This window comes from Anas acuta, chromosome 1 (assembly GCF_963932015.1).
Source record: "Anas acuta chromosome 1, bAnaAcu1.1, whole genome shotgun sequence".
NCBI lineage: Eukaryota > Metazoa > Chordata > Aves > Anseriformes > Anatidae > Anas > Anas acuta.
The window spans coordinates 15810901-15882989 of NC_088979.1; positions in this window are offsets into that span (position 1 = coordinate 15810901).

Sequence of the window (72089 nt, forward strand, 5' to 3'; positions counted from 1 at the left end):
GTGTTGTCCATATAAAAACGTAATTATGAACTTTTTTGCACTACCAGACTGTTTGGCTGCATACGCTTTACCTGCCTCCCCATTTCCTCCCTCTCCCTTCTCCCTTCTCCTCCCTTCCCCCTCCCCCCCCCAAAGCGGTTCATTAGATCATTACTTGAAAAGGCCCTTAATTACATTTAGTGATGGAGATATGATGATTTTGTAAAATGAATAATGAGACTGCACAGCAACACAAATAAAAAAAAAAAAAAAGTGACTCAGACAAAACACTCTGAATGTCCCACATTCTCTGGGAAGTCAACATATAAATTAATAATTCATCCATTTTGCTCACCAATATCTTTTTTTTTTTTTTTTTTTTTTTAATGGCATGCAAGATACCATCATGTTTCTAGCATCTTTCTAAACAAATCCTGGAGGTCTAAATCTGCAGATGGATATGGCAAGTGGAGATTTTAGAGGCACAAGAACATCAGTTGCTCAGTTATTCATTTTATTTTTTCTAAATAAATTCCTTCAGCAAGGTCAGTCTTGACAAGTAGATTGTTTTATTTTTAGATGAGTTTACTAAACAGATTTAAATGCAATGTTTTAAAAGTGCCTGAGGGTGTGATTCTTATCTCTGCCACTGTGTGTTTAGTACCAATGGGAATATTTTTTTGATAGGCCATGCTGTAAAAACAGAGTAGGAATTTGGAGGTAGAGGGAATGATAGGCAAGCTGGTTTACACATTGTATATTTTAATATCATAGCTATCATTGGACAATTTTATTTTTGTTCTAAAAATTGGACATTTTAGCCTCACACTATTGGGAACAAAGATATACACTGAGAACAATAAGGAAAAAACTTGCCAAAAAGTTTCATGCTTTCAGTCATGTAAGCTTATTCAGATAGGCAAATGTGAAATTCATTTGTATGCAGAATAACAATATCTGGTTTTGCACAGTTTTATTTATGTAATTATAATGATTAAGATCCTCAAAATATTTTCGCCAATGTATCTGTAGTGAGTAAACTGATAACAAACAAACAAACAAACAAAAAAGGTTGTCCAATAATTCTTCCTGAAAAAACGTGCATGTTCCATATGAAACACTGTGTCAGGCAGGATGAAATCTTAGTTTCAAAATGAGGTTTATGTAAACCAAGATGAATGCACATTAAGTGTTTTATGTTTTCTGGATGACAATACCCTTTTTTTAAACTGCAGTTTCCAGACAAGGAGTCACGGGAGCTGCACGTGCTTGTGCTCCACTTCTGTTCACACAGCAGGCAGTGACAGTTCTGCTGTATTACAGCATGGTGTCCAAAATGGATGCGAGCCTAATAGGAACTGGTAATTAAACATGATTAATCAGACACATAATCCTCCACTGTGGACTCTATGAAGCTATAAACAGGATAATGTTCATTGTCATAACGGGGTCTTCATGAAATGCAGCTCTCAGTGCTGTTGGGGTGTCGTGACATTCCCCACTGTTGCTCAGGTGAGCATGTGGCAGCTGCCCATCTGCTCTTCCTCTAATCTGCCCAGCTACCCAGGCACACCTAGGTAGCTCCAGAATTGGAAAACCCACAGATTTCCAATAATTTAGACTTTAGTCACACATATACTTGCAGCTATACCAAATTTATGTACAATATATAGCCTCAACAGCATAGCCTTAACAGGTAGGTAGAATATGTTTTCACTTGATATGCAATAGAGTTGTTGAGGTGGTTAGAACTTCACAGTAACCTGAACAGTGCTATTTATTTTAAGGTTAAACTGCTTCCAATACTTGAACTGCTTTGCTCAGATGTAGCTTGGATCTCTATGAATATGTTATGAGCATGTTGTGTAGATGCAACCTGAGGAGTGGAAGGCTAAGCTAGGACTTGAACAGCTGAAGGAGGAAACACTGAGAATAGAGAAATGGAATTATGGTCTACTGGGACTGGTCAAATCTCTGGGAGATTTCAGCAGAATCAAGATGTGGATCACCGACAAGGGAAAAATCTTGTCACAGGGATTCATAAAATTATTAGTGCTGCCACAGTCTAGGAAAAAGACTTCATTAGAGCTCAGCCTCACAAAGAATGTTCCCTGCTGCTGTGTAGTATGGCTTTTACTAAAGTTATTAATTTCTTATAATACATATATGTTTTTCACTGAACACTTCTATACTATACTTCATATACACATAAGTATTTAAAGAAATAAAGGAATGTATTTTATTTCCTTGAGAGGACATTTGTCTTGAAATCTGCTGCCTGAAGTATTGTAAGTCAGATATTCAGGCTCCATGGTGAACTGCAGGTCTCAACACTGTACAAAAAATCATATCACAATCATCACTGCTTAGCATCATGAAAGTCACTGCTGCATTTTGTTTCTGTGTGGTAGATTGGATTAAATATTCCAATAGTATTTTTCCTATATCTTTATATTTCAAGCTTAGTGTCCTCAGCTTCTGTATGTAAAGAGTTGGACCTGAGAGTACTCCAGTTGTTAAACAATGCACATGTTGACAATTCTGCCCTTAAGTTGACTTGGGGGATATTCATATATCACACAGTTACTACAGCTGATGAAATGAGTCTTGCTGAGTCAATGGCCTCTTACTCATCAAGAACTGACATGAAACAAAACCTGAAAGGTCTGGCACAGCAGAGAAAGTAATTGTAAATAAAGGGAAGAAAATTGGGAAAAGGAATGTGCAGGCAAAATGATTATGGAGGGAAATTTCACACAGGGGGTACGGGTCAGATTCAGTTCTGACACATAAATTAGACATTAGTTATATTATACTGATATATTATATGTATTTATTAAAACAGTAATCTTTTCACCAGAAAATTTTGTCAAACTGTATTTGAATTAATTTTCAGAAAGAAACATTTAGAGAAGGAGGGATATTTTAATGAGAGGACAGGTGGAAAGGAAAAATATTTTTCTTTAATGAGAGAAACATTATCAGAAATTTCTCATCATGTGTTAAACAGATATACCTAAGATTTTAAAGTTCTGCCAATAGAGATCCACCAAGTTTCAGAGTAGGAGATTTAACTTTTCCTATAGAGATTTTATATAGATAGATAAAATCTTTTAAAGGACGCATAAATAAATGAATATATAACATTATATATGTTAAATATAAAAATTATATATGTTAAATATAAAAATCTACCTATAGATCCATATATGAACAAAGATATAGGTGATATAAAGATATACATGTACAGATACTGATAAATAAATATTGATAAATATTTATTGATACATTGATATAAATAAATAAATAGAATCTCTTTAAAATACAGTCAAAATCTAAGGCAGATTGCTTTCACAAGGATATTCATGGCATCAATGCATAGACAAAAGCAGTACTTTCTTTCAGCCTGAACCTTTTCATAATTCACCTTTAAATCATCCTGCACTGATTACAGAAGAAATGGCATAAAAGACACCAAAATAAAAAGTAATTAAAAGAGCATATATTCAAGGGTCTTGCTTTCTAATTGCAGTGTGCCTTAAAGCCAAAGGAGTACTTCCGCTAGCATAAGCCAGAAGACATTTTTTCATCCTTAGCAATCCAGACTCAGGGCTCTAAGTTGGTACTCTACATTGTGGCACTACTGTAGATGTATATACTGAAGGGATCGCTAATATTAATATCAACCAGACACTTGTATGTACTCTTCTTACAGTGACAGTGCTTTCAACTGACTACACTTAGCACGTGTGCATGTGTAGAGCCAATTTATTATGTTATTTTCTCTGAAGACTATGAATGCTTGTAGTCAGGGAAAAAAAAATATATATATATATATATTAATTTGACCATATATAAAATTCAGCCACAAATGATAACACTTAATAATCATTGGGGCTTTTTTTTTTTTTTTTTTCTCTCTGCACATTTATGAGACAAGTTAAATCTTTTCTAAAATATCAGGAGGCACTAGGAAAATGCAACAAGAAGGGCTTCTACAAGTACTTCAGTGATAAAAGGAAGAGTAGGGGAGATGTGGTCTGGGAAAATGTGGTCTCTCTTCTGCATGAAACAGAAGACTTGGTTACCTGGAACAGTGAAAAGGTCAAGGTACTGAACGACTTCTTTGCCACATTCTTTACCAGCAAGACTGGCTTTCAGGAAACCCAGGTCCCAGAAGTCAGTCTGAACATCTGCAGCAAAGAAAATGTACCTTTGGTAGAAGAGGATCAGATGAGGGAACACTTGAGCAAACTGGACATTCACAAGTCCATTGCCCCTGATGGAATTAATCTATAAGTGCTGAAAAAGCTGGCAGGTGTGATTGCAGAGCCACTCTATAATCTCTGTTTGACTAAGCCAACTAGTAGAAGTTCCTAAATACTGGAGGAAAGCAAAAGTCACTCCTGTCTTCAGGAAGGGCAAGAAGAAGGACCCAGAGAACTACAAGCTGGTCAGCCTCACCTCAGTCCCTGGGGAGGTGATGGAACAGCTCACCGTGGAAACCATTTCTAGGCACATGAAGGAGAAAAAAATCATCAGGAGAATTCAGCATGGAATCACCAAAGGGAAGTCACATCTGACCAACCTGATAAGCTTTTACAATGAAATACCCAGCCTGATTGATGAGGGGAGAGCAGTGGATATTGTTTTCCTGGACTTTAGGACCTTTGACACTGTCCCCTATAAGATCTTCATAGAGAAACTGTAGAATTTTTTCAACTGCCTGGATGAGCAGACAGGTGGATCAAAAGCTGCCTGAACAGCGGGATCCAGACAGTACTGGACAATGATATAAACCTAGTTGGAGGCCAATAATATGAGAAATATCCCAATAATTTTCTAAGGTGGGGTATCTTATGAAGCTATTTTATTTATTTATTTATTTATTTCCTCACCAAATTGAACATGAGACAGCAATGTATCCTTGCTGCTTAGAAGGCTGACATTATTCTTGGTTGCATTAGACAAAGTATCACCAGAAGGTCAAGGGTGGTGATCCTTCCCCTCTACTCAGAGCTGGTGAGGCCAAACCCAGCGTACCATGTCCAACTATGGGTCCCTCACTATGAGAGGGACATGGACATAATGGAAAGAGTCCAGAAGAGGGCCACCAAGAAGATGAAGGGACTGGAGCACCTCTTCTGTGAGGACAGGCTGAGAGTACTGGGATTTTTTAGCTTGGACAAGAGGGGATTCTTGTGGGGATCCCATTAATGTCTATGGAGCCAAGTTCTTTTCAGTGATGCCCAGTGCCAGGACAGGAGGCAATCAGTACAAACTTGAACACAAGGTTCTGTCTAAACACCAGCAAGCACCTATCCTTTTTTGTGTGGGTGACAGAGCACTGGCACAGACTGCCCAGAGAGGTTATTGAATCTCCCTCCCTAGAGATCTTCAAAAGCTGCCTGGAGGTGGTCCTGGCAAAGCTGTGGTCGGTGTCCTTTGCATGAGCAGGGGATTGGACCAAATGACTCCCAGAGGTCCTTTCCACCCTTAACCATTCAGTGATTCTGTGAAAATTTGAAATAGGAAAATGACATAGGAAACACTCCAACTTTTATGAATGTTATCCTTTACATTTAATTATTTTTCATGGATCCATTGTTTTTGTTTGTTTCCTTGTTTGTTTTTCTTAACCAACAGCAGAAGTTCCTTTAAGGGGACATTTTGATGTACTGTCAGTTTGATCCTTTACTTGTTTCATCAGCTGTGTCACTGTTGGGCAGTTGCTGGGCAGTATGATTTGAATGAGCTGGCAAGTTAAAACAAACATGTCAGCTTTTGATGTCACGGTGGTAAGATTTTTTAAGACCACTGGTCTTCAGACTTTATGACTCAAACTGGTTTTTGATGTTGCAGACATAATTTAATTAATCACAGATGCTTCTTTGAGTGACTTGTGCTTTTTTATTATTTTTAATTATTTTTTTAATTAAAAAAAAAAAAAAAGAAAGAGAGAGAGAGAGAGATGTCCATTAAACAATTATATATTATCTAAGAAAAGAATTGGCTGGTACATCATATAAGGTATAAGAAATTCCATCTATTAGTAACTAAGGATGATGCTGAATTGCATGCATTAAAAGTAAGTATTTTGAAATCAGGCCCTAGGTAACTAACATGAACAGATTCAAGCCTGGATGTGTGCTAATAGTGTGTCAGAAATCAATAAGGCAAAGAGGTGAGTTCAGGAACCAGTAAGTGAAGAATAAAAAGAAAGGAAGAAAATTAATGCTGGACAGCCTAGATTGCCATAGTTTGTTTGGAAAATTGGTCCTACCCTCAGAAATTTCAGAGGAGATTTGGTGTGTGAAGCTAACCATACTACACCCTCTGTTACAACCACAGCTGCTAAATATACTCAGGAGAAGCTCACTTAAAAATGAAGAGAAAAGGCTGAAATGAAAAGCAGCCATGGAAACAGGAGGCTGGTAAAGGCCACAGCCATTTGTAATTCAACCCCCATGTGCATTCACCTGCCACAGAATCACAGAATCACAGAATTGAAGGGGCTGGAAAGATCATCAGGTCCAACCCCCCTGCCAAAGCAGGATCCTTAGAGCAGGCTGCCCAGGTAGGCATCCAGACGGGCCTTGAATATCTCCAGAGAAGGAGACTCCACAACCTCCCTGGGCAGCCTGTTCAAGTGCTCCGTCACCCTGACCATGAAGAAGTTCTTTCGCATGTTGGTGTGGAACTTCCTGTGCTCTATCTTGTGGCCATTGCGCCTTGCCTGTCCCCGCAAACCACTGAGAAGAGGTTGGACAAATCCCTGTCTCCCACACCTCAGGTATTTATACACATTGATGAGATCTCCTCTCAGTCTTCTTTTCTCCAGGCTGAACAGACCCAGGTCTCTCAGCCTTTCTTCATAGGGAAGATGCTTCAGGCCCCGTATCATCTTTGTGGCCTTCTGCAGGACTCTTTCCAGGAGATCCCTGTCTTTCTTGTACCAGGGAGCCCAGAACTGGACACAGGACTCCAGGTGAGGCCTGACCAGGGCAGAGTAGAGGGGGAGGATCACCTCTCTTGACCTGCTGTCCACTCTCCTTTTAATGCACGCCAGGATCCCATTAGCCCTCTTGGCCACAAGGGCACAGTGCTGGCTCATGGTCAACCTGTCGTCCACCAGGATCCCCAGGTCCTTCTCCTCAGCACTCCTCTCCAGCAGGTCGTCCCCCAGCCTGTACTGATACTTCAGGTTGTTTCTTCCCAGGTGCAGGACTCTACGCTTGCTCTTATTAAATCTCATTTGGTTCTTCCTGCCCATCTCTCCAGTTGTTCCAGGTCTCACTGAATGGCAGCACAACCTTCTGTCATGTCAGCCACTTCTCCCAGTTTTGTGTCATCGGCGTACTTGCTGAGGGCAGACGCTATTCCCTCATCAAGGTCATTGATGAAGATGTTGAACAAGACCGGACCCAGCACCGACCCCTGGGGAACACCACTAGTCACAGGCCTCTGGTCAGACTCTGCTCTGCCGATCACCACCCTCTGAGCTCGGCCAGTCAGCCAGTTCTCAACCCACCTTGCTGTCCACTCATCTATTCCACACTTTCTCAGCTTTGCTATCAGGACATCATGGGAGACAGTATCGAAAGCCTTGCTAAAGTCAAGGTAGATGACATCCACCGCTCTCCCCCCATCTACCCAGCTGGTGACACCATAATAGAAGGCAACGAGGTTGGTCGAGCACAACTTCCCCTTGGTGAATCCATGCTGACTACTCCTCATAACCTTCTTCTCTTCCAATTGCTTGGAGACAGCATCCAGAACAAGCTGCTCCAATACCTTTCTAGGGACAGAGGTGAGACTGACTGGCCTGTAGTTTCCCAGATCCTCCTTCCTGCCCTTCTTGAAGACTGGAGTGACATTGGCTGTCCTCCAGTCTTCAGGCACCTCACCTGATAGATGATAGAGAGCAGTTTGGCGATAACCTCTGCCAACTCCCTTAGCACACGCAGATGCATCCCATTGGGACCCATGGATTTGTGTGTGTTAAGCCCACTCAGATGCTCCTGAACCACTCACTCGTCAAATAGAGGGGAGCCCTCCATTTCCCAGACCCTTTGTCCTCCTGCCAGGGTCAAGGAGTCCCGGGGGAGTGTCCTTGAAGCAAAGACTGAAGCAAAGAAAGCATTCAGTATCTCCACCTTCTCAGCGTCTCCCATTACCAGGACACCCCCCTCGTTCAAGGGACCCACACTGTCTTCCTTTTACTGTTTACAAGTAGAAGGCCCTTCTCATCAGCAAGGAAGTTCACGAGCACTAGATCTGTCAAAGACTTGTAAGATTTGTAAGTCCTGTGGAGGCTCTGGACCTGATAAAGTGTGCACTTCTTACCTTTGCTCTCATTGAAGAGCATAAATGATGCTTCTTTCATATCTAGTTGCCTCTACTAGTAAAACCTGGAGGAAAATACTCAGGGCTCTACCTTCCTTTTAATTCAATTGAAACTTGCTAGAGATCAAACGTCTTGAGGATTGCATCTTTGTTATGAGATTAGGTAATTGAACAAACTTTACTTTCCTAGGGAAAAGAAAGAGAGAGGAAGATAATTCGCACCAGCCAATGGACCTCCTGCTTAAGGGTTAAGAGCTAATTGACAGATATCAAAAGCAGAAGCTACTGGAACATGGCAACTGGAATGATGTGTTTTCAGTAAATTTGGCATGTCATCAATTTAGTGGACCTAAATATAAAACAAGTGCTGTACAAATCTGTGAATGATGAAAGCACTGTCAGAGCCATAAACAAGGAGGAGCAATCACTGAGCACAGTCTGTATCATTTGGCTCATTGGACACATTCCTATAAAATGTGTTTTAATACAATTGCAGCAAAGAATGCAGGCCCTATCAGCCAAATGGAGGACCATCTTCTGGAAGATAATAACCCAGAAAAGGGCATTATTATGAGCAGCATAATGCAGTGGTGAAAAGAGTAAATGTAATCCTAGGATTTATAAGCTCAAGCACATTAAAGCGCTCTATAGAATGCGAGGAGAAAGAATAGGAAAAAAAAAAAAAAAAAGCAATTGCTATAAATTGGAATAGAACTAGATAAAGTCAAAGCAGAAATTAGGAGTATATTTTTAATAGTGAAGATGATTAGCAACCAGAGTAAAGTAGTTGAGTCTTATGTTGGAAAAACTTTTATAGCTTCAGGGAGATCTTTGTCTTGGTTTAAGGCAGAATTCAATTAAAATTAACTATTAGATGGGATTGGTAGAAAGTGCCTTTTGCAATGGCTGTGTGCCTGTATGAGCAGTAAAGCTGGCACCACACTTGTGGTTAGTTTCAGGTTACTTCTCTGATTTGATGGATAGGGATCCTGCTCTTTGCTTCCTCCAGCAAAATAAGTCATTGATGTGAAGACAGCAATGGTGAGCCCTGGTCTTGTTAAATAAACAATGAACTCTAGTGTGTGTGTGTGTGTGTGTGTGTGTGTGTTGGGGGGGGAGGGGCAGGTTCAGAATCAATGCCATAGAAATACAGGATCCTTAATGTACTTAGCAACATTGAGACCTATCATAAAAGAGAGAATCGCTGCTGAAAAATTAGGAAAAGTAGCAGACTGCAGCATGTGAAGGAAACCAGCCAGGGTACCTGGAAGAATTGTCTGATTTTGGATAATCTGAGAGGGTGACCCAGAATTCAGAGAGGTGACATCACTTCTGCAGACAAAATGGGATAAATTCTTGAGTTGCAGAGGACATAAAGAAAATGCCATCACAATGTTGAGGAAGTGTGTCACTGCCAAGGTGCTGGTGGTGGCGCTGCTGCAGGGGCCTCTGTGAGACAAGGCTGGGGCTGCAAATATCATCCTACAACCCATGGAGAGACCACGTCAAAGCAGACATCTGCACTGCAGGCCGCGGACCAAGTACATATTTCCTGAAGGAACTGCAGCCATGGAGAGCCCACCCTGTAACAGGGAAAAGTGCAAAGATAAGGGAGCATCAGAGAGGTGCTGCAGTGGACTGGCCAACACCTCCATCCCCCTTCCCCACTTGGGGTGGAGGAGAGGAGTCAGGAATGGAGGAGTGAAGTTGAGCCTAGGAAGTGGGAGAGAGCTGTTTTTTTCTTTGTTTGTCACTATGCAAAACTACTTTAATTTGCAATAAACTATTTTCCCCCTAATAGAGTCTATTTTTCCTGTGATGATAATTAGTAAGTGATCTCCCCATCTTTATCTCAATCCATGAGATTTTTCATCCCATTTTCTCCTCATGTCCTGCTGAGGAAGGGAGAGACTGAGCAGCTGGGTGGGAGTTTGGCCCTTAGCCAAGGTTAACATACAATAGCTACATTATCTAAATAAAATAAGAATTCACATTTTTACAGTGCTGTCTGAAAAATCTCTTCTCTCGTGCTGAAGGAGAAGTGGTTCCTTGATTTCTAGAAGCAAACAAGCTTGATATGTAAATTCTTTTTTTCTTTTTTCTTTTTATTTCAACTTTTTTTTTTTTTCTCAGAAGTGTTCCGAATAATTTTTGATCAAAATTCTGCATCTGAAAATCCCAAAATAAAGTGATATTTTGGGCCATTGGAAATGTACATGAGAAAGGGTTACAATATGAAATCTTGCAAACACTTGCATACATGAGAAATACCAGATATCACATTTGCACTTCATGACAAATCTAATTTTTTCTAGTTTCACTGATAAGGAAAATGGTAGTAGAGAGTGACTGCAAAACACTCTATTTTGCATATATCAAGAAATTCATAAGATCTAACTGTTTCTACCACTGACACCAGTGATTGTAATAACTTATCTGACATGAACAAACACCATTTGGCATTTCAAACCAGAGACATTGCAGCAACACATTCATTTTACCTGTGTCACAGGAGTGATGTCGTATGAGGTGAACTCTTTCTTTTAAGAAAGATGCACTGACTAGATCTTGAGAATTTGTTCACTGCAACTGTAATGTACTGGATTTTTTAGATTTCAATCACACGGCCTCCAAAGCCAGCTCTATGTTTTATTTTCTGTAACTAAGAATGGTTTTCAGAAAGTCTCTGAAGCTTACACATCTACTACTACTACTAATAATAATAATAATAAAAATCAGGTTGCCAGAAAATCATAGTACCAAGACTGGTGGGAGGTGCAGGTTTCCCAGTCAGGTAAACATGAACTGTACATACGTTGTTAGAACTTACTCAAAGGTGACAGTTAAAAAATAAAAAGACACCTGCATGTATCCATCAATCTATTTCCTACGCTTTTCACTATTATGTAAATAATATGTACATTGGATACAAGAGAGAGAAAACAAAAAAACAAACAAAGAAAAAACATCAACAATAAAACAGTAATATGCAGTATATATTACTAATAATGCAATTAGTATAATAAATAATGCAATTACTAATTAGTCTACTAAATTATATCTAAAGTACACTCAGAAGACAAAAAACAAGCAGTCCATAAACTAACATCTAGTGATCCTACAGGTAACATCTCCTTCTCATTCTATACACTCTACAATGTTGTGTGTGCATGTACGTTAATACTTAATAATATTATTTATAATTTTTCTTGTTAGTGTTTGCCTTTTCAAAATACATATTTTTTCTCTATTTTAACAAAACTTTTTTTTTTCTTTCTTTTCTCTGTCTTGAAAACACTGAATCCTCACAGATAAAGATTAAGATATTTCCTTGGGGAACGTTTTTTTCTTTTTTTCCCCTAAATTCTTTTGTTTTCTTTTCATGATTTTCTTTTTCATGTTTGTGCTAATGCAGAAGCTTATGAAAAGCATGATCTGTTAACAGATTAGTTTCCAAGAGCTGCCAAGATTAATATATATATATATTTGTTCTTTATTGCCATATTTTGGTCTTTGTGTGCTCCCCTCTGCTTATACAGGTAAAGAACATCAAGTCATCAAGTCACTAATAATCTGATAATAATATTAAGCACCTGTGAATTATACCAGTTATACATTCTATTTCACTAGCCTACATATAAAAATCAGTTCACACTAACTATTGCTGGACTCAATGGCCCTAGAAACAGACATGAGTAAAAGTAGCCTAACAAACAGAATAGCCACAAAAGGAGTCTGTGGGCAACTTTTCTGGTATATTTTTGTGGGGGGAAAAAAAAAAAAAAAAAAAAAAAAGGGAAAAAAGTCAGCAGATTTCTGGTATTTCAGTTGAAGCTTTAAGAATCTAGGAAGATTCTTCTCGCAGTGTACCCTGGCAGCCAAAAGGGCCAACCATACCCTGTGTGCACCAGGCACAGCACTGACAGCTGGGTGAGGGAAGGGATTGTCCTACTCTGCTCTACACTGGTACGGCCTCACCTGAGTACTATGTGTGGTTTTGGGCACCACAGTATAAAAAAGACATAAAACTATTAGAGTGTCCAAAGGAGGGCTACTAGGATGGTGAAGAGTCTAGAAGGCAAGATGTATGAGGAGCGGCTGAGGTCCCTTGGTTTGTTCAGCCCAGAGCAGAGCAGGCTGAGGGGAGGCCTCATGGCGGCCTGCAGCTCCCTCACGAGGGGAGCGGAGGGGCAGGCGCTGAGCTCTGCTCTCTGGGAACAGTGACAGGACCCGAGGGAACGGCATGGAGCTGGGACAGGGGAGGGTCAGGCTGGGTGTTAGGAAAGGGTTCTACACCCAGAGGGTGGTTGGGCACTGGGACAGGCTCCTCAGGGCAGTGGTTACAGTACCGAGCCTTCTGTACTTCAAGCAGTGTTTGGGTAATGCTCTCAAACACATGGTCTAATTTTCTGGGAGATCCTTTGGGGACCCAGGAGTTGCACTCAATCCTTGTGAGTCCCTTCCAACTTGGGATATTCTGTGATTCTATGAAGATTTTTTAAATTCTTAATTTAAAAGAAAAGGCATAGTAGCAAAAATGCAGTGAAAGTTGGGTTTTTCTCTCTTCTTTTTTTAAAACTATTAACACTATTACCTGATGCTAACTCACCAATTTTGATACACTTCCTATATCGCTATACCCAACCAGTAATAGGGTTCAAAAATCTTTTGTGAAATTTACAAGAGATGAACTGGACAAGGAATAAAATCTTTTGAAATGGAGGAAATGACAATAAATAATTATGTTTTTAACTTAATAGAACCATATCTCAGACTCTGAAGAGGCCTTGGGAAGTAAGAGAGATGCCTGCAGTGTGTCACATCACAGTATTTTATGCAGTACTTACCAAACACTCTCATAAAACTTGCTTAGCACTCTTGTCTTGCCTACTCATACGTGACAGAGATTGCTTCCTTTTGCTGAACAAGTTCTTACCAGTACAGGAACCAGAAAATATGTAAGGAAAAGGACTATATAAGGAAAAGAAGTTTTGCATTTGGTCATATTTTCAGATTGGAGGTAAGGTTTGTAAGTAATCAACTTCAGATATTTTAAATGCATTGCACTTTTCAAAGTGGAACTGCTTAGAATTTTCTGAAAATTAATATTCTTGAATGCAGTGTATGTTCAATAACTAAAAGTGAAGCATTCTACTAACTTCTACTAACTTCTCCAAACAACAATACTCACCGATGTTATTTCAATAATTCCAGTCCTTCACTGTGAATCAACCACTTGATATAGACATCCGATAAATCATCAAATGCATGAGAAAAAAAAAAAAAAAAAAAGAAAAAAAAAAAAGAGAAAAGAAAAAAAAAAAAAAAGAAAAACAGAAAAAAAAAAAAAGAATTGAAAAAACAAGAAAACCAGTGGAAAACAAAGTACAGTAGATAAGAGAAGGGAAATCTTATCAGGATGGACGATCTCAGAAGCTTGTAACTTGGGCCTGTGGTTCACATACAAACATGATGATGAACATCAGAGCCTCAGTTTTGTCTCAAAATCTTAGATGAATCAATACATCAGTATATAGCTTTTAAGACCAAAGACATTATTTGTCTTCAGTTTCTTTGTTAAAATCTGACTAACCCAAATGATTTGTCTCTCTCAGGATTGCAAAATTGTCATTAGGAGAAAATGGCAATAGCACTACCTTGTAGTGGAAGAATTTCATCAGTCCAGACTCTGTATAACATCTACTACTAAGCTCATCTGCTTGGGCATTAAACCAAGGAAAGAGGATATTTGACTATGTCAATAGAAATGAGTTTAAATTGAGCTATCTTCCTCTGCAATCCCTCGACTGTCCTTAGGTGAATTGCAATAAATGATGATAGGGCAATTATACTCTGCTGTTTTACCAGATGTCTCCATTTCTCTGAAATACTATTTTGCTCAGTTTTATAACCTCTTGCTCTCTAAATACCAAAAAGGACCAGTGCAGCTAGTTACTCTTTCTTCATTACTGCAAGAGCTATTCCCATGTCACATTTTATGTTGGCTACTGTACCTCTTACTGGTAAATGTTTCTGTTATGTAATAATGATAATAATTTTATTCAAATTTAAAAGATTTGACCGTAACTTTAAAATTATTATTCTGTATTAGGAAAGATCCAGAAGGTGCAATGAAAATAGCCTTCCTTTCCACTTTCTTTAAAGTAGATGATTTGCAGTAATTGTCATGCTTCTTCTGATCTACTTAGGGAGGCTATAGCTGATGGAAGAGTACTGAGGATTTTTTAACTGAATGCAGTACCAGGGCTGCCACTGTGACCTGCCCTATATTATCATTTAATTCATTTCCCATAAATCCTTAACAAACAGTGTATACACATTTCCTATTATGGATCAGAGAATAGACCCTTTTATTCACAAGTCAGAATCATTGTTAGTAAATGAAATAACACCAATGTAAAATTGCCGGGAATGAAAAACTATTTTGAACATTCTTAACAAGACATATCCTGACTTTGGCAAAGAATCTTTCATGCAAAGAAGAAAAAAAGTAGAAGAAAGGAAGTAAAGGGTCCTGTGATGCTTCCTTTCCTCCAAATCAACGACTCTTTCATGTGCTCATTATAAGACACTGTTGTATCAAGAATATAACAGTCCACATATGTAATTCCAGAGTACACTCTGAGACACACTGCAAAGCACCTTCCTTTGGTTTCTTCATCTTTCTGACAATATATTCTCACATTTGGGACTTTTTTTTTTTCCACTTTCCCTTTCCCTTTCCCTTTCCCTTTTCCTTTCCCTTTCCCTTTCCCTTTCCCTTTCCCTTTCCCTTTCCCCACTTTCAGGTCTGAAGGTAGAAGCCTGGACACAATGCCTTGGTGTTTGCAAAATCCTCACCCTTCACTAGAAACCCTTTCATATGGCTCTCCACAGTAGCTTAGTAGAGCTCTTGAAAAGTTTTTGCTTAAACAGCTAGCAACTAAGTGGTCAGAGAATCCTCAAAAATGTGTTGTGGCAAAACAAAGCAGCTGGCAGGAGGGTCAAACTACAATCAAACACTTCAATATTACAAAAGAAAAAATGTCATTTCCACAAAGAAATCTAAACAGTAAACAGACATCTAATTCCTCTGAAATCAGGCATCAGCTCTTTCAGAGAACAATTAATGAACAGTTCTGCTTTATCTTCTGTACTCAGGAAATAGAAGTCAGTACAATGCAGCTCTCTTTACACAGCATTTCTAGGGAGTGGTGTTTGTGCAGAAATGTAGCAATCAACCTATGCTTTTATAAACATAGAAGAATAAGAAAGAGCATAAGAAAAAGTATTTCTGCACTTACTTATATCTAAACTTTCATTTCCAATCCTGTTTGGAAAACAAACAGAGTGTTCCCAATAATACATGGAAAGTGCTGCTGTTAATACCTCCTGTATGTGTTTCCTATAACATGCTTAGAAATATACAGGAGTCTTATATATGTAAATAGAACAGTTTCCACCTTTCATTGCAACCTTGGTATTTGTATCCTTAATACAATAGAAGTGGGGCTCAGGCTGAAAAAGAAGTTGGAAATTTAGGCACAAGCCTGATTTATTACACAATACAGATATCAGTTTATTTGTGTTTGATGCTGATGGAGTATGACCTCAAAAAATGAAATTAGCCTTGACCTCTAAAGACTATGTCTAAACAGATGTTTATGTTAGCTTCTATATGTTCTTTAGTCTGTGGAGCTGAAAATACTTCTTAGTAAAGTAGTTTCTTTACTGTACTATCTAAATTCTGGACAAAGATGTTGATTCTGGGATCAACAATATAGTTTTCTATTTCCCCAAATGGTTTACAATCAATCAATCAATCAATAATAACAATAATAATTAATAATAATAATGTGGCAGAACAATGGTCATATGGATGTCTAAAAGAAATATTTTACACCAAGATTGGACCATGCAGGAAATTTTGCCAACATTTTTATTTAGCATGTGAACACCCAGTCCAAAAATCCCATTACGTTAATGTGACAAACACAAAATCACAGAATGGATGAGGCTGGAAGGAACCTCCAGAGGCCATAAGGTCCAACCCCTTGCTCAAGCAGGGACATCCATAACAGCTTGCCCAGAACCATGTCCAGGAAGCTTTTGAAAACCTCCAGGGAGGGAGACTCCACAACACCTCTGGGTAACCTGTACCAGTTCTCCATCACCCACACAGCACAGAAGTACTTTCTGATGTTGAGAGGGAACCTCTTGTGTGTCATTTTGTGCCAACTGCCTCTTGCACTGGCACTGGACACTCTGAAAAGTCCATCCTCTCTGCACCTTCCCTTCAGGTATTTATAGACATTGACGAGATCCATTCAAGCACAAATACAGACTGGGTGGAGAATGGATTGAGAGCAGCCCTGAAGAGAAAGACCTGGGCCTGTTTATTGATGAGAAGCACAACATGAGCCAGCGCTGTGCGCTTGCTGCCAAGAAAGCCAACCTTATCCAGGACTGTGTCAAAACCAGCATGATCAGCAGGTCAAGAAAGATGATTCTCCCCTTCTGCTCTGCTCTCGTGAGACCCCGCCTGGAGTGCTGCATTCAGCTCTGGGGTCCAGCACAGGAAGGACACAAAAGTAGAAGAATGAGTCCAGAGGAGGGCCATGAGGATGACCAAGGAGCTGGAGCACCTCTCCTAAAAGAAAAGGCTGAGAGAGCTGAGGTTGTTCACCCTTGGAGAAGAGAAGGCTCCAAGGAGACCTTACAGTGGTCTTCCAGTAACTAAAAGGGGCTTACGGGAAAGCTGGGGAGGGACTCTTTGTCAAGGAGTGGAATGATTCAACAAGAAGGAATGGCTTTAAACTAAAAGAGGGAAGATTTAGGTTAGATATAAGAAAAAATTCTTAACTCAGAGGATGGTGAGGCCCTGGCACAGGTTGCCCAGAGAAGCTGTGGATGCCCCATCCCTGGAAGTATTCAAGGCCAGGCTGGATGGGGCTTTGAGCAACCTGGTCTGGTGGGAGGTGTACCTGCCCATGGCAGGGAGTTAGAACTGGATGATGTTTAGGGTTCCTTCCAACCCACACCATTCTGTGATTCTGTGATTCCCCCTGAGCTTCTTGCTCTCCAGGTTGAACAGTGCCAGTACGCTCAGCCTCTCCTCACAAGAGAGGTGCTCCAGTCCCTTCATCCTCTTGGTGGACTCTTTCCATTATGTCCATGTGCCACTCAGACTCCCATACTCATACATGTCCTCTCATATGGGGGACCCATAACTGGACACAGTACCCTGTGTGTGGCCTCGCCAACATTGAGGAGAGGGGAAGAATCACCTCCCTTTACCTTCTGGTGATATTTTGCCTGTGAAATGTGTTCATCTAATTCGTGTCAATATGGAACAATGCTAGGGCCGCATGGTATGATGAATGTGACCTTCTGTCTTACATACCCTTGTATAACCACAAGTCTAAGAAAAACAGAGTGGTTAATGTATATAGTTCTTGTATCTTGCAAAGGAATGTTTTAGCAATTCGTGTCAATAGAGAGCTTGAAGGGAAATGTATTTGTAGGCTTTTCCTTGAAGTCTCTAATATCTGGGGGGGAGAGGAGTTCAGAATAACTGCTAAATATTATGACTATTGCATGGGACATTATGCAAGTCTCTGATATCTGGCCAGGAGATTAAGGAGATGGGGAAAGCTGAAGAACGACTAAAAGACAAAGCTTGCAGGGCACGCTGCACAAGTCTCTGACATACAGTCAACCTGGACAAAGGAGAAGGACAAGGGGGAGGAAGACTATGAGCTTTCATCACGAGAGGCCCCCAGAGACCCCCAGAGACACCACCAGAGACTGATACGCATGCTCCTGTAGGAGGGTTTGGATTCCAGAAACTAATTATAATAACCCTGTTTTTTTTAAAAGTAGTAATGAATATGTATTAGCCTAGGAGCATAAAAATCAGCTGCTCGATGTAACTGGTGTGCGTCTTGGTGGAGCAGAGACTCCCGGTGCACCCAGTTCTGTTTGCTTACCTCTATTCCTTTAATAAATTGTAAACTTTGATTATAGTCCTATTTTGAAGACTGAGCCATTTATAACAATTGGGGGCTCGTCCGGGATGGCTTTGGTTCCTGAATTCTGATTTGATCTGGGAGAGGCACCCCACCATTTGGTGGCTCCTGTTCAAGTAAGGTCATGACTAATGCCATCTTGAACCTGAATAAAGGTAAACAAAGATTTTGATTTTTTTATGAGCTCCCTTGCCGGCTGCAGCACTGTATTTTGTCGGTAATTCTGCGTGCGAAGATCCGAACGAAGATGATGGAGTCATAAGTGTTTAAGGAGTATACCATTCGGTTGGGTGGGATTTGGTTGCCTGTGTGTAAGAGTGTGACTGAGACGGAACTCAGTTCCGAAGCGAGTGTAGAGGTCTTCTAACTGCGGTTCCAATCTCCCACAAGGGACTTGGCCGGTGAAGGACTGAAGCGATTCCTATAGGATTCGTGGGTGGGTGATAGGTCCTAAACCCCCTGCAAGACACTCTTACTAAGGTAACCAAGGGCTGTGGGAGTTGCCATAGTAAAATTCCTAAATGGGTCAGAAAGAATTGAAGACCAAGGACCAGAAGAAAGGGAGCAAATTACCAGACATACCACCAGAAAGTCCATTAGGAATAATGATTAGAAATTGGAACAATAGGGGCCCCCAAAAATGAAAGAGTAAATTAAAAATGGTCCAGTATTATATGATAGAATGACCAAAAGAACCCTTCAGACCCCATGTATTTTGGCCGATATTTGGGTCCATGGAGGACTGGGTCTGTCAGGCTTTGAACATTAATGTTAATAGTAGAATGCCCGTGGATCCGGAAGAGAGCAAGTATGCTGAAGCTGAAACATGGAATTAGAAATTAGAGAGCGATTGATTAAGAATGAATATGTGCTACATTTGCCATGTACTGTGCCTGTGCTGCGCTTAGACCTCCAGATAACAGGATCCCCTTGGACGCCAAGAACCAGATCAAAACAACCTCATGGTTCAGACTTTAACCAAGGGGTCTGAGATAAGGAGGACTGTTCACAAAGGGACAGGTTATGCATATGTGTAGGAGTATTGGGAAACTTCAATGTATATGTAACTCTTTACTAGGTATAACCAAAGCAAGTTGCCACATTAGGCGTGCACGACTTTGGTGGGACAACCCCCCCTGTGCTGTCCAGCACTGAGTAAACATGCCTACTTTACAATCTTACTGATTGTTGAGTCAGCTTTCTGTGTCATTTTGGTGAGCCAGGCAGGAGACACTCTGCTCGGCTGCGGGATCAGCTGTGGAGGCAACGCCCCTAGGTGCACCCTGAGTGTTTTGCTCGGAGGGGACTCCCCTCTCAGCCGCTCACTGCAGGAGCAGACAAAGACCTCCTGAAGCTGCAGACAAATGGTATGTTTTCAGCTGCTGGAGGGATACTAACTGGAGTGTTAATAATTGTATGTCTTATTCTTAAATGTCCAGGTATTTTGTGTTGAAAGTATTTGTGTAAGTGTAAGGGTTTGAAACAAAGTGGAACAAGTCACTCCATGAAGAACAGAGTCAGAGACAATACTTATTTGGTTATTATTCTAAATTATATTCTTGTGGTATGAATGAGATGTGCTAGAGACCTCTTTGTGTGATTGCATGATTGTGCTGTATGAGTGAGACGGAGCGTCGCTGCGAAGCAAGTGCGGAGTTCCGACCTGCAGTTCCGTATTCTCCACAAGGGGAGTGGGCAGAGATGAATGAAGTGCATGACAGACCAAAAAGAAGTGCTGTTTTATCCAAGTTTTGATTGGTGGTGCCCAATATATGGGCCTGGCGGTGTATCTTGTGATCTTATTTTTGCCCTTAAATGCTTTGAGTGTGACAAGAAAAAAAAAAAAAAAGGTGGGAGCATTATCTAAGTAACTAACAGTTTAGAAGTGTTGGTGTATTTGCTGTGGTGTTTGGTCAGTTTCCCAAGTACTGGGGTGGGAAGGGGGCTGACTGATTATCAAAGCGGTAGAACGGAGAGAATCATTTCTTTGGTGGTTTGGGCTTGAGCCCTGGGAATTTGGTAAGAAGGGGGAGAGCAAATTTATTTAGGCCTCAATACCTTTTGAAACCCCCATATTGACGGATACACAGGAGTGATTCCTTGTGGGGGCTCGTCCAGGATATGAACCCGGGACCTCTCTCAAGAAGAATCACCTCCCTTTACCTTCTGGTGATATTTTGCCTAATGTAACAAATGTAGGTGTTGGGAATTTTGTCATTCCATGTTTCAGAATGTAGTGATACACATGTTATGACTTTAGAAATACTCTAAATCCTATGTGGGGGGAAAAAAAAAAAAGCCATACCTACCGCACTGCTTGAAGCAACCACTTGACTGCCTAAACATTCATTGTAGTAGAAAAATAAACAGATTTTCACTGCCTATAAAAAACAAGTTCCCAGCTTACATGGAACAGCAACACTTATGTGCAGACAAAGCTTTCATGAAACACAGAGATGCTGGCCAACAGAAAAAGCAATTACTAGTTCTTTGTTTATACTACTTATTTCTGCACAAATTCCTTGATGTGTGGAAAGGAACTCAGTATCCTTGGAGTGTGTTTTATTAAATTCCATAAACAAAGTGAAAGGTAGTCTGGGGCTATAGCACTCCCTGATAGGTATTTACGTGCACAATAGATACTGCTAAATCATCAAAGTGAGCAGTGACATATCTCAGCAGCTCTAAAGCTTGACATTTAGCAGTACTGAACAAACACCACATATACCTCAAGTACACAGGATTTATTGTTTTCATCTACTTACGTAAGCATTTTATATAAGCCCCTTATTAAAATATTACCACAAACACATAATGCCTCAATCCAAATTATTGAGATCTCATCTTCCATATTGAATATTTGCTTTTCAAGTATGGCGTTTGATGTATCAAGTGCATCCTATCTTGAGATGCCTTTTCTCTACAGTTTTCAAATAGTAATCTGTCTGTTCTTTATTTAGTGAAGCACTTGTTTTCTGTCTCCAGAAAGAGAATGCCACATAGAAGTGTAACCCATCACTTTTATTTCAAAGACAAGGCCCTGTATTGATAATGCATTCAAACTCACCAGGAAAACCTGAGGGGACAGCAAAACCCTGATGATCACTTCTGAAATACTGGCTTGCAATATATTTTCCCAATAAAAAGTCTACCAAGTGTATAATCAATTGAGAACACAAAACCAAAAGGACGGTTGTTCCAGGTTAGGTTGAAGGTCTGTTTAGCCTCACCATCCAACAGCCCTGTGGTCTCCAGAGAAAGCAGAGTAAAGTTCTTGGTCCTCTGGTCCTCTGACAAACTCTTTGACTCTCTCCTTTTCTTTTTATTTTTTTTATTTTTTTTTTTTTTTAGGAATGTTAATCATATTTCTTTTGTGATTTGTTAATTCATTTTCTCTATTTTTCATGGTTCTTGCCTTTTTTTTATAAGGGCTTTTGATTTCTTTTCAGGACAAACATAGGCTTGTCCATGCCAGGGCATTCAGTAGGGACAAAAACAAAATGTGAGGAATAATATAATAAGAGATGAAACAAATAGTGATGCTTCCTCGGGGTATTCTCCAAGAATTCTCCATTCTCCAAGAGTCTACAACAGAAAAGCTTTCTAGACTAGAGATAGTACCACTGGATTTAACTGAGGGCAAGCTCTTCTCTTCAGAAAGCTGACTGAAATACTCTTGGGAAGCACTGCAGACTCTGTACTTCCAGTCACCAGAAACACTCTTGCTGTCTCAGTATAGTGTTTTGCTCCAGCTATGGCATATCAGCAACTGAGTACATCTGAGTGGAGTTTGGGTGTCTTTAAAGAGAATCGCAGTCTATGATGTATGGGGAAAGGGTGTGAAAAGGCAAGGAAACAATTATAAGTGGTCACCAAACTGAGACACAGACTCATATCTATTACCCACCACTCCCAAAGCAATATTCACAAATCTCATTCAACTTCTATTCTATTTACAGTTTACATCTCCATTTCTGAACTTCCAGTTTTGAAAGAGAGAAGGTAATCAAAAGGTAATCACTGTTCCTTTTCAGTGTAATATACTAATACAATGGGACTAAAGAGAAGGTCTCTGCTAAAATCATTTTCTTCATAATTCAGTGATACAAAGAGCAAACACCTCTGGGGTTATATGTGGGGAAAAAATGTGCATAATTTGGTAGTTAAACTCTAAAATATGAGGTTTATGCATAAAGGACAATGACTTAAAAACAAGAAGCTATAATGCTATCATTTCTGTAGTTAAGTGACTATCTTGTTCTTGAGCTCTAATAAGAAGGAGAAATATCACCAAGGCTTATAATGACCGACTTTCTTTGTATTTTACTTTTAAAAGACACCAAGTCCTTCTTGCTGAAAAATTGGTAGCAATTATGTCTTCCACTGCAATACAGAGAAAAGATTGATAGCAAATATGTGAATTGCATAGAGTCTGTATTTTTACATCTCCTTCTCTTCCTGAGAAGTAAGGATTTTATTTATTTATTTATTTATTGGGAACATAAAATAGAAGCAGCAGAAATACTGTCAGAACATAATTGATTTTATTTATACTGATGTCTATGTGAATGGGATGCATAAGGCCTAACACACTGCGTAGGATCTACCTTTATCAATCTTAAATATCTATACAGTTGTCTATACCTGAGATAAACATTATTTATTGAAAACAATGAGAAATAGAATCATAGAATCATAAAATCATACAATCAAAAAATGGTTTGTGATGGAAGAGACCTTAAAGATCACACAGTTCCAACCCCCCTTCCATGGGCAAAGACATCTCCCACCAAACCAGAGCCCAAAGCCCCATCCAGCCTAGCCTTGAACACTTCCAGGGATGGGACATTCACAGCATCTCTGGACAACCTGTTCCAGTGCCTCACCACCCTCATAATAAAGAATTTCTTCCTCATATCTAAACTAAATCTCTCCTTTAGTTTAAAGCCATTACTCTTTTAGTTTAAAGCCATTACTCCTTGTCCTGTCACTACAAATCGTGACAAAGAGTCCCTCCCCAGTTTTCCTGTAGGCACACTATACGTATTGAAAGGTCACTATAGTTCTTCCTAGAGCTTTTTCTTCTCCAAAACTGAACAACCCCAGACCTCTCATCCTGTCTTCATAGATGAGGTGCTCCAGCTCTTTAATCCCTGTCATCCTCCTCTGGACTTGCTGCAATACTTCCATGTCCTTGTGCTGGGGGCCCCAGAGTTGAACTCAGGGCTCCAGATGGGGTCTGATGAGAGCAGATTAGGGGGTAGAATCCCCTCCCTCAACACGCTGGTCTTGCTTCTTTTGATGCAGCTCAGGATGGTTGGCTTTCTGAGCTGCAAGTGCACATTGTTGGCTCATGCTGCACTTCTTGTCAACTAACACCCCAAGGTCCTTCTCATCAGGGTTTCTCTCAATCCATTCTCCACCCAATTCTATTCATGTTTCAGATTGCCCTGATCCAGGTGCAGGACCTTGCACTTGGCCTTGTTCAACTTCAGGAGGTTCACACAGTCCAACCTGTTAAGCTTGTCCAGGTCCCTTTGGATGGCATCCCTTACCTCCAGCATTTTGACTGCAACACATGGCTTGGCAACTTGCTGAGGATGCACTTGATCCTACAGTCCATATCACTTTTTAACAAAGATGTTAAATAGTCCCTGTCCCAATACAAATTGGCTAATGGAGAAATATTAATTTAAAAATAAAATATAATATAAAAATCTAATATATAGTAATATAGTAATATAGAAAATAAAAATTGGGTCTTTTCCATTAAGAAGTAATAAATCAGCTGAACAAAAATTTTATTTGTACACAAACTCCTATATGAGCATACATGCACAATCTGAGGATATGTTGTTGACACACTGAAGAAAAGTAGGACCTACTCATACGTGTTTGCATGATTTTGAATAAAGGATGTTAAAAGCAGGACCATGTTCTAGATCTATTAGATATAAATATCATCTTTCCAATGCTTAAAGACAACATATAAGAAATTTGGAGCATATAAGAAGTTGGAGTCATTTCAGTCTTGTAGAATAGGATGAAATACAGCTCTCTTTTTCATGTTCTTCTCATTGTTCAGATTTGCAGCTCACGTTTCAAATACAGAGTTACCTTACCAGAAGGAGCATATGTGAGACTATAAGAATCCCTTGTGTCAGGCACTTTTAAACACCCTTTTCTCAAGATCAAATTGCCAGTCTCTCTAGAGCTTTCTCACAGTGGAGAAACTTCTGTGCATATCCCTGAAGGAGTTCAGTATGAACAAGGCTGGGAAACTGCCCCTACAGCTTTGCATTTTCTGCAGGAGAACCACCCCAAAGAAATTCAGGATGTAGAATGATTTCAGGAGTAACCACAGGAAGTGAATGGTGTTTCAAGGCACACGGAAGAACAGCTGAGCAAATGAATGTGTAAATAGCATGTACCTACCAAGCCTCAGGCCTGTGGAGATTTAATGTGGCTTGTGACTGCCAACTGCATTAGTGGAACAATCCAAGATCGGTCTTTCTATGAGTATTGCTACTGTTTCTCGTAATTAATGTGGTTTACTTCTCTCTCCACCTGCCCTGTGCTTGGTGCAATCAGCAAGGACAGTGCTGGTATTCTAAATAAAAAAAGCTGAATTGTCTAAGTTTACGCCCCCACTCCAAATAAATAAATAAATAAATAAATAAAATTATATATCTATATATTTCATATATTTTTTTTTGGATCTTGTTTTACCTTCAAATTGGTGAAAAAGTAGTCTCAAGACCACTTCTGGAATCAAAAATCTGGCTTCAAGTTCATTTTTCTGATGTCAGATCTGGTGTTAAATCTGACATCACTAGCCTCTCATACAGTTTAAGTTTAAATCTTACAGCTTTCAAATACAAGTTTCCCATCCAAATCTATTCTCTGTAATGAGTTTAATATTTCAGGAGTGTCAGACTGACAGCCTTGGAGATTGAAGTCCCATCCAGAGTGCAGCAATTGTTTTCAACTAAATGGTAGAAGATTGAGTTACTAAAACTTCTGCAGCAGTACAAGGTTGCCTACAGTCTCTCTTTATTGTAGCTCAGACCTGCACTGGAGGGAAGCATCAGCCCTTCTGCCAATTGCAATGACTATAGTGATGGTTCAATGCTGTGAATACCTGTCCCTTTGCAAGAAGATCCGCAACATCCAATTCATCTCACTTAATGACCTATGGGCACTACTAAACACAGCCGGATGCAACCCAGTGATCCAGAAATGAAAGCTTTGCTATCCTTTTACTAGTAGCCTGAGGTGTCCTGCCCTTTTTGGTGACATTTGTATAACAAGTTAGGGTTGCGTATTCAGTAACATGTTTTTCACCTCAAACCTCAAGCCATTTCACTGTGCAAAGAACAATGCAAAACTCAGTCTTTTCAAATTCTTCTATAAAATTTATAGTGTTAATGCACCAAGAAGACATTATGTAATTTCCTAGGCAATAGCACTATATATACATATATATAAACATCTATAAGCAGTGTTGGGAGTAAAAAATCTCTTGTTAAAAAAAAAATAAATAAATCTTGAATCTTGAAAAATCTTTTTTTTATTTTTTTTTATTTTTTTATTTTGTGCATATTTTCCCACAGTGATTTAGTTTCAGGTACTCTTTAGAATACATGGTCACGTCCAAACTTTGCAAATACTTGAATTTTCAGTTTTTGTATCACAAACTTAAAACTGTAAGTAGTCATCAGGACTCCAAAATAAATAAATAAACAAACAGAGGGGGCAGGCCACTGCTCAGCGTTAACTCCTTCTTGAACTCTTGCTTAATATGATATAAATACATAAAAGCCTTGCAAGAGGAACAGTTACTGTCTCAGAAAAATAAATTATGACCTCTACATTTTTCCATAAACTAGGTAATCTCCAGAAGGATATCTGAGCTGGAATATGGAAATCCCAGGAAGGATATTTTTGCTGTCATTTTTTTCCATGGAGAACATCCAAAAATCCACAAGTCTATTTGCTTCTGATTTATTTTTGTTTGTTTATTTTTGTATATGTAATATTCATAATGCAATAGCATAGAAAAATAAAAATAGAAAACGATATGTTTTTTTTTCTTCTCTCTCTTTAATTATTATTATTATTATTATTTTTGGTTCTCTTTGCTTTTAACCAATGAAACACATCATTTAAAGCAACTGTGTTCAAAGCTTTGTCTTATGCTAAGGTATGTACAAAACTTTAGGAAAATATGCATCCATTAGAAATCTATTCTGCAAGTTATGTAAAGTAATGTCATCAGTCTTGAAGTTTCAAGACACAGCAATTAGGCAGAAAATAGATCTCCTAAACCAAATAGGAGATAGACACAGCATAAAATACACTCAGCTCAGAATCTCTACTATGATCTGCAAGAGATACATTTTTAACATCAAAAGGAGACCTGAAGCACCTTTAAAGGGAAAGATTTCCATTCAGTTGTCTCCTACATCCGATATCCTTACCTTTGCTTTCCCAAAATCTTTCCCTACCACAATATTTCATAAACTGGAAGAGGCAGGGGTCTATACGAAAAGTTATACCTTGTGTTCCAGTCAACCACTAGGTAAGGCTTTGCACTGTAAAACCAATGTTTGGGTCTTTTTCTGTTTCATTTTCTCTTAAGTCTAGGATTGTGTTGTTAGTGCAATAAAAACTCTGAAAAAGATATACAGTTATACATATAAAGTGTTGCAGAACTTATATACTTACTAGAAACCTACAGATAAAACCTATGGAAAACAGTGTAAGGTTTATGGGATTGTTTTTCCTTCTCAATTCCTAGAGCACTTTTTAAATAGTGTACACAAAGCAGATTTAACTTTAAAAATAAATAAAAGAGACTTGTCTCTGAAAACTCCTTGGACTGAGGAATTCACTAGGTTCACAAGGAAATTTGATCCCCAGGTGGAGGATGATATCAAATGTTCATCTTTGAGAAAAGCACAGAAAAGAATAGAGAAAAGGCACTTCCATTTCTGAAGGGGCAAAGGTGCATTCACATGGCACTTCAGGAGGACATTGCACAGCAGGGAATACTAGATGCAGGAAGGCATACTTTCAATACTATGTCAGGCATGCAACCCTATGTGCTTAGTCTCAGCTCTTCCCCTTAGTATTTCAAGGCTATTTTGATATGGCAAGAACTGCACTGGGTTAAAGAAAAGCACTGTAAGAACTCCTAAGGTCCATTCAAGGCTAAATTTTAACTGATTTTCTAGATTAATAGCATTAATGCTCACTGCTTTCACCTGTTTCTCCATGGTCTAACACTTATTTATTCAGGATAGAGAGCTAAGATTGAGAGTTCTGATTTCTTGTATGCAGACAGATGCCTGCAATTGAGTATTGCAGTCATATGCCATTTAGAAACAGCTTTCATCTACACCTAGTTTTTTACACTTTACAAACACCCATGCATGGAGTCTGAAAAACAGAAATGACTGAATTTCCTGATCATAATGACTAGGTGAATCACAGACACAAGCTGAGCTGAGCAGCAAAATAAACTAAAATTAGCAACAGCATGCCCCTGGCCTAGGGCAACATCCAGCTGATGAACAGAGACAGCTGGGACTTCATCCTCATTCTACATTCTCATACCAAAACAAATTAGTTGTGTCATTTGTATAATAGTAAGGGCAACATCCACCTTCCAGAGCACCTGCACTGCCATTTCCATGTGGTTTTGCTCCTTTGTGGTCCCACTCTACCTGCCCAGATATATTCATCAGATCATATAAATATCAGGATAAAGAGAGTGGTGGAATAGCTCTTATTATATCTATCACAGATAAGCCACATAAAGCCCTTGCATTTGCTCTTCACAGATCTATAAAGGCATTTCAAAGGATCTATATAGCCGTGTTTTGAGTCATCAGCTCCCCATCAGTGTTTCATGCTTTTCTTTCTTGCCACAGATTAACACTCCCTCTCTTGGCTGTAAATGCTGCAACATAGCTTTTTATAAACTAATCAATATTTAATCATTGTAATACTTTGGAGGTTAAGAGAGGTTCAGACATAGAAATTATACTGCACTTTTCTGATATTGAAAAGACCTCACATCAACTCTGTGAGATTAATAAATCATATTATTCCCATTATAACACGAAATACAAAATACCCCCAAACTACATGAATTACCCAAGGTTATACAATGGAATGGTAGCAGAGCAGTGAACCAAACTGGCAAGAATTTCTGCAGGTTATTCTCAGTGAATTAGACCGGTTCTGGCTTTGTTTTTGTTTCAAGGGATACAATCTCTGATATAAACTGTTATTGTGAGCTGGCTATTCTTTCACAGGCCAGTCACTCCTTCTGCATTTTTCTCCATATAATATGGCCTAGTTCATCATATTAATGAAGATGAAGAACTAGATGCACTCAGAGAAGTAATATGTCGAGCTTGCTGTGCATAAACTAATCAAGTAGTGGTAAGCAGTCGGTCAAATGACCAGAGTTTGACTGACGCTGGTGTCACTGAATGTCTAATGCTGAAGAAGCAGCATGGAATTCTTAGAAGTAAAAATGAATGTGTCAGAAGCAGAAAAACTTTTTTGCACTTCATGAAAATTACTCTTTTAGGGAAGATATACACAGGCTTCCAAGTACTCTGACCAAAAGACATTCATCCACTTTTCACCTCTGCCTTCTCTTTTCCTTGACATTCCCTGAGGAATGAGGTTACCTAATCTTCTCAATTAAAAGGTAGGGTCCTAAGTAAAAATTAGGTACCTTTCTTTCAGGATCTCAGCCTTAACCAATAAGCTGCAGTTTTGCTGATTTTCATACACTTCTTGACTAAGGTAAAATAAATCACTTGTCAGCTCAGCTTTGCAGAGCAGCGGAAGCCATTTAGCCCCTCCACCAAACCAGTTCTCATTACTAACTCACAAGTGTATATTTAGAGATAAGATACTCCTTGTGTTGCAGTCCATGGTTTTCAATACATGGGACAATTTCAGCATGCACCTGTTACCATTCTTCTTTCTGGTTGGTCTAACACTAGTTTCATTCAGTGAGTACTTTATAAAAAACATCTGTTTCTCTAGTCTTTTTGAGATACACATTTATTTTTGAAAACTCTCCTGTCAACAGAAGTAAATACCAGATAAGTGTGCAGTTTTGTTTATATTTCTACTTTTCATCTTGCCATCGTTTCATGAAGAAATGGAAAGAATATTTTCTAGGAAATACTTAAAGGAACTGATTATTTAAATATATATACAAAGGCTCTAGCAGAAGTGGAAACAAGGCAGAGGTTATGCAGCTGTGAATGTTCACTTAGGAATAAATTCTTCATGAAAGTTTCCTGAATAGCTATGAAATATAGACTGCATGTACAAGGGCAAAAAAGACTACATTAATATGCAAATTTTCTGCAAGAATATATTTCAGTAGGCTTCTCCACCTCCTCCTCATTAGAAAATGTTGTACTATCTGAAATCTACCGGTTCCCTCAAGCAACAGAATTTCAAAGTGATTCTGCTGGAGGATGAACGTATTTAAGATGCTAGTTAGAGCATTGGCTTCTTTGCACCAATTTGAAATGGTGTATTAATGCTACCTCACAACAGACTACTTAGGGATGTACTTAGAGTTAAGGTTACACCATTGCCAATGACAATAATTAGACAGTCTAAAAAACAACGTTTGTTCTCATCTTCCTTTTGTCACATCTTCCTATTCATAATCAGACACCTTTCTCTCTCAATTATCTCTACCAAACAGTTTGCTATTGATGAATAGCTTTCCTAACACATCCAGCACTTTTCTCTGTGCATTTCTCTCTAGCTTTCTAAACACTGTAGAATTAGTTAAGGGAGCAAGGATCCCTTTCTGTCCATTATTTGTACCTTTTCAAAGATGCCATTAGCACCCTCTTTGATTCTTACTTTCTCACAGAAATGTGTTTAACAGCTCAAAGGCAATTGGACTGTTTTACTAAACGGTATCTCCTTCAGTTTGCAAACAACTGAGAAAAGTTACTGCATTTTCATGATATCTATACAATGCCGTAGCCTTGCTAGACCAACCAGTTTCTTAGAATCTTAGAAAAAGATTTATTTTCTTAGAAAACCCCAGGGTTTTTCTTTGAGCATTTTGGAGTAGTTCATCTTATATGAAGAGACCATGGAATAAGATTTAAGAAGAACAGAAAACCCAGGTGGGGTGAAGACCCTTACCAAAAATTAAATAAGGTTTAGTCCTGTTTTCTGTTTGCTTATGTGTTTGCAGCACAGTTGCAAGTACCCAACCATGGTCCAGAATTGTTTTATCCAGGCAAAGAAAACTGTTGAACATACTGCATTTTGTCATCCAAAACCCAAGCTGCATTATTCACACAAGAATGATTCTGATCATTTAAGGCCTTCTCTCCCAAGAATGGACAGGAACAAGTTGAAGAGAATAAAAATAAAACAAAAATCCAGCTTATTAAAAAGATATATATATATATATCTTTCAAATGCCTTAAATCTCATGAACAGTTATTTTCCCTCTCCCCACTTCTCTGTTATTTTTTTTTATTTTTTTTTTTTCCTCAAGGCAAGAGGACAGCTTCCCTCGTGTAACAATTCTGTTATTTTCAAAGTTTAATGAAGATGTTCTTAAATCACACATGCTGAAAATATTCTCTAAGTCCTTCCCATCCATCTAGGGAAAGAAAGAAAGAAAGAAAGAAAGAAAGAAAGAAAGAAAGAAAGAAAGAAAGAAAGAAAGAAAGAAAGAAAGAAAGAAAGAAAGAAAGAAAGAAAGAAAGAAAGGAAGGAAGGAAGGAAGGAAGGAAGGAAGGAAGGAAGGAAGGAAGGAAGGAAGGAAGGAAGGAAGGAAGGAAGGAAGGAAGGAAGGAAGGAAGGAAGGAAGGAAGGAAGGAAGCATTGTTTCTGTAAACCTCAAGTTTCTTACATGTAATATATAGTTGTCAACATTACTGTAGGCATTATAGTTCACTAAAGATAAATATATACATATATATTGAAAGATACTGAACATTGTGGTTGCCTAGAGAGCAGACAGGAGTGATTGGTCTGAGAGGTCTTATTCACTCTAATATTCTCCATTCCTAAGAAATGGGATACTAGCTAACGAATGTTGAGCATTAATTTTTTGAGATTCAGAATCACAGAATCACAGAATCACAGAATTTCTAGGTTGGAAGAGACCTCAAGATCATCGAGTCCAACCTCTAACCTAACGCTAACAGTCCCCACTAAACCATATCCCTAAGCTCTACATCTAAACGTCTTTTGAAGACTTCCAGGGATGGTGACTCCACCACCTCCCTGGGCAGCCTGTTCCAGTGCCTAACAACCCTTTCGGTAAAGAAGCTCTTCCTAACATCTAACCTAAAACTCCCCTGGCGCAACTTAAGCCCATTCCCCCTCGTCCTGTCACCAGGCACGTGGGAGAACAGGCCAACCCCCACCTCTCTACAGCCTCCTTTAAGGTATCTGTAGAGAGCGATAAGGTCACCCCTGAGCCTTCTCTTCTCCAGGCTGAACAAGCCCAGCTCCCTCAGCCGCTCCTCGTAGGACTTGTTCTCCAGGCCCCTCACCAGCTTTGTCGCCCTTCTCTGGACCCGCTCAAGCACCTCGATGTCCTTCCTGTAGCGAGGGGCCCAAAACTGAACACAGTACTCGAGGTGCGGCCTCACCAGAGCCAAGAAGTGCTATTGCAATTCAGTAAAGAGAGGCAGAAATGTCTTACGGAAGCTTCCTGAATTACAAAACCTGCTGTGGAAACTCATGTTGTTCCTGTAAACCTAGAGTAGAGATTTATTGAGTTGAACCTGCTACAGACAAAAGTGAAATAGCTCTTAGGAAAACATGCAACAAATTGAAGTAAAGCTGCTGACTTTCTGTTTCAAAATGATTAAAAGTAGTTTATTAGTTGATGTTATATTAAACATGGTGAACACAAATAAGGAGCTATTTATGCAGAATTATAAGTTTGTGAGACCTGTTAGGATATTTAGTTTTCACTATATAAGCAGGTATATGACTTCCTCATACAGAAGAAAGGGTGTTAAAGGCAGGCAGGAAAAGCTTAGAACTCATGGGTTATACAAACACACATACTAGCATTACAGAAATGTAGGCAGAAGAGACAAGAAAAAATGTGTCTCAAACATGAATCTACTTTCCAGAATAACATAATTTTCAGTTATAATTGCAACTTTCTTTACAGTTAATCACCCTAATACCATCTTTGCAGACTTTTGTAATATGATTACAAGTTTTTATTCCTCAGTTATATTCAGAATAGTGAAGGAAAAAAAAAAAAAAAAAAAGCTTAAATAATGTAGGCCATGTTTACAGTGTAGAGTAACATAGGAGAGAAATACTCCGAAAAAGAAGATTAGAAGGTCATAATGAACAGTGAGCCCCTTCATTGATGCAGCACCAAGAAAATCAAAGAAATCCCTGGAAAAATTCAATAAGGTAGTACAATGCAGATGCAGAACACTAATTTCATCCCTACTCTCATTAATACTGAGACCAATGTTTGAATGGTGCTGACAGTTTTATTCTTTACAAAATGAAAAATGGAGAGAATCTCTCTGAAAATTATTTGAGGGCTAGTGGAAATGTCTTAGAAAGATTTTAGATTCTATTAGTTTACCAATAACAAGCTATTATTGCTTTAAATAATCTGTATGAGTAAGCTTAAGGAGAGCTCACATTTGCAAGGTACATCTTAACCTCTTCTTACATGGTCACCGTTGTTCATGGTTGTTCAATGATGGTTCAAAACAAATCATACCTATGTAGATAGTCTGGGTAATCAGTTCAATATCCTCTCTAGTAAATCATCTTGAATTCCATATTCCTCAGTACATGTGATAAATTCATAGAGTAAGTATGCTCTTTTGACATGTAATGAAATCAAATGTAAGTATATTACTCTACTAATTTGGGTCATATAATCTAACAAGAGGACAACCTGGGATACTGGTCTGTGGTCCAAGGACTGTTTATGTATTTTATATTAGAGAGCTATCAGACAAAAATATAGAAATAATCCTGAAACTAAAATCAAAACATCCAGAGGTCTCTCCCACCTAAAGGCCTTTAGATCTGCTAGTTCAGAGTCATTCTCTCTGGTCTTATATTTCATGCATCCCGAGCTATAGAGCATTGCAGCTTCAACAAAATTATAAAGTGTCTTTCCATCCAGAACATCTTGTAATGCAGGGTTAGAAAATCCTGTGTGTGAGAGCTGTGGGTATGAGAACCCTAAAGGCTAGAGAACACCTTCCACTTTCTGAATGAGTACTTTCTTAATTGGTATATCATATATCATTTAACAAGGATGTTTCTCAGAAACTTCTGTTTCAAATAATGATGTTAAATGGGGCTCTGACTTGATTCCAACACTCTTCAAATTGTTATTTATTCCACTGTTTCTTGTTACATTTAAAGACATTCCTTGTGACATGTCGTGGCCAAGACTTGAACTTTCATCAGGTGTATGCAAAGTGAAAATAATAAACGCAAACCCAGATGAATGGTGGTTATACCATAATCCAATGGTGAGCTGTATTCCTAAGAATAACTCGCTTTAGAATTGTTTTGTTCAAATTATAAAGCACCTTGTTCTCACAACAACAAGAAGACAACATATGTTTGGACTAGGACTGGTTAAACTGAATCCCCACCCACAGTCCCCATTTACAGAATCATGGAATTATAAAATATCCTGGGCTGGAAGGCACCCACAAGGATCCTTGAGTCCAGCCTCTGGCTCCACACAGGACCACCCAAAAATCAAATAGTATATCTGAGACTCTTGTCCAAACATTTCTTCAACTCTTGCAGACTCAGTGCCACAACCACAGCCCTGGGGAGCCTGTCCCAGTGCCCAACCACCCTCTGGGTGCAGAGCCTTTCCCTAACACCCAGCCTGACCCTCCCCTTTCCCAGCTCCGTGCCATTCCCTCAGGTCCTGTCATTGTCCCCAGAGAGCAGAGCTCAGCACCTGCCCCTCTGCTCCTCTCATGAGGGAGCTGCAGGCCATCATGATGCCTCCCCTCAGCCTGCTCTGAGAGCCTTATATGATGAGATGACTGACTGGGTGGATGAGGGAAGAGCAGTGGATGTGATCTACCTTGACTTCAGCACTTTGACACTGTCTCCCACAACATCTTCATAAATAAACTAAGGAAGTGTGGATTAGATGAGTGGACAGTGACGTAGATTGAGAACTAGCTGGATGGCAGAGCTCAGAAGGTAGTAATCAGCAGTGTTGTCCAGTTGGAGGCCTGTATCTAGCAGTGTCCCCCAGGGGTCAGTACAGGGCTCAGTCTTGTTGAACTTATTCATCAGTGAACTGTATGAAGGGTCAGAGTGCACCCTCAGGAAGTTTGCTGATAACACAAAACTGGGAGGAGTGGATGATACACCTGAGGGTTCTGCTACCATTCAGTTGGACCTTGAAAGGTGGGAGAGTTGGATGGTGACAAACCTCATGAAATTCAACAAAGACAATTGCATGGACTTCACCTAGGGAGGAATGGGGGCTGGGGTACAGGCTGGGGGCCGACCTGCTGGAAAGCAGGTCTGCAGAGAGAGACCTGGGAGACCTGGTGGACAGCAGCAATGAGCCAGCAATAGACCCTTGTAGTGAAGAAGGCCCTTGTAGTGAAGAAGGCCCTTGTAGTGAAGAAGGACAATGGTGTCCTGGGGTGCATTTAGAAGAGTGTTGCCAGCAGGTTGAGGGAAGTGATCCTCCTCCTCTACTCAGGAGGAGGCCACACATGGAGTATTGTGTCATGTTCTGGACTCCCCAGTACAAGAGGAATGTGGAATTACTGGAGCAAGTCTAGCAGAGGTCTACTAAGATGCTTAGAGGACAGGAGCACCTGCCATACTAGGAGGGGCTAAAAGAGCTGGTTCTGTTTAGCTTGGAGAAGAGAAGATCATATAAATATCAGGAGAAAGAGATTGGTGGAATAGCTCTTATTATATCTATCACAGGTAAGCCACCTAAAGCCCTTGCATTAGCTTGGAGAAGGAAGGGCGTCAAGATGATACGGCCAGGCCCTTTTCAGTGGTGCCCAGCATGAGGACAAGAGTATATGGCACAAACTGAAGTACAGGAAGTTCCATCTGAATATAAGAAAACATTTCTTTACTGTGAAGGTGAGAGAGCACTGGCACAGGTTGCCCAGAGAGGCTGTGGAGTCTCCTATGGAGAGATTCAAAACCCACCTGGATTTAATACTGTGCAACATGCTCTAAATGACCCTGCTTTAGCAGGGGGGATTGACTAGATGATCTTCAGAGGTCCCTTTCAACCTCAACCATTCTGTGATTCTGTGATTCTGTGATTCTGTGATTCTGTGAATTATAGAATGGTTTGGGTTAGAAGGGACTGTAAGAGATGATCCAGTTCCAAGCCCCCTGCCATAGGCATGGACACCTCCCACCAGATCAGGTTGCTCAAAGCCCCATCCAGCCTGGCCTTGAATACTTCCAGGGATGGGGTATCCACAGCTTCTCTGGGCAACCTGTGCCAGGGCCTCACCACCCTCTAAGTAAAGAAATTCTTTCTTATATCCAATCTAAATCTCCCCTGGGTTTACATGGCAAGGTTTTGGTAGCAGGGGGCCATAGGGGTGGTTTCTGTGAGAAGGATCTAGAAGCTGCCCCATGTTTGGGAAGGGCCCCACTGCTGACCACAGCCAAGCCAATAAGCGATGTTGTTTTGCGCCTCTGTGAGAGCATATTTAAGACAGGGAAAAAAACGCTGCACCACACACAGCAGCTGAGAGAGTAAGAGGAGTAAGGAACAGCCTTGCAGGCACCAAGGTCAGTGAAGAAGGAGGGGGAGAGGTGGTCCGGGCTCAGGAGCAGAAGTCCCCTGCAGCCTGTGGTGAGGACCATGGTGAAGCAGGATGTCCCCCTGCAGCCCATGGAGTACCACGGTGGAGCAGGGTTCCACGCTGCAGCCCGTGGAGGAGACCACAGTGGAGCAGGTGGCCCTGCACCAATGGAGGCTGCCACCTGTGGAAGACGCCTGCCGGAGCAGATTCCGGGCCGGACTTGTAGCCCATGGAGAGGAGACCACGCAGGAGCAGGTGACCTGGCAGGAGCTGCTGCCCGTGGGGGACCCAGGTTGGAGCAGTTTGCTTCTGAGGGATGGACCCTGTGGTACGGAACCATATCTGGAGCAGTTCTGGAAGAGCTGCAGCCTGTGGGAAGCCCACACCGGATCAGTTCATCAAGGACTGCGTCCCGTGGGAGGGACCCCACAGCACAGGGGACGAGAGTGACCGAGAAGGAGTGGAAGAGGAGAAGTGCTGTAGACTGACCATAACCCCCATTCCCCCGTTCCCCTGCGCCGCTCGGGGGGAGGAGGTGGAAGAGGGTGGATGGGGGGGGAGGTGCTTTTGGTTTCTTTCCTTTGTTTCTCACTTCTCTAGCTTGTTAGTAATGAGCAATAAATCTTACTATCTTCTTATGCTGAGTCTGTTTTGCCCGTTACAATAATTACTGCGTGATTTTCTCGTCCTTGAACCCTTTTCACATATTTTCTCCCCTTTGAGGAGGGGGAGTGAGAGAGTGATTGTGGTGGAGCTCAGCTGCCAACTCGAGTGGAACCACCACACCCTGTTGTAGTTTAAAGCCAATACTCCTTGTCCTGTCACTACACTTCCTGACAAAGAGTCCCTCCACAGCTTTCTTGTGGGTCCCCTTTAGTCACTGGAAGGTCACTATAAGGTCTCCCCAGAGCTTTCTCTTCTCCAGGCTGAACAAACCTAGCTCCCTCTGCTTGTATTCACAGGAGAAATGCTCCAGCCTTCAGATCATCCTTGTGGGCCAGCCTGTATGTGTGCTTGTATTCCACTGACTCAGGTGCATAACTTTGCACTTGAGTTTCATCAAGTTTGAACAGCCCCACACCTCAAGCCTGTCCAGGTCCCTCTGGATGGCAACCCTTCCCTCCAGTGTGTCAACCACAACATTCAGCTTGGTGTTGTCCACATATGCAATAATAGCAGGAAATTTTCTTGAATCCTACCTTTAAAAAGAAAATTCATGACTGGAATTGCTTTAAGATTTTTTTTGAATAAAAATGAATGTCTTTGTAAGGTTATCTCACATCCAGTCTAAACCCATCCAGTCTAAAAGGATTATAATAGTTTTGGATTCTGTGGTAATAGAATCTTAAACGCTAGTTAAGAAAACTTGAGATTTACTGAAACAAGGCTCCCCACAGACTGTTGTGCACTTTATTTATCACAACCTTGTGTTTCCACTGACAGCATGGTAACTATAAATATTGCCCTTAGAAATTATTCAAGGTAAAAAGTCTTAAATATTCCTCTTGCAACATTTTATTTTCAAAACATTTCTGAATAATACCAGATAGTGTAATTTGGACAGGTCTCATTTGAACAAATGCAAATGCCTACAACATGTACATCTACATCCCAGCTAAACACTTCAGGCAGTCTATGTTGAATAGAAAGAACCATAAACTCTCTGTGGAAAGAAACAATATGACTGTTGGAGTACATTTCACACTCTTCCACAGCAGACACTTAAAACAGGTCAGATGCATAGCTCTGGGTACCTTCTCTCTTTTACAGTCCAACTTGGAGACAGACATGCACATTTTAGAGCCCTAAAGTTAGATGAGATGAATCCCACCCTCAGTATCTAATTTCTACAGGCTAGGCAAACCTCTCCATTATGTGTGTTATGTTCACATTAGCTGTTGCTATGCAATTACTGTGCTTATACTATTATTAAAACTTCTGCGTGGAGCTGGTTTAACAAAACGCCCAGTATCAAAACAATTTCTGGTTCCCAACCTTCACATTTCAGCTAAACATGAAATCATACCTTTGATTATACATGATTTTTTTTTTTTTTCTGAGCAAGGATGTACTGATAAATTAGTCATTTTTGCCAGGCAGCAAAACTCATAATTAATTAGGCTCTTCAAGAGTTTAATTTACTCTGTGTGAATTTCTGCAAAGCTAAATATCTCTGTGGGAACCTTCAACCTGCCTGCATGGTTGCATCTCAGTACACCCCAACATAAATGTTGGAATTTCTCAAAAATGACAGAGCTTCAGGTGCACTTCAGCTTCTGGCACTTCCAATCTGACTGAACAGTTTACAGCACAGTTTTGAATCCTGTTTTTAATTACAAAACCCTTCTTATCTGTTGTGCTGAGAAGGATTTGTCCCTAAATTTGCAAAATTTTGGGTTTAGTTGTTTTTTGGTTGGTTGGTTTGTTTTGTTTAGGTTTCAGTTTGGGGTTTGGTTTTACCTAAAGAACAGTGTTTATACTGTACATGATGTTGCTTATAGAGCTTTTCATTATAATGTGCATGACAACATCCAAGCCCTTTCTGGAATACTACTCTTTATTCTCTTGCCTCAGGGTCAGGATGACTGCCACTTCCCATTTCCCAAGATACTGTAGCACTAAACACAATAAGTACTGTGAAGTGCTAGGTCCAAACTGATACTTTAGCAAGCTGACTAGAGACAGACTGGGGCATGGCACTGAGGCATACTGAAACCACCTTGCAGGAGTTTTCTCAGAGTGGAGAGTCTGAAACATAGTCAAAGGGAAGGAGATCTCTACTGTGGTGTTTGAGATCAATAATAAACACTCCTGTTCTAATTGTATTGCTCAGAGAGCCAGTTCAACTTTGCCATTACATATTGTTTTATGCCTTAGTCATTCATTCTGTTTGCCTTGGGGTGCAGACAATAGGCTATAACCTGTAATAGAAATACCTTTTTTTTTTTTTTTTTCTTTTTCTCTGTGACAGCATCATTCTGTGAATAAAGGCGGGATCTAATTCATCTTGACAGTGCATTCCCAGACATGTCGAGTAATATTGCCACAATCTATAATGACATTAGATTTGTTCCTAAGCATCTATTTCCTACATATAAACTTTTATATTCATGAATACACCTATATTGTTATTATTTAGTCCCTTGTTGGCACAACAGGATCTTTCATATCAACACTAATAGCTGAGTTTATGTGTAATTTGCTGTAGTTTATGGTTCTTAGACACAACATTTTCAAGTAAAAATGATGGAAAATGCATCCTTCTTTTTCACATGCTGTCCTCTTGAAACATGCTCTTTTTTCTGCCCTCTCGACCCTACATATCATATTGCACTACACTGAAGGAGATGGTGGTGTTATTTCTTTGTTAAACACTTTCTGGGATACTTAAGTGTGAAAGGTGTTACATCACATCAAGACTCACAAGAATACTGCAAGAAATGCAGAGGAAACACATGCGTGTAATCAGCCTAGGATGTTTTAAAATTTTTGGTACATACCCTATTGTGAGTTTGGGGCAGTCAGTGAAGACCCAGGGTAAAAGATTACCACAAATAAATTGACTTCAAATATAGTTTATTTTATATAATAATTTACATAGTACTTTACAGTTATTCATATAGTATTTCATATGTTATATTTGGTAAAAGAAAATAAAATTTCTTTTAAAAATCACAAAACAATTCTGTTACAGGATGTATAGAAATTTGTAAAAATTAAAAAATTACCTTGCATTTGCCATGAACTTTGGATATGCTTATAGAGATCTGACACTTTTATAATAAATGATTTCTTCACAAGCTGGAGCTCACAATGTATTGGCACTTGATTTTTTGCTATAAGTCAGTACAGTGACATTTCATGATTCATCAGGACATTACAGAGATTAAAACAGATAATAATGAGATCCATAGTTAACAGCATGAATAATGAGCACTCCAAAACAAAAATGCAGGTGAAGGTACAGCCATGGTAAGGTAGAAGAGCAATGGACACCTTCTTCTATCAGTAAATGAAGAAGTCTCTGGAGCTGAATACTCTCTGTTTCTGCCTGATGGAGAGCAGAAAGAAGAGGAGGAAGAAAGCTGTCCTTTCATGGCCTTTTATTATTTTTTTTTTTCCCCACTGACAAGCAATTTGAAGTCTTCATAAGATATTTAAAGTACAAACTAAACTAGCAAGGTAGAGAAAGATGAGTAAAAAAATGAAAAATGAAGGAAAAGATCTCCAGATTGTGGAAACAATTGTATGTAGAATGGATTATACCCTTCTCAGTGATTCTCTCCTCTGAGGTCTTTGCCAGACAGTACCAGAGGTGACCTTGTTGTATAATGTTCTTTACTGATGTTGCAGAACACAGGAGGAAAGATGAGTGACCCTCAATGACCTGCAGTCATTGTATCTGTATAAAAAGATAAAAACTCATGGCCAGGATTAGCAGTTTCACCTAAAATGACCCTGCCTTTGTATCCCCATATAAACAAAGGCACTGTCAGTGTCTACCTGGAAGTAGACTGTGATAGAGAAGAGAGAGAAATGTTTAGCTGTGTTTATAGGACATTGTTAAAGGCAACCAGAGAACTGACTGATTGATACCAGAAAGTAGTATGAGCTGAAGAGTGTTATTCTTTTCTCATTTCTACAGGCTATATCTGACTTCCAGCAAAGTTCTTTTGACTTACTCGCTCCTTGTTTTGAATGTAACCTTATTACTGATACTCAGAAAGTCTTCAATTTAAAGTGTGTCTTCAGGACAGGTTTAGTTTTTACATATGCCTGGATAGAGCCTCAAGTGGATGCCTTACATTAATTTTAAGAGGAACCCCTAGATATTCAAAGCCTTCCTGTTGCCAATAATAGTTGTCAGAAGACTCATAGATAAAATGTACTGGGCCTAGCAATAATTTATTTCCTATGTACAACATGTGAAAAATGGTAATTATTTGTATTGCAATAACATACCAATGATAAGATGGTCTGTACAATATTTTCTAATTCATACTTGTCAGCTTTCAGATACATTTTGTTTGGTCCTTACTCTGGATTTCCCTCTCTCCTTCCTCCAATTGGACTTTTTCTATTCTTCCTCACACATGATGCAATAAGCACATAGCATTCTCACAGCACACAGAGGGTCTGTAAATGATTTCTGGCTTTCACAGGCGGTGTTTGTATGCTAACTTAATTGGTGACAACTTTCCTTTCCTAATAGAAATTTCCCTCATTGCACAGGGAAATAGGATAGAAACATCCATATTTCTGAACTCCTTGGACAGGTACTATATATATAATACTTCTGATAATTTTATATTATAAAACTACATGTGATACTTTTGATTGCCAAATGCTCTTTATAAGGTAGTCCTTCTATGTATATATCAGTTTCAACTGTATTTAACAACACATTTCTAGCCCAGCATGCCCCCAAAAACAGTGCTGTGACTAGATCAGAAAACAGACAATATGGGGGGAATCTTCCAAAAAAGAAGCTTTAGTGTAAAGCCAAAAATCAACTGTGTTAAAGACAAAAATCAACTCATCTAAACTTTCTTAAAACAAAACTAAACAAAACAAAACAAAAATTGTATTTGTAAACTGAAAGATGTGTTAGTAAAATAACTGGCTTTATCTCCCTCTCTTTGGAAACGGGATGTGTTTTGGAACAGCACTGGGTTTGGCTGTCTGCTCATACATCAGAGCACAATTTGGACCTGCAACACAACACAGACCACAATAAATGGCCTTGTGCAGCTTGTCTGCCCAGGTTGACTCACATGAGAACTCAGCAAATCTTAAGTCCTGATAGCATATCATACCCTGGGTTTTATTCAGCTGGAAGGGAAGAAGTACCGTGGGCTAGTGACACCTAGATGCCATTGTAATACATGCTCATGTGAAAACTGGATATGCCTTTGCCTCTGATGTACTAAGAGAAACCTGCCACTTCCTGGAGTTGCATAGAAAACTCACTCACACAGCTCTTCTTTGCCTTATCCTTTCAGTTCTTACAATAGCATAAAATAGTGCCATCCCAAAGCTGAAACAAAGACAGCGTAATTAAATTTCACAGATAGAGAAGGACAAATAATCACCCTGGTGCCTAAAATATAATATTGGGCATAGATGCATGTGGTCAGGTGAATCTTAACCAGCAGATCCATAATTTGCATAATAGAAATGCATAATAAAAAGTTTATTTATTTATTCCAATTATTCTAAACACAACATTCAAAAACTTTTCAAGGTAAACACATAAAGTCAGGGTGAGAAATATGACAAGTTTTGGAGTCATTCCCCCATTATTTATGTATTTTTTTTTATCTTAACTTCAGGTGTAAAATGTAGACTTCAGTTGCTGGGGATCAGCTATTCTCAGCCTTTGTTAACTTTGTGCACATTAATTCTGATCCCTCAAAAATTAATGTTTGTTTAGAGTTTATGTATCAGTTCTGTGCACAAAAGATAATTTTCTTGGATCTACAGTATTCATATCTTCATACAAAAATCCTTTTTTTGTTAAACAAAATTTAACTCAAAACCTGTACTGGATATTTATGGTGAGGTTTTGGCAGCAGTGAGGCTGCAGGGGTGGCCTCTGTGAGCAGAGCCCAGCAGTTGCCCCAGATCAGATCACAGCCAGCTCCAGACGGCTCCAAATGGACCCGCTGCTGGCCAGAGCCAAGTCACGAGTGACGCTGGTTGGGCCTCTGGGAGAGCAGATTGAAGGAAGGGGAAATCTGCTGTGCTACAGCAGCTGGGAGAAAGGAGTGAGAGCTGAGAGAGCAGCAGCCCTGCAGCCCCCAAGGGGAGTGCAGCAGGAAGGCAGGAGGTGCTCCAGGCACAAGGCAGCACAAGTTCCCCTGCGGCCCGTGGAGAGGCCCCTGGTGGAGCAGGCTGTCCCCCTGCAGTCCATGGGTCCCACATGGAGCAGATCTCCACGCTGCAGCCCCCCCATGGGTGGAAGAGCCCCCGGTGGAGCAGGTGGATGTGGCCTGGAGGAGGCTGCAGCCCATGGAGAGCCCCCGCAGGAGCAGGCCCCGGGCCGGAGCTGCAGCCCGTGGAGAGGAGCCCACACAGGAGCAGGGGATCTGGGGGGAGCTGCCGCCCACCCGTGGGGGACCCGTGCTGGAGCAGTTGGCTCCTGGGGGATGGACCCCGTGGGACGGAGCCGTGTGGGAGCAATTCCTGAAGAGCTGCAGCCTGTGGGCAGCCCCAGCAGGCTCAGTTCGGGAAGGACGGCATCCATGGGAGGGACCCCACGGGGAGCAGGGGCAGAGAGGGACCCTGAGGGAGCAGCGGAGATGAAGCGCCAGTGACTGACCACAGCCCCCATTCCCCTTTCCCCTGTGTTGCTTGGGGGGGAGGAGGTGGGAGAGGTTGGATGTGGGGAAGATGTTTTTAGTTTGCTTTTAGTTTCACACTGCAGTAATCTGCTAGTGAAAGGTAATAAAGAGTGTTAATCTCCCTATGTTCTGTCTGTTTTGCCCATGGCAATAATTGGTGAGTGATCTCCCTAGCCTTATCTCAGCCTGTGAGTCTGTTTTCATCATGTTTTAGCCCACTGTCCTTCAGAAGACGGGGAGTGAGAGAGTGGCTATGGTGGAGTTTAGCTGCCCAACAGGGTAAAGTCACCATGAAACGAAAGATAATGAAACAGTGAGATACATTAGGATATATCTCCAATAATGTTGAAAGACAATCGAACTGCCATTCAGTCAATGTAGAAATTATTAGTGCCACCTATTGGCAGGCAATGTAAACATAGCAAGCTACAAAATACAAAAATAATGCAAAAATAAGATGCTAACTGATTTCCAAAAGTGAAAATTTCTTATTAAAAAGTAAAAATTAAATTCACTTTTTCTGGCATTCTTGTATGTTTCATCTCCTTCCTGCAATTTGAATACTGTTTATAGAAGCATTGACTTTTCAGTAGATAATGGATATAACAGTGCAAGATTACTTTTGAAATTGTGAAAGCTACCCATCAAAGTGGGAAACATTATGCTAACGAATCTCACTTTTTCCTAACTATTTATGTTTTTATAGTCAGGAAAGGAAATGTACAATATTATCCACATGTCTAGCCAGATAATGTGGGATAAAGAAGATTAAAAACAAGCTACAAATAGACTTTTGGGGAATAACACTGTTTATTATCAAAATCCCACCAAAAGTTCAATCTGGAAAGGTCAGTACCTTTCACAAATGTAAATTATTTCACAAATTATTATATTTATTTCAAATTATTTCACAAATTATTATAGCTTATTACAATTTATTTTATTAACATGTTATAGCAAAGTTTGTAGAGAAAGTTTACAATAACTACATTTTATAATGAAACAACTGAAAGTACTGAAAAAGATTCCAAAAGATAGAGTAGGATTTTGTGACCACTATATATTTAGTGTATCCAAGTTGTGAGTATACATATTTGCATGGTGAATTTTCATATGGAAGTGTTGCTTAAATGCAAGACATGCATGTGGATAGAAACATAAAGGGTCAAATACCACAGGTCTGGCCACACTCAACCAAGTTCCACTTGCTAAAGCCTATAGTTCTGCCTGCAGGCTTAGTAAGCACAGTATCAATTGCCTCTTTCTGGTCAGAAAGGAGAACCAGAATTAGAACTGTCTCCTGTAAGCTGTTTGCAACAAATCATTCCAATCTGACAGTGAAATATTGATAAATGCTTTATCAGTAAAATTATTCAAGTCTTTTTGTGCCCACTTTTTATAATCTATTTGGAATAGACTTCCCTGGCCTAATAATGACAATATCATGAGGCAGTGTTAAAAGCTGTGTGACATCTGCTGCTTATTTTCTGTCCACAGTAACTCTCTCACAGAAGGAAATTAGATTATTCTGATATAATTTTGTCTTGACAAATCCATGTTGACTGTTACTAATTTCCTTGTTTTCCTTTATATGCTTACAAATAGATTGATTATTTGTTCCTAGTGTTTTTCCAGGAGTTGAAATTCATCTGATTAGTCTAATTTCCTAATACTCCTTCACATTCCTTTCAAAGATCACATTTGTTCCTGATCCTCAACTATTGCCCTTGACTTTTCAGGACTTCGATCATCTCTGATGTTCCATCAGCTAATTCTTCAAGCATCACCACTAATTGAAACATCTAGCTTATTAATAACCTCTTTTCTTAACCTCTTTCTTCCTATTTAAAGCCTTGGGTTTGAATTTTCTTCTTTGTTACACATTACTGCAGTACTGAATTGAATCTCACCCTCTTAAAAAAGAGTGATGTGCAAAAAGTATTAAAAAATATAAGACGCAGCAGTATCAGCTTTTGATTTCTTTCTGTCTTTTTTTTTTTGATCAGTTATTTAGTTGGTCTTTTTCCTATTTTTTCTGTGGTGAAAGAATTATGTTTGTTGCAATCGTGGCCTTTTGGATTCAAATCTATTGTGTGCCTTGGTAATTTTTGATTCTGTAGGTTCACATTTATGCAATACTTCTCTACTCTTAGAAAGTTCCCATGCTTCATCTTTTCATACGCTGCATGAAAAGCTCATAATTTAGCACTATTTGTTCATAATTTTACAAATTTTATACCTTCTATCTTTCTTTCATAGGGAATAGTTTGCATTTATTCTCTTAATATTTTTTCCCTCTAAATACTCCTAGATTTCTATAACTCCAATGAGGTCTTATAAGACAATTCTAAGTTTATAGAAGCAACATTTCCTGTATTTTTTTTTTTTTCTTTCTTTCTGTTGTTTCTTTTTCCTATGAACTCTATTCTTTCCTGGCTTTTCTCACCCCTTACTGCCTTGTACAACAATGTTCTTAACCAATTCCTTTCTATCTATTAGAAACAAATGAAGTCTCTCTAGGTGAGTTCTTCACCATTTGCATTCATAACTGTCACCAGTTCATTCCAAGGACTTTCTGGACAGTTCAGATCTTTTCCCAACAGAAGCACACATAGCTGAAATGCCTCACTAGCCTCAAATACTGTCATCTGTATAATTTTGCCATTTGCTCACAAGAAATCTCATTTACCTAACTACCCATGCTGGCAACCTATTGTTCACCTCTCTACCTCAACAAAGTTTAATTTCTTTTTTATTTTAATTATTTTCAAGAGGCATACAAGTATAGCACAAAGTCAGCATCCTATCAGTTAAAATTCATAACACAGAATACATCCCCCAGTAATCAGAGTATGCCCAGTTAGCACTGGGGCAACTCATCAAGCAGCGAAGATCTCTGAACTCTAACCAGGGCCCAAAAAGCACTTGGCATACAGCTCCTCCTAAGCACTGCTCATTGCAGCAGTGATTTTAAAGTTTGTTGCTGCACAAGTTGGGTTGCTTACCTGGTTATTTGCAAGAAGATTGTTTTTGTGTTCTTAAAATTACCTATTGCAAAGTACAATAAATAAATAAATAAACACTATAGGCGGATATTGCTAAAGAATAAAAGAAGACCTTAAAAGATTATTTGATTCTTAGTTTAATGCATATGAGTAAATACAGCCAATGAGGAAAAAATCAATAAAATCTCTTCTCCTGTTATGTTTGTGAGATAGATATAGATTTCCATTTAATCAAAATAAATTAATTATCTTTTAGCCATTACTGCAGCTTAATATCTGTCTTGAAGAGGGTTTTTTTTTTTGCTATCTGAAGTCAAGGAAATTTTGCTGCTGAATTCAGTGGAGAAAGATATCACCCGAAGCTATTCAGTCTAATGATTTCTTATTAAAATACTGGACCCTAGTTTGAGCTTTATTACATGAGACAACTGCGTTCACATCTCTATATTCCAAAGATCTTTTTTTGAGGAAGTTGATAGCACTGAAAAAGTACCAATTATTATGGTGAGAGAATCTATGTTATGGCAGATTCTTTCCTTTTAAAATGTGTTTGAATAGAAAGTTCCATAGATTTGTGGGTTTTGTACATCTTTCACCACTGCTGGCAAATATAATATAGGGAACTGATGTTCAGCAACCAACTAATTGATTGCAGCCTCAGGCTCAGTGCTTGCCAGTCTTCCTGTTTGCTTATCTGACTTTCCCAATATCATTAGCTTCTTTTCTCTTTCTCTTCAGTACAGGTGTCATCTGTTAGAATCACCTATACAAACACTATAAACAACTGAATGCAACTCCTTCGCTCCTTTTCGGCATTTTAATACAGAAGGAGACCCTTAGGTGCTGTTGAGTAGTAATATTATTTTGCCAGGCAACTAACAACCAGCCCAGTGGGACTTTTCACAAGTCATAGCTATGTTGTATGGCTCCCCAGTGACACTGGACCTCATCACTTTCGTCATACACAGCCACCAACATTACTGAATCTGAGAAACACTGCCAAAACCATTGTAGTTACAGTGACCTTTATATTTCTCCTGAGGGATTTTAGTCTTCCTTGAGAAGCTCTAGGCTGATAGCATATCAGCACTGCAGTACACGGGTATAATGATCTCCACCATATAGGAAGGTAGGATTGGGGAGTGGCTAACAATAATGCTCAACCACTTTCTTGCAGTATGGCATTTTATCTGGGTTGATAGTAACACAGTTCTCTGTGCTTAGCTAATTAGTGCAAGCTAACCAGTCTAGTCTCTTGATATGAAGAATGACAATATTACATCACTTCACCTGAAAAAAAGTCCACTGGTAAATGGAACAGCACTGTGTCTCAGGGCAAATCACAAAATCTCCAGACTCAAAGTCTTATATGAAAAAATTATCACCGTATCATCTTCATCACTTTTCTAGTGTTGATCATTTTTAAGCAATAATATAAAAATCATTTTATTGGCTTAAAAATTGGTTTAACTATTGAGTACTGTAAGCAGGAGAAAGTGTTACTGCACCTGCTCTGTGCTTTCAAACTTTGCTTTCACATCCTGTGCAAGATGGTTTGACACAGAAGACTAGATTAGATCTGACCTGGTGTGGAAAATCATATTTTTTTTTATATTGCTGGCAAGTTATTGACCAAAATATGGAATTTTATGCTGCAGCAACATATGCTATGAGACAGACATTTTAGAGTTATTTTTTTAAAGATAACTCCATCAGGGAAACTTTTTTTTTTTTTTTCACTTTTTTTTTTTTTTCTGAAAACCTCAAGCAGTTTGCTGAAAATCTTGTAGATTAAAGTATTATCAGGATTTTCTCAGAATACTGCAGAGAAGTGTCATATTCACTTTCCAGAGCTGATGCATTAATGAATTAATCACAAAATGTGTTAAAGTAACAGCCATAGCAAAGTCAACACTTCCACACTTTAGTTCATACTGCTCTTTCTAAATGCTAATTTCTAGATGCATACATCTACAGAAGAAATCTCTAGGACCACTCAACAAAATGTTAGTCTTAGCATTAAGACTCAACCTATGTGTTGTTTTTTTTTTAGATTACATCTTGCAGAAGGATACAAAAATATTTTGCCATTACAATACATAAAAGCCTCTTGAGCATGCAAAGCCATACATCTGTTCCTACTGCCTGAATTAGAAAAAAATCCCACATACGTATCAACTTAAACATAATGACAGCGGTGATGAAATAAGTACCATTTATGAGCAGAAGGGTTTGCATGACACTTTTGTTATGGTCAAACAGTGCTCATGGCAATAAAATTCAAGCTTTATAAAAGGTAACATGCTAAGACGTTTATTTTGGTAATAATACGGCACTTTCTTTTTCTGTGCTGAATACTGGATGTAAGAAAATAAAGTATTTAAGGGAAAATAAGCATAAAATTAAGTTCAGATCATGGACAAATATGGTGGTGTGAAGTCTGCAGTATAAGTAACAGCCTACAAAAGTCTCATTAAGAGTTTACTAGTAGGGCTTCTTTGGAGGCATTCCTTCATTTAACTGAAAGCAAATACTAAACCAGATTCAAGAGGTAAGATAAGCACAAGCATACAATAGCTGATCAAGTGTTGGTTAAAAATAGATAACTACTCCACCTGTTCCAGGAATTCTCTCAAAAAATAAGGTTATATTTCTTAAAGGAGAACACTTCATTAATTCAGCTCCATGATATGATGAGAACTGCGTGGTGCAGCTCTGGCCTAGCTTCCTCTCAAAGCTCTTCCTAATCAGGTATTGTTTTGCTTTAATTTCTTTCCTAAGGAAGAGATAGAGGGTGATTCCTGTGAAGATATTCCTCATTTTAACCTTGGTCCACAGAAGAATCTTTTGGTGCAAACTCCTATATGAAGGAGGTCCAAGGGGAACCTTGAGAAAGCAGTGTGAAAGTGATGGTTCGGATATGCAGCAGCATCCAATCCAGAGTGCCTCAGTTCCACAGAGCCAGAGCTAAGCTGCTGCAGTGCTCAAGATCCCCATAGGAAGAGTGCTAAACAGCAGATTAGCTTCAGCCTTGCACAGTTACAGAGCACCCTAGGACTGGTGCCTGAAGATAAGCTCAGCAGTTGTGAAGCTTCCCTCATAGCAAATCCAGGAAACGTAACCCATGGAACATGGACAAAAGCTTGATCTTTTTTTTTTTTTTTTTTTTTTTTTTTTTTTTTTTTTTTAATTGTCTGACACAGGACAGAATTGCAAAATCTAATCAGAGAACTAGTCAGAAAATTGGAATTTTACTCATGGACACTTTGGTGAGGAAAAAGAAAAATCTTTTAAGAGTTCCCTGATGGATACTCTACAGCATTAAATGCACAACAAACAACTCCCTCACATCCTTTGACTGCTTTCCACTTAACGGTGTTAAAACAGTAGAGTGTTAAAATCACTCTTTGGAGATGAAGTGGCACGGTCATGCTTTGAAGTGAAATAAACACAGAAGAGAGAAAGTGCTGCTTAATAATGTGAAACACATTATTTTTAAAAGGTAAGATCTTACTTCTTTCCTTTTTTAAGGTCTTCGTTTCCCAACGTCCAATACAAACAACCAAAAAATCCCTGAAAATACATTCTAGTGAAATTTTCTTAAACGTAGTTTTGAAAAAAATATACATTGTTACTTCCAGAATTTTGATAGGATGACCATTAGCTGTAGTGATCAGAATTAGTACTATTGACTGACTAAAAAACTCCCATCAAAACAGAGACAGCACAGAGGATAAATCTTCTGAAGATTTTGTCTAGGAGTATATTTTACCTAAATTATAATAAGAAGAGTAGAAAGGTAATTCTCATATATAGACTGTGCGGAAAATCAAGCTTCAGTCCACAATTAATAGAATTCCTTTCTTTACAACCTTGTTTTGTTTTCCAGAGGGACCAGAGTATAGTGGCATTAATAGAGTAGTTCATTAGTGCTCTTCTAGACATTAAGAAGAAATCACCACAGTGTGAAATATATGGTTTCACAGTCAGTGACATCTCTGGACTCACACATCTCATATCTGGTTTCAAACAATTAAAGATCTTGACAGAAAGAGAGCATTGCAAGTTCCTGTTCAGATAAATGAGAAATTAATAAAAAATAAAATTAAAAAAAAATAAAAATTAGTTGCAGCTATTAAAGCAGGCTGAAAATGTGTCATTGTAACTGACAAATTAAAAAGCTGCTAAAATCCAACAAAAAATAATATCAAAAAATACTGTTAACTTACATATATCTTGAAATGTTGATGATGTATCTATCCAAATCTTGATATTTTTCCTGTTTTCAGACCTTGTATTCTGAAGAATATTTTCCTGGTTAGATTTATTTCTTGTGAAACCCCAGTCATCTGATGGAAATTAAAATTTGTCTTTCAGCCGATCTTTTGGATGCATTGGTCTGAAATCAAAGCTGCTGGTATATTTCAGAACAATGTCTGCAGAAGCCAAATACCAAGTAAGGTGGATGGACAATTCCCTGCATTTATCTATGAGACAAAGATTGCAACTGAAACACATTTTTAAGACACATAGGAGATTGCAGTGCTGCTGCACACATGTAGCCTCCCTATCTCAGCAACATGTGGATCCTTTCTCAACATAGGAACAGTTCCTTTCAGAAGCTCTGTGTGTGACATTTTGAAAAACGGGAATACGTCAGTCATATAACCTATCAGACTTCCAAAAACAAGTCAGTGGGCACTACATACTGGGTCTGGGTGTTCAGTTTTTGATTCACCTCACTGTCTGCTCATCCATCTCGTATTTCAGCAGCTTCTCTTTTAGAATCTTATGGGACACAGTGTCAAAGGCCTTACTGAAGTCCAGGAAGATAATATCCACTGATCTCACCTCATCCATCAGGCTAGTCTTCATTGTAGAAGATTTTCAGGTTTGTCAGGCATGACTGCTCCTTGATGAATCCATGCTGACTTCTCTTGATGATTTTCTTCTCCTTTATGTGCCTGGAAAGCATTTCCAAGATTAGCTGCTCCAACATCTTTCCAGGGATCAAGGTGAGGCTGACAAGCCTGTAATTCCACAGGTCATCCATCTTGCCCTTTATGATCCCAGTTATGAATGTGTTCATGTGAGTTTGAAGCAGTGAAGGAAGTGGTAGGAGAAAGGCTGAGAAATTTTACGAACATAGCTTTTCTGAGGCCCAATGTCATCAGGATTCAGTATAGCCATCAGCAGGTTTGTAGTGAAACCAAGGTTTTGCCTTCAGAATATCAGATATACAACCAAACTGTAAAATACAGTGATATTGTGAACTCCCATGTTTGGAGAAGTTTCATCCTGGGAAGTAGTTAGGGAAGTACTGTGCACAGTTTTCAAGGATGCCCTGAGGGGAATAATCCTACCCAGATAAAACAGATTACCTAATTATTCAGGAGTTTTATATGCCAAATACCTGTTGCCACATAACTTACAGTCATTTGTCAGTCTGTCTCAGTGGTATCTGAAAGTGTAATCTATTTGAGCAGGGCTCATATGCTGATTAGCATAGAGGAAAACTTCATGTCTTTCTTCATATATTTGTATAATGAAGCACAATACTAATATATGCAACATCTCATGAAATTTTCTCCCTATATAAATTTCTTACAACAACAATAAAAATTCCTTTTATCACAATTTTCTGATCATGATTATTTGAGCAAATACTATCATCTCTGACTCCCATGATATTATGTGACTCCCTTGATATTGAATGAAAAGTTGTTTTGACATATGGCTTACAGCTCAGATGGCATTTGGTTTACTCCTCCCTGTGGAATTTGAAGTCATACTAAATAGTTCTCAGAGAAATCAAGCAGAAAACACTCATTTACAGTGAAAAGGCCAAAGAAAAAGGGTATAAATTGGAAAACAATGGAGGGTATGTATCTATATGTAAAAGAGTTTACAAAATAGCAAACTAGTCAATAGATTTTTTTTTTTTCTTAATGTTTGTCAGTTACAAATTTCCTTGGTTTCTGAAGTTTTTGAAGTAAATAAGTGATACAGTCTGAAAAAAAAATATTGCCTGGGGAAAATGCTATCTTGATTTGAGACCAAGTTCCAGCACAGCCACAGTAAATTTGCAATATTGCAGATTTCTCTAAAGTATGGCCACCTGTATTATGTTAGTGAAAAGTAGAAGTATCAAGTCAATACTGCTGAAAGCTTAACAATGCAGATTATTCTTTTTTTCTTTTCCCAAATAGTGTCAATTCAGGATAGAATTGACCATAGTGACATACTGAAATAACGTTCTTCAGTAATGAGAGGGTAATATATGCTAACATATTACAGGAGATTAGTCTTGTAAAGCTGAATTGTTATGGCATTTTTTTTCTCTTACAGTGTTTCTAATGGAATGACAACATTTTGTATCTAATAGTGATAGCCTATTTTGTAAGTTATTTATCAGCTTCATTTTTATTTTGTTATACTAGTTCAATCCAATTTTATATAGCTACATAAGAAATGGTATCTATACTGTATCCTTGAAGGCAGTAATTTTAGGTGCCTGTATTCCTTTAGCTTCCTTCACAGCTTATTGGAAAAGAACAATTGAAACACCTGGTCTAAATGTTGTATTAATCCTCTAAAAAAGTCTATTTATTTCCATAAACAATATAGGAGGCCAAGAGCTTAATTAGGGCAGCTACTTTTACCCTTTAGCCATAGCTAGTTTAAATATATATATATATATACATATATATTAATAATTTTCTGTTTCTCTTTTTACTAGTTTTCATTAACTTTGTCAGGTTACAACACCACAACCACCACCACCACCACCACCCCCCCCAAAAAAAAAAATAAAAAAAATCAACAACAAAACCACCAGATTTGGAATTAAACATGCTGAGTGAATGACTGCTTGATGGAGTTGGGAGAGTGAGTGACAAAGATGGTGGAAGACTCAAGAACTATTGCAAGGAGGATTACAACATTTCTTTCCATAGAGTAGACTTGTTTTTTGGAGGGTGCCAGCCATTGCTGTTGATTACTGTTTGTGCCAGAACAATCCTTTCCAAAACTACTCTGAGCCTGCATCAGTTCTTCATGGCTGTGGTGTGCATACAGAATCTTCCAGATGAAGGTCAGGGACAGGTAGCTGCACTGAGGATGGAATGGATGGAGGTAGGGAGGGCAAAGAATTCCACAAAACAACAAAATGAGATACTTACAGGAAGTTACTGGAAAAACCATCATTCAAAAATACAGCTAAGTGATGGAAATGCATTCAAAGAGACTTTATGACACACAGTCTCAAAAAGCTTGAATTCAGGCTTCACTACTGGACAAACTCTATACAGTTCTGATATCTTTGCAATAGAAATGTTGCTTTTTAACTGCAGCTAACATGAATCAACACTGTCTTCAGCTAAGCTACACTGATTTACATGAGCTGCAGACATGACCCATTGTATTTAATTTTAGGCATCTTATTATAAGAAAGTTATTCACATATTGGAGACAGATCAGAAGAAAGCTGCAAAAATGATTAGGCTTCTGGAGTGATTGATGTATGAGGATTGATTGCAAGTGCTAAATATGCATAGTTTGTCTAAGATATGACTAAAGGGGAACATGGTAACAATCTATAAATATTTGAAGAGTCTAAATGCCAAGGAGGAAAAGGCATTTTCAGGATATGGAAGAGAAGCAGAAGGATGAAATTAGTAAAAGAAGAGTGAATTTAAAAGGAGTCCCTAAATTAAGACCTTAGAGAGTAGAAAGATGTAGCATTTCAAAATTAAAAAAAAATATATATATAGCAAGATAAATATTGATGGCAATATTTGCAAATATATGGGATGCATGATTGGTCTAAATGACCTTGAAAAAAAATATAAGGCTAGTGATCAAAACACATATACTGATAACCTTTATTCACATTGGAGATTGATTTTGATTTTTTTGATGTTATTTGCTTGTTTGTTTTTTATGGTTTAAACAACTGCCATTCCATGAACCAAAAAATTGGAAAAGAAAAAGAAAAAAGAAAAAAAAGAAAAATAAATTTAAAACAAAAGACTAAGCACATTGAAATTGCAACTGATTTAAATTTAGGACGTCCTTTTTATCCAAGAAGTACCAATTTACTTTAATCAAAATAAGGAGAGACAAAAGATCTGTATTTTCCCTATTTTTATTATCTCTGGAGCCACTGGTCTGCTTTAGGAAAAACAAAGGAAAAGATTGCCTCTGGAGGTGCCTTCTGCATTTTTATGTTCTGCCCAACATATTTTTGGAAAGGAGTGGTGAGTTTAGAAAATGTCTATTCATATGTAGAATAGTTCAGTTGGAAAAGACCTTAAAAGACCATCAAGTCTACCCAAAAGTTAAGGCATATTATTGAGGGCATACAACTCATGCTTGAATGCTGACTGCATGGGGCATCAACAACATCTCCAGAAAGCCTGTTCCAGTGTCTCACCATCCTCACAGCAAAGACTTCTTTCTTAATTTCCAGTCTGAACCTCCCCTGGTGCAGATTTGTGCCATTCCTATGCATCCTGCCATCAGTTCCCAAGGTGCAGAGACTGGTTCCAATCTTATCTAGGTCCCTCTGTGAGACCTCCCATCCATCCAAGAAGGCAACAGTACCTCGCAGCTTAGTATCATCATCAGATTTGCTGAGGATGCATTCCACTCCTGCATCCAGATTGCTGATAAAAGTGTTGAACAGGACTGGTCCTAGAATTGAGCCCTGGGGAACACCGCTAATGACCATCTGCCAGGCTGCCAGACAGATGTAGCCCCATTCTCTGCAACCCTTTGAGGTGTGCTGTTGAGCTAGTTCATCATCCAGTGTAGAGAGAACCTAACAGTAGGGCAATTCATCCAGAAGGATGCTGTGAGGAACGGTGTCAAAGGCCTTCTTAAAATCCAGAAAGATTATATCCACTGCCTTCCCTTCATCCATCAAATGGATGACTTTATTACAGAAAGAGAAAAAATTACTAAGGCAGAACTTTCCCTTCATGAACCCATGTTGACTGTAATGTCTAATAATTCATTTGCTCCTTAACTGCCTTTCAATATCCCCCAGGATAATTTTTTTCCACAATTTTTCCAGTGTCTGAGGTTAGACTAAGCACATAATTTCTTTTCCTAATCTAGATTAGCAGTTATTCACCAAAGATAATACGTGTGTGTTCCAGGAAAGGTTTGACATGGTGCCTAGGAACATGGTTTAGTGGATAACATTGTTGGTAAGGGAATGGTTGGACCAGATAATCTTGGAGGGCTTTTCCAACCTGAATGATTCTATGATTCTATGTTAAACTGATGAGAGGCTAGAGCCTGAGCTGGAAAATATCATGTGGAACACGTGGAACAAAGTAGATAAGGTTGCATTTTGCAAAGTCCTGCTGTTTTTCCACCTAACCTAACCCATAAAAGTGGCCTAAAAGAAAGCTGGAGAGGGACTCTGTCAGGGAGTGTAGTGATGGAACAAGGAATAATGGCTTTGAACAAATGGAGGGGAGATTTAGATTAGACGTAATGTGAGGAACAAATTCTACACTCAGAACACAAATTGCACTGGGAATTAGGGATGAAGATGTATCTTGCTTCTGTTCTTTTCCATAAATTAATTTTAATTACCTAAAAACCAATGTTAAAAAGGATGGGAGGTGAAGGGCAGTCCCTGTGGGTGGGGGGCAGCCTTTCTCTCTGGCAAGCCAAATGGCCCAGGGCAGCCAGCCCCGGAAAAGGGGCCCTCAGCCCCCCAAACCCTCCTCCTTCTTCCACGTGAGGGGATCTTCCAGGCCACTCCTAACACAGCCACCTTTGGCCATGTATTGGCCACTCCATTACATAGGCTTGCTGAGGTCACAGTGGCCACCACTGCCCTGTCTTTGCTCTGGGCCCTATAAAACAGGACCCCTGCAACTGGCCTGCCATTCGCTGAGCTTCTGGGCACTCTGACAGCTGGCTTATGTGGCAGGAAGAAGAGCCAAAGCAGCAAGGTGAGCAGCAGGCCTCCTCGGTGTGAGGACAGCAATGCAGTCCAAGGAAGCACCGAGAATGAAGGAAGCTAATGAGAAGAAGTGTCATGGGCAGAGGGATTGCGCCTGCAGCACAACTGACACCAGTGCTCAGAGAACCTCTGGCACGCAGCCCACAGACACATACAGGTGGTACCACTGGCACCACAAAGATGCAGGGAACAGGCCGCCCCCTCGGCCACATAGTGACAGGGGGCCTGGGCCTAACCAATGGCACAATGGCAGTATGGGGCGAAGGCAGGAGTATGAGGCAGCCAGCTGCATGGAGCACAGGTGTGCCCATAGTCCGGAATGCAGCGTGGGACCCAGGCATGGCTGTAAACCAGACAGCACCATTGGACCCACTCATGGAAATTAACTGGACCATGGCATGGGACCTAGGGGTGGAACTAGATGACCCCCTGGTATGGCACTGTGCATGAGTGCTTCTTTCCCATCCCCCAGCCCTTGAGGTAGCATGCCTTCTGCACAGAGCCTCGAGGAAGAACACAAGAGAGGACCCAGCTCCCTTTGGGCTGCTTCACTGGGGTGACAGGAGGAGAACCAGAGGGCCACCATGCACCTTTAATATTTGTGAAAATAGACTGAGGGGTGAAAATAGTAGTGTGATAAGTGATTATAGGTGGCTAATTTCTTATATTAAGAGTGAGTTCCTGTATCTGAGTAATTGGTAACGACACACATGGAGAAGGCTGAGGTATTCAGCAACTTCTTTGCCTCCGTCTGCACTGGTAGGCGGGCTTCTCAAGTCTTTAATTTCCCTGAACCTGTAGATGGAGGCTGGAGGATCAAAGTCCCACCCACTGTAAGTGAAGAGCAGGTTCAAGACCACCTGATGAATCTAAACAGCTACAAGTCTATGGGATCTGATGACATTAATCCCAGGGTCCTGAGGGAAATGGCTGATGTAGTTGCCAAGTCTCTCTCCATCATAGTTGAAAACTCCTGTCATTCGGGCAATGTCCCTGTTGAGTGGAAAAATGGAAATATCATGCCCCTACTCTTCAACAATTAAAAAAAGAATTGAACAAAAGCACTACTCTTCAACAATTAAAACAATTAGAAGACATTTCTTCTCAGAGAGAGTGGTCAGGCATTGGAACAGGTTGCCCAGGGAAGGGGTTGAGTCACCATCCCTGGGGATGTTCAAGGAAAGGTTGGACCTGGTGCATAGGGACATGGTTTAGTGGGTGACATTGGTAATAGGGTGAAAGTTGGACCAGATGATCTTGAAGGTCTTTTCCAACCTTAATTTTTCTACGATTCTACAATTCTATATATATATTCAGGAAGAGAGAGAGAGACTTAAGAGATCACAACAACATGCTAAATATTTTGCAGAAATTTGACATAGACTCAACTGTGCTGGCAAGAACACAAAAACAAACAAAAAACACTGTGAACAAAAAACACCAACTTACCACCACTCATCATTGTAAATTATACGTAGGTAAACACCAACATCTGTTTCTCATTCAGAGTCTGTCATCACAGGACCCATTATAGCATTATGAGTAGATGAGATGTTTTAATATTCATTACAGAGACACAAATAGCAAGAAACTGCTTTCAGGCACATGCTGATGGACAGTAAATGTATGAAATAAATTGTACTAACCTCCACAGATAAGTACAGTTTTTAAATGGTAACTGATCTAATATGAAGAACTCTAATAGCATTAAAGAGAGATTCAAAGGTAATATGTATGTTTAATGAATATGCGTTGCAAAAATTTTAAAGGCTTAGACAATAAGAAAAACTATCAAGTGTGCTTTAGGGTGCAAATAACACCCAGTTTACTACTTTTTACTACCTCTTTGACCTGTTTTGTAATAATTCTTTGTATATATATATAATATATACATGTAATATATATATGAAAATATGAAAAATTGGCAATCCAGCTATAAACACTAATGGATTAAATCAAAAAAAAAAAAAAAAAAAAAAAAAAAGAGAGAAAATTGTGACATATCTTGGTACAAAAATCCAAAAATCTTGTGCACTTTCCTTGGATTTCAGTCATGGGATTCAGGAAAGAAAAGAGGCATTTCTGTGTCTGCCAGTCACACTTTCCCTGCATGTGTGCATCCACAAAAAGGCAGAAGAAAGATTTCAGTAAGGCCTTTACTGCTTCTCACCCATAATACTCTAGACCATAGAGCTAAGTCACCATGGGAATCAACAAACAAAATCATAAACATGTAAAAATAAAGTTCTGTGGAACTCTTCTTGGAAATTCACGTAGTCAGACTAGAATACATGGATGTAAATAGCATGGTTGCAGACAAGAATTCATATGTTTTGACAAATAGTTCACTAAGTGGTTTGTGACTCTTTCACCACTCAGATAAAAAGCAGGAATATGAAAGAATTCTCACTGCAGAAGACACTGAAAGGAGTAAAACAGTTTACCTGAAAGAGTTGCCAAGTAGTTATACAAGCATGTAAAAATAAAAAAATAAAAATTTTGCAAATACATCATGAGAATAGCTGCTCTACCCAATTCTAAGTACAAGAACTAAAGTGCAGTTAGCTAATCCAAAACCAGTATGTTTCAAAATAAGATGTGGATGTTTGTAGTGCTGTTTTTATTGTTGTTTGTTTTGTTTTGTTTTGTTTTGTTTTCCCACAATGCGAAATCGCCATAATTGAACAGGATCTTTGAGGTTGGCAGGTTTCACTGAAAATGATATTGTACAGGCAAACATTAAAATCTCATCTGTTTTAGATTTTAAGACATTAAATTATCTCAGAGACTTGGAGAAAACTTCTGCTGATGATCCCATCTATAACCCCCACATCAGCCTGCTATAGGTGACTTTGCAAATTCTGTGAGTTTTTTTAGGCTAGTTATGGACTAATGAAATAGTAGCTACACTGTACAATATTTCCTATAATTTTTACTTTGTTGTAGGGGGAACCCTCTTTCACTGAATTTGCTGCTTGGCTTTTAGATTTGGATTAAGTTCTTCATATATAAAGGGATCTGATTCTGAACTGGAGCCCTAGTTTATGTTAAATGCTACATTTCCTGTGGAAGTTAACTGCTACCTATTCAAGTAACAATGAACAGGTACTAACATGGTGTAACAGCAGATGACTGCATTTAATTTGTGTTTTTTATACAAAAAGATCTGGGCAGCTTTCACTGTGTAATCAATCTAATGGACCTATAAAAAAGATTCAATCTGTTAGGTATTCTAGTTTATATTTCCAAGAGTTCACAGGAATGTGAAGGATTAACAATGAGGTTTGTAAAAGCTATATTGCTCTAATACAGCAATATCTATTAAAGAGCAAGCCGGGACTCTTGAAATCGTGTCCCCTCACAAGACACAGTTAAAAAAATGACTCTTGTAATACACTAGAATATATGAAAGGGTATGCTGAGTAAAACCAGAGTTCCATCTACCCCAGGAAGCTGAGTGATATTGGCTAGTAATGAAAGCCTAGAAAGAGAGAATAAGCATGGGGCAACCATGATAGATACTTCCCCAAATAACCTCCCAGTCTGTGACTCAGGGACTTTCAGTATCAAAGGTTTTGTTTTTAATAGGGCTTGAAGGGATTTCCTTTTCTGAATTTCTTTTATTGCTTTTTGAACTCATCAAAGCCTCCAGCATCACTAGCACCATGTGGCAGCAAGTTGGAAAACTTTATTATGAGTACCACACAAATTAACATATTTAGTGTGCTTGAAGCCTGCTACCCCATAATTTCATTTCATGTCTGTTAGTCCCTGTGCTGTGAGAAAAAGTAAATAATTGTTTCCTATTCTCCTTTCCAGAGCCACTCATGATTCCTCATCTCCGGGTTTCCCAAAGTTATGAGGAAATATCTGAAGGGTCTGTTCCAGAATAGGGCAAACACTGGTCGACTTTTTCTGAAACAAGAGAATATGCAAATAAAGAATAAATTCTTTATATTTTCATTGTAACTTTCATTGCAACAACATTTAACTATCCCATTATTTCCACCTTCATCTCTTAATCCAGGTACAGACTCATAGAACTGCTGAGGGCTAAAAGACACTGCAAAGGAGTTGTTTCATAATCTTGCAATCTACTTTTTTGGCTGAGCTCTACGATGATCTTTAGATCATTCCCAGTAGTTGTGATTATATAAACAACAGCTGCCTTTTCTTTAATATACAGTTTTTTATTCCTTTTTCTGTTCTGAATAGTGTAAAATCTATTCTACACTTCATGATAGTGTTTAGCAACCAATCTTCAAGATACTAAAATAGCATATACTTCCTACCCCCTCATTCTTACCTGCTGCTCCCCACTATAAAAACAGTCTTGATGATTCACTATCAATATCTTCAACAGTGATCAACTAAGAGGCACTTCTAGTATTTTGGTATCATCACACATGAAACAAAATACCCTCATTTCAGTTCTGACCTTTGCTATATGTAGCAGCAATCTATTCTATAATTCTGAATGTAAGTATAATAGCCTTATTTTATCATAGGTATTTCACATTCAAAGCATGTTAGAAAATAGTCTGTTGTATTTCAACTTAGAAAACAAATAATATGAACTTTGGGATATCTAGAAAGCTCTGCAGAATCAATTATTATAGTAAATATAGCTTACTCTATTTATAGGGTTATTTCTGAGAAACGTGAATTCTATGAGGTACATTAGGATGTCAAATTTGCAGAAAAGGACTGCTCTTATGTCAAGTAGCCTAGAGAAAAAGAGGCTCAGGGGACACCTTATTGTTCTGTACAACTACCTCCAAGGAGATTGTACAATGTGGAAGCTGGTCTCTTCTCCCAAGCAACAAGTAATAGGACAAAAGGAAATGGCCTCAAGTTGCACCAAGGGAGGTTTAGATTAGATATTAGAAAAAATTCCTTCAGTGAAAGTGTTGTGAGGCATTGGAACATGCTACTCAGAGAACTGGTTGAGTAAACATAACTGGAGGGATTCAAAAGTCTCACAGATGTGGTGCTTGGGAACATAGTTTAGTGGTACACTTGGCAATGCTAGGTTAGTGATTGTTCTTGATGATTTTGGAGGACTTTTTCAACCTAAAGTTCTGAGGTTCTGAGAATATGTGATGAACTGAAATTAGAGAAAACTTTAGCATTTATTTGCCTTCTGTAATTTTATAAGGATAAAACACCAGAAAGGTCTCCAGTGGCCTCAATCATTCAATATTATTCAGACCTCAAAAAACATTATTACAATTCTAAGTTATGCATCCTGAACAAAATAAATAAATAGGTAGATAGATAGATAAATAAATAAAGCACCCTTTCATTCTCCAGCAGTTCCACTCACACAAAAACATACATACCAGTAATGTGCAATTGTCTATCGGGCACATACACTTGTCTGCACACCATGATGATACTCTGATCTTTCAGTCAAGTGTTGGTATAGCAAATTCCACAGCTTGAAAGCCTACTTTGAAGGCATGTACCATATAACTCTTTTTTCTATTAGGTCTGCACTGAAGTACATGATTTCCCCATTGATCTAATGCAAGGTGACACTTCAGAAATAACTAAATTAATAAAAATTAAAAAAAAAAATGAAAAAAAAAAAAGTTATGTCTTCATCACTGAGACAGCACAAAGCTGAAAAGACTAAACCATGACCCATAGCATGGATAATTATTCCAATGTTTAATAGCCCTAATTCTGCAATATATGTGTATAGATTTACCAAGAGAAAGTAATGTCTGACCAATCTGAAAAGCTTTTGCATGTTTATGATAAGCCTAAGTAAAGCAGTGGGTGTTGTCTTCCTGGCTTCAGGAAGACCCCTAGCACTGTCAGAGAATCTGTTGATGGGCTAGATGAGCAGACAGTAAGGTGTATCAAAACCAGGTTTGACAGATAGACCCAGAGTATAGTGGACAGTGGTGCAAAGTTTACTTGGAGGCCAGTAATGAGTGCAGTACCACAGGGGTCAACACTGGTTCCAGTCATGCCCAACATCTTCATTAATGATGTGGACAATGGGGTAGAGTGCACCCTCAGAAAGTATGAAAATTACACAAAATTGATGAGAGTAGAAGATGCACCAGAGGGCCATGCTGCCATTCAGAGGGCTGACAAAAATCTCATGAAGTTCAACAAGGAGAAATCACCCCAAGCCAACAGGTCATTCTGAGGGTGGGGGGGGGGAGGGTAGGGGTGGGTGGGGGAGCCAGCTGTAAAGCAGTTCTGCAGCAAAGATCCTGGGGATCCTGCTGGACACAAAGTTGAGCATGAGTCAGGAATGGGCCCATCCTGCTAAAAAGACCCAAAACTTAGAATTTGTTACATTAGACCAGTATCACCAGCAGATCCAGAGAGGTGATTCTTCCCCTCTACGTACCATTGGTAAGGTTGTACCTGGAGTACTGTGTTCAGTTTTAGGCCCCCCATAAAGAGAGGCATGCACGCAATGGAGCAATCTGGAAGAGGGCCACCAGGATGATAAGGGAATTGAAGTACCCCTCCTATGAGGAGAGGCTGAGAGAACTGGAACTTCTCAGCCTGAAGAAGAGATATGCTCAGGGAAGATCTTATCCATGTCTATAAATACTTGAAGGAAGGGTGAAAAGAGAACAGAGCCAGGATCTTTTCAGAGGTGCCCAATGCCAGAACAAGAGGCAATGGGCACAAACTGGAACACAGTTTTGTCTAAACATCAGGAAGCACTTCTGTGCTGTGTGGGTGGTGGAGCACTGGCACAGATTGCCCAGAGAGGTTGTGGGACCTGCTTTCCTTCTTGGAGATCTTCAAAAGCCACCTGGACATAGTCCTGGGCAGCCTGCTCTGGGTGTCCTTGCTTGAGCATGGGGGGGTTGGACCAGATGGTCTCCAGAGGTCCCTTCCAACCTCAAGTATTCCATGGTTTTGAGATTTCACATTGAAGTCAACATATATGTAAATTCAACACAGAACTGTGTGCAATGAGTTACTAGAATGTACATGAACTTTAGAAAAATATTGTGAAATTTCTGCAGGTACAGAACTTAATAGTTTTGAAATATGGTGAGAAACCTTATTTCTTCTTAGTGATTTGATTGTAGGGCAATGGAGCTGCAAGATTATTGCTATTTTTTTCTGACTCAGAAATTTCGTGAGCACAAGATACAGAACATAGGAAGTACTTAGGAGAGAACTTAATCCATACACCAACATCAGCCGCTAACAGATTTTATGGATGGCAGTTTCTCAAAATGGGACAAAATTTTACCTAATTTTCTGTAGAAGGAAGTATCCAGAAACTCTATACATACAATAAAATATAATGTTTTTGGAATCCAAAAATGGGCTCCAAAAGTAGCTAGCCACTCTAGACTAACTTATTAAAAAATGAGGCATATTCAGTTTGTTACTATAGAGTTGTAAGCAGAGGGGAAGGAAATCTGATTGCTCTTTCTCATCCATTTTAGCAAATCTAATTAATATTTAATAAATTATATTAAAAAAATCTAATTTTGATAATACATAACTTGTTAAGCACATGTGTTAATTTCAGAATACAATGTTTGAAAATTATATTAAACTCTCAAAAAATTAAAGTATCTATTTTCCAGCTGGATGGAATATACATATATATATGTATATATATGTGTGTATATATTATATATATATATGAGAAAATATATATATATATATGTATATGATATATACATATACATACATATGTATATATATACGTATATACGTGTGTATATATATGTATGTATATGTATATATACATATATACATGTATGTATATGTATATATACATATATATACACACTATATGTATGTATATGGATATATATGGATATATATACGTGTATATATATTATTATTTTTCAACTCATTTGGCAGTAGTTTGATCAAAATTTTCTTCAACATACGTTAATGTGCTATTTTAAATAGATGGTTAAAGAATATAATGAAACAAGAAAACACAGGAATACTTTAGACTGAAGGTGTACATAGTTACTTTTGAATATTATGCTCACAGACAAAACAATTGCATACGTCCTGTTAAGAACATTATTATATGCTTAGTCCACTTGGCTTCCATGAGTGTACTCAATAGGATTGAAAACAGGCACAAATTTAAGTGCTCTGCTGAACCAAAGCCTAGAGAACTGAGCAGGCAATTAAAGATTTTAAACAAATTTAATTAAATGATATAACCAATATTTTAAAAATCATGTAGTCATGTCTTCCAAATCTGAGTAGCTTACAGATGACAAACTTTAATCAAAAAGCAATTCTATTAAAATTTGGTTCTAATTCTGCTAATTTCATACACACCAGATTTTCAAAATGTAAAGGGGATATCTCTGTGAATATGAACAAGCTCAAGTTCCTTTCTATGTTTTTCTATTCCAAGAATTTAACTGATTTGTGTTTATAGTATGTTGCACAAATGACTCACTCAAGGAGCATCTGTGCTAAGTACTGAGTGGGCCAACATTTTATATCAAGTAATATCTACATTTTGCTCTTTTTTCTTTGCTAATTATGAACAGATTTTTTTTTTTTTTTTCAGGGTTCTTCTCTCCCACCAAGTTAGAAGTCATCCTCATGCTTTATATCATCTTTGATCCATCTCCACCCAAGGACAGAAGCTAACTCTTCTCTTCAAAAAAACAAGGAAGAAGACTAAGAGTGGGTGTCTTAATAAGTTTAATGTGTTTGCATCACCCTACCTCTAGTGAATACTGCTGCCAGAAAAATTTTCCTGTCTATCTCCATGAAGAAGTTGCTTGACAAAGTGAAGCTAATGATAGAGGAAGATTGACGAAAGGTTTTGTAATCTGCATTCTTATGCGTATCCATTGAAATTATCACAAACATTTTGTATTCTTCAAATCTGTCATCTCTTAATTGCAAAAGTCTGTCAATGGACATTGCCACTTTGAAAAAGAAATACTCTCTGTCTGATTGAAATTCTTGTACTAAAGCTTCATGGTAAGTGTATGCTCAGTTTGCTTTCACAAGTGTTCAGCAATCTCTGCCAAAAATCTATTTCTTCCTAGAATTATTAATTAAATAATTCAAATGACTTCACAGAAACCTATCCTACTAATGGAAAAAAGCATTATTGCTGGAGTAGTTGGATTAATACATTTTTTTTCTGTAGGAATACATGTATGCAAATTAAAAACAGACCTAGGTCGAGCACAGTGCAAGATAAAACTATATACAAACTCTACTGTAAATGTTGGACATTGAATTGAAGGCATATAGAAATATTCTTTGAGCTTAGTTTAGTTTAGTCTGGATCTGGATAATTTTGCCTGGTTGATGTCTCCTGATTACAGTACACTTTTTATGAGTGTTAAAGTCCATCTCTAGTCCATGCATAAGAAATATTTGGAAACTCTTATTTCAAAATATTGCACTAAGTATGATGCTAGGGCTGGTACTACAGAATGTAAGAATAAATTGGAATAAGATTAATTCACGTTGCTCCTTTTTACCTATCTGTGAGTTTACTGATGGTCCTGTTGAAGACATTGGAGGTATTTGTGTCAGTGCATACCAGGGGATACTATCGTTATGCTTCTGCTTTGCTGTAGTCATTGTGCCCTTCGACCTTTCCACATCCCTGTAACTTGATTTGGGGTACAATAATGCTATCTCACTGTTGCCCTTCAGACTAAGGATAAATCTGATTAATTTAGTCCAGTAAATCAAAGAAAGAACTTTTAAAACAATAAAGTGTCAGGTATATGCACAGCATACCAAAAGACAACAAATGTTTGGGGAGATTGTAGAGTTTCCTGACAATTTTTCATCACAGAAGTTGAAATGAGATAAATTAAGCTGTTACCACAACAAAACCCAAGAGGTTTGGAAAGTCATCATGAGACAACTAGAAATGCACAAGATTTATGAGGAAATCGGTCTTCTAAATACAGGTATAACATATTGGAGACTGACTATATGACCAGGGTTTTAATCATAAAATTTTTACTTGTGCCCTTCCAGTAAGGCAGCAGCAGTATTTCCCTGCCTAATCATAACTCACATAAAAATCAATTTTGACAAATCCACAGTGCTTTTCTCTTTTCAAGTTCATGAAAAATAATTTATAACATTAGCCACTAAATGGTGTTTTATAAGCACAGAAACCATGAAAGATGTTCAAATACCCATTGTATTTTGCATAATAGCTCTCATCATTTGTCAGGTTTTTTTTCTATCTTCAGTTTGCTTTCTTAATGTGTCTAAATAATTTACTGAACCTGTTTACACTGATTGATTTTGTAGCACTCAAATATGAATCAATAAGTTGCTTCATATTTTAAATTTGTAAACTGACTTTAAAAATGGCATAATACCTTGTGTAAACTAGTGAACAAGCAGCTGCATGCTATTTTAAGGGATTCATTTCAGAGTAACTTACAGCTTCTGTGATAAATTGACAGGTCATATAAAGCACTGGACGGGATTTATAATTATGAACAAACAAGACAGTGTTTTCTGTGCTTTGTAGTCAACACTCTACTCTTAGACGCTACTGGTGTTAAATTCAGTAGTATTGGAGTGCTAGGGTGAAAAAATATGCAGATTGGATGATTAATTTCCAAGAAAGAAATCTCTTCAAGTTGTGGATTGTTTCAAATGCAAATTGTACTGCAGTATGCAGTGAAAAAACAGAAAAACTTGTTTAAAAGATGTCATGGGGAGAAGGGAAAGATGAGGGATTGTTTCACTAATGCTACCAGGCACTTTCTCCAGTTGTTCAGGAAATAGGTGGTGGGAACCATCAGGGCACCACGATGGCCTTCCATGGGCAGGGGTCAGTATCAGAACGGGTGAAGGGAACAAGAGTGTGACAGATCCAAGATGGTCAGGAGAGAAATGCATTTCTCTAAGCATAAATGCCAAAATACAACCCTTCTTTCTGAATTTTCTATTTTATAAGAATGTAACAAATGCAAAACAAACAAACAAACAAATAAAAAAAGGGAAAAAAAAATGTATTGAAACTAGCTGTCCCAGTAAGAAAGAGAAAAAAATGTCAAAGGACCAGCAACTTCCACAGGACAGATATTTCAGTATTTAACCACTCATAGACAAAAAAGCTACTCACAGCACCACCTTCGACTTTCAGAATTTCTTCAGTTACCTTTGCAATTACTATTTAGCTCACAAGATCTACGAAATTCCTTGCTAGAAATGCAGCGGTAGAAGATTAGGAGTTTTAATATTTTTCATAAAGAGAGTATCAAAGATAAAATTACTGAATTGAAAAATGTTTTAAAACTTAGGTGCTATAAATTTTATATTGTGTCTATATGTAAATGCATATATATGTGCACAGAAATGTTTATACATACAAATATTGGCACAGTAAATGATACTAGAAGCAAGTCTGTAATGAGATGAAATGCAAGATGAAAAAGTTGTTCTCTTTTGGAATTTGGTAGTTAATTTGCTGCTGTGGAAGCCTGTTTGTTAAAATCATAGAAGATATCAAGTCTGGCTGCCTATCTTAAACTGCCCTAATACTGAATATTTCCATATGCTGATTCAGGAAATGAAAATTGATTTCACAACACTGACAAAGGTTTTAAGCTATCTGGTAAATACTTGGCAGCATGAGATGATCCGTGTTTTCAAGGACATATTTTAAACTACATTTTCAAAAGACAGGGGCATAAATCAATGGCAAAATGTTCTTATAAACTAGATGCAACAAGTTTTCTCTCTCCTTCTTCTCTTCCAGTTTTATATGCTTTTCAAGTATCAAATGGAAATGTTGACTTTAATCAAGTTTCCTAAAGCATAACTTTCAAGGCAATACAAAAAAGAAAAATAATAGTAAACCTGGCTGACTTGCTATTAACATATTGATGAAACTATAAACCATCAGAAATGTGGTGTGGTTTGTTGTTTTTGTTTGTTTGTGTGTTTGTTTGTTTTTCAGTATACTATGCAATGCAAATATAGTCATATCCTTACAAAACTATTTAATAAATCAAATACATTACTAATGAGCTAGTAAGGAAGCAGTACATCTTTCAGATTTGTCACTGTTATTTCACTAATAAAAAATGTTGATGTCATCCCAGTGAGTTTTGATTGTTGACTATGAGCACCACAGATTCTGCCCATATATCTGGTCACATGTTGCTAATGAAATTATCCAAAGGTTTGAAATGTCCCTTTCCCCACCCCTCTCCTTCCCTTCCCTCCCTTTCCCTTCTTTCTTTTCCATTCTCTCTCTCCTTTCAATTTTACACTTTAGCATGTGGCGAAATTTAGACAGAGTACAACTACACCCAGGTATATCGCTATAGCTAATTGATATTCTATTTCCATTTTACTTCTGGAAAATGACCAGCATCCCTTTTAATTTAATTTACACTTTGTTACTGAACATCAAAATATTAGGATACTGCTTCTGGTATCAGAACAAAAATTCAATTTGTCAGGTAACACTATTAAAATATTTCAGTAAAATAGCAATCACTTGGACAAACTTACAGTATTTTAAACTGATTTAGAATCTTGCAATTACAAGCTATCATGTAGCCATGGGTTTGGGTATAAATACAAAAGACAAAGATGGATATTTAAGGATGGGCTATCTTTTCTGTTCCCACAATTTAGAGATGCAAATTTTGAACACAGTTTTACATCTACAACAATTGCTTATGCAGTTTATCTCATTTGGATATGTAACTGCCTGATTACACCTAAGAGGTAATTATTATAAGTCTTCCCCAACACCATGCTACATTGATGTAATATTCAAATAATTCACTGGTGAATCAGACTCTGTAACTCTACAGGGCATAAATTGTCTCCACAATTATTTCTTCTCATATTACTGGAGGTTTAAAAGGGAGGTGCAAATAGGGTCGTCCTGAATAATTAGTTTTTATTATATATATGAATCTTTTTGATTGTACCTTCATAAGTCTTTATCTTCCCATTTATAATGGTCAAAATTTTTGCACATAGCAAATCCTCCACTTTATATTAGAAAAAAAATAAAAATAAAAAAGGAAAAGAAAAAAGAAAAAAGAAAGAAAAAGAAAAAGAAAAACAAAAACAAAAACAAAGAGAGAAAAGAGAGAAAAGAGAGAAAAGAGAGGGAGAGGCAGGGCAGGGCAGGGCAGGGCAGGGAAGGGAAGGGCAGGGAAGGGCAGGGAAGGGCAGGGAAGGGCAGGGAAGGGCAGGGAAGGGCAGGGAAGGGCAGGGAAGGGCAGGGAAGGGAAGGGAAGGGAAGGGAAGGGAAGGGAAGGGAAGGGAAGGGAAGGGAAGGGAAGGGAAGGGAAGGGAAGGGAAGGGAAGGGAAGGGAAGGGAAGGGAAGGGAAGGGAAGGGAAGGGAAGGGAAGGGAAGGGAAGGGAAGGGAAGGGAAGGGAAGGGAAGGGAAGGGAAGGGAAGGGAAGGGAAGGGAAGGGAAGGGAAGGGAAAAAAATCTGGTTTCTTGCTAGCTTTCAAATGGCACGTGTATTCCTTACCTGAGCAAACATTTAGTTATCAAACATCTAGCAAATTATTTTAGGAATTAGGTCAACCCATCCAACAGTAATCAAAGAAAAGATGCTTCAGCTCTTGTACATATCTATTTATCAGAATAATTTTTGCCCATGTCGTCTTTACTTATGCATATAGATGAGGAATTAAGCCATTTTGAAATTTAGTTTGTAGCAATTGCAGACATCCTAATTTTGACTACTGTGGCTTGCAGATTTTAATTATATCCATTCTGAGATTTTTCATCTGCAATTTCAGAAAAAAAATATATATATATGAAATAATCTTAAGCTATTAGTACTTTCTCTTTTGCTCTTTTGCCTTAAAAAAAAAAAAAAAAAAAAAAAAAAAAAAAAACTGCACTCGTAGTATTCATCTAAACTTACTCTAAACTTACTTAGTGAACAGTTCATTCAGTATCAAAATTCAATCTGTAGTATAAAAAGTCATAAATTAATGCATGATCTTGTTTGGGGGAAATTGTGAAAAGAATCCAGCAAGGGAGTTCTGATTCTGCCTTCATTATCTCTACGGAAAACAGTGAAGATGGTCCAAGAGGAAACAATAATGTTTGACTAATCTCATTTGTATTTTTGCAATTTTACACTGGGGTGGGTCCACTGCTGTCATAAACAGATTCCAAAATTTTGTAATGTAACAATTGAATCTGGACCAGGGAACTATTTTATTTTCCACATGAAGGTGTATTTGACCTGAAGTTCATGAAGGCCAGAATCTCTTTTCTGATAGTGATCAATACCAGATGCATCATTGGGAGGTATTAAAATCCTGTGGCAGGGATATATCTCTGAGTTGAAATTACTCTCTGTCTCCACTGGCTTTTGTTTGTTTGGGAGAAATTCCGTAGATATGCTACCTTCCCTCCATAAAACTAAAGTGATGTTGACATAGTATCCCTTTCTCTGAGGATTTCTTTCACGTGAACAAAGTTTTAAAAGCAGTTTCCATGAATGAATGCTCTCCAGCACTGTCTTCTACCCTATGAAGCAAGAATTACCTCAACACATGTAAGTTTTGTCAGACTGTTCAAGTATTTTCTCAGAGAATGCAGTGACTCAGAAACAGTCCTAGCCATAACAGATGGAGCCAAATCTGAATATCAGTGGTCTTTAAGTAAATTATATCTGAATTTCAATTTGAGCTGATACTGTCATCCAGCCCTATCCCACTAAAACCCCAAATTGACCAACCAAACTGTGATTCCTTTAGCCTACTTTCCTTATGTATTGCTTTTATCAGATATTTTTGTTTACAAATAAAAAAAAAATCCTTCAGTCTATATTGTTCTTCCTTCAGAAAAAGGTATTTTTTGTCTTTTACTATTACTATTACTATTACCTGAGGCAATTACAAAGTACAGCCAATGCACTTTGCAAAGAAATAACACTTATACTAGTTATGTTGTTGTGATTAATATTTAATGCAACTGACAATTAGGAGCTATTATGTCTGCTTATTTATTTATGCTTTTAAAGCTTTTATAAGTGGAATGGAATGGAATGGAATGGAATGGAATGAGAATAGAATGGAATGGAATGAGAAGAGAAAAAGAAGAGAAGAGAAGAGAAGAGAAGAGAAGAGAAGAGAAGAGAAGAGAAGAGAAGAGAAGAGAAGAGAAGAGAAGAGAAGAGAAGAGAAGAGAAGAGAAGAGAAGAGAAGAGAAGAGAAGAGAAGAGAAGAGAAGAGAAGAGAAGAGAAGAGAAGAGAAGAGAAGAGAAGAGAAGAGAAGAGAAGAGAAGAGAAGAGAAGAGAAGAGAAGAGAAGAGAAGAGAAGAGAAGAGAAGAGAAGAGAAGAGAAGAGAAGAGAAGAGAAGAATAGTTCAGTTGGAAGGGACCATTAAAGATCATCAATTCCAATTGGCTGACCACTTCAGGACTAGACAAATATTAAAGCATATTTCTGAGGGCATTGTCCAAATGTCTCTTGAACACTGACAGGTTTTGGGCATCAACCACCTCCCTAGGAAGCCTGTTCCAGTATCTGACCATCTTGACAGTAAAGAAATTTTCCCTAACGTCCAGTCTGAACCTCTCCTGGCACATCTTTGTGCC